The sequence below is a fragment of the Schistocerca piceifrons genome, chromosome 1 (assembly GCF_021461385.2).
Source record: "Schistocerca piceifrons isolate TAMUIC-IGC-003096 chromosome 1, iqSchPice1.1, whole genome shotgun sequence".
NCBI lineage: Eukaryota > Metazoa > Arthropoda > Insecta > Orthoptera > Acrididae > Schistocerca > Schistocerca piceifrons.
Window position 1 is genome coordinate 1188427442 of NC_060138.1, and position 72089 is coordinate 1188499530.

The following is a 72089-nucleotide window of genomic DNA, read 5'->3' on the forward strand; positions in this document are numbered from 1 at the left end:
ATCAATCAAATCACATTCAGCTGTGCTGCTGGGTTAGCAGTTAATACTTTCTACCAATGAACTTCAGTGCTGTGCCCACAACGAATCTCGGAGCCGACGACGAATCTGTGTTGCTGGAACTGCTGCTGTTGTTGAAGATGGTAGCATCTTGTGGAGCACGGCTATTCACAGGAACGAGCAATCGTAGTTAATACAGCCTCATCCGCCGGTCCACTGTCCTTACTCCTGCTACTAGACATCTGGCTGGTGCGCGTACATGATGCTGCAGAAATGGTGCTCTCTACTGCGAGAGCGTTAACACCACACTTCTGTACACTACAAGCGCTGGAACCCGTCCCCCTCTTTCCCTGCGCTCCGTGCAACACCCCTACCCAAAGATTTTTTTACAATGCACTAGCAGTGCTATTATCGTTGCTAGTCAATGCAAATAACAATTCCTTTGGCTTCTCCGAGAGCTTATAAGTTTCACAATAAGACGCAGATAAATACAGGGTTATTACAAATGATTGAAGCGATTTCACAGCTCTACAATAACTTTATTATTTGAGATATTTTCACAATGCTTTCCACACACATACAAAAACTCAAAAAGTTTTTTTAGGCATTCACAAATGTTCGATATGTGCCCCTTTAGTGATTCGGCAGACATCAAGCCGATAATCAAGTTCCTCCCACACTCGGCGCAGCATGTCCCCATCAATGAGTTCGAAAGCATCGTTGGTGCGAGCTCGCAGTTCTGGCACGTTTCTTGGTAGAGGAGGTTTAAACACTGAATCTTTCACATAACCCCACAGAGAGAAATCACATGGGGTTAAGTTAGGAGAGCGTGGAGACCATGACATGGATTGCTGATCATCATCTCCACCACGACCGATCCATCGGTTTTCCAATCTCCTGGTTAAGAAATGCCGAACATCATGATGGAAGTGCGGTGGAGCACCATCCTGTTGAAAGATGAAGTCGGCGCTGTCGGTCTCGAGTTGTGGCATGAGCCAATTTTCCAGCATGTCCAAATACACGTGTCCTGTAACTTTTTTTTTTCGCAGAAGAAAAAGGGGCCATTAACTTTAAACCCTGAGATTGCACAAAACACGTTAACTTTTGGTGAATTGCGAATTTGCTGCACGAATGCGTGAGGTTTCTCTACCGCCCAGATTCACACATTGTGTCTGTTCACTTCACCATTAAGAAAAAATGTTGCTTCATCACTGAAAACAAGTTTCGCACTTAACGCATCCTCATCCATGAGCTGTTGCAACCGCGCCGAAAATTCAAAGCGTTTGACTTTGTCATCGGGTGTCAGGGCTTGTAGCAATTGTAAACGGTAAGGCTTCTGCTTTAGCCTTTTCCGTAAGATTTTCCAAAGCGTCGGCTGCTTGCTTTATTCGTCGACTTCCGCGGGCTACGCGTGAAACTTGCCCGCACGCGTTCAACCGTTTCTTCGCTCACTGCAGGCCGACCCGTTGATTTCCCCTTACAGAGGCATCCAGAAGCTTTAAACTGCGCATGCCATCGCCGAATGGAGTTAGCAGTCGGTGGATCTTTGTTGAACTTCGTCCTGAAGTGTCGTTGCACTGTTATGACTGACTGATGTGAGTGCATTTCAAGCACTACATACGCTTTCTCGGCTCCTTTCGCCATTTTGTCTCACTGCGCTCTCGAGAGCTCTGGCGGCAGAAACCTGAAGTGCGACTTCAGCCGAGCAAAACTTTATGAGTTTTTCTACGTATCTGTAGTGTGTCGTGACCATATGTCAATGAATGGAGCTACAGTGAATTTATGAAATCGCTTCAATCATTTGTAATAGCCCTGTACAATGAAATGTCAACAGACTTCTACCTAAATTTACACATACAGTGAAGCAATGTCCTTACTTCTTAAAAGAAAGCATTTAAATTACAAATATTTACATACAATCCACAAAAAGTTATATATCGGTAGCAGGTGCCATGCACCGTGCATTGTCGGTGTTAACATCCCCTGTTGCACTGCTTGCGGGTTTGTTTCCTTCCCCCTGTTGCGCTGCTTGCGCGCTTGTTTCCTTCCGCGTAGGGCCTTGTCTAAGGGTCCGACTTCGTAGACCACCATGTCGTTTTCTTAGCGCCAGTTAAATTAACTTTTGCTTTCGAGCAGGAACGAACGAAGGCGTATGAAGTAGAACTTTTTATATGGGATGAAATGCGTCTGCCGCCACAAGATGTATACGGAATTCATTTCTCGATCCTCAGCACTACTGCGTACATAAAGCTGGAGAATGACGAGCGCGCACAGCGTTATGCGACGCAACCGCTAACGATCTCAGGTTCCGATACTCTGACGGATATATGGGGAATGATTTGGTTAATCTCACCGGTTTTGGCTTCCGAACGTTGCGGATTTTTGAACTTCTGTTTGAAGTACCGTCCGACTTTGTGGTGGCCGCCTTTAAACCTTGAAGACGTTCGAAATATACCGTGTCCCCAATGGTGTCCCTCAGATAAGAAAACACGTGCTTCCTATTTGGCTATTGCCGGCTGTGGAGCTCTTGTCATGTACGATGGCCAGCCGCGCACCTTTTCCGGTTGTGGCCGGGAAGGCCATGCCCATTCTGAATTTCTCTAACGTAGAGTGGTTCAGACACCGATCGGAGACTCACGCAGCGCCCACTGTGTTACCTTCATCTTATGCATCTTATGCATCTGCAGCGGTGCTGCCTGCTGCACTCGTTGTGAATCAGTCGGCACCTGCGTCAGCTCCTCTCGAAGAGGCGATGGTCGTTTCGCCTGTCTTTCCTATACTCCTGCCGGAGGCAAAACACATGAACGGCGACCGTCAGCAGACACAAGCTGCCCGTCCCGACCCCGTAGTTGGTGATCATGGTGCAGTACCTGCTTCCACTTTTCTGTCAACTGGCCACGTGTCGGCGATAGCCGCCCACCATCCGACGCAGAACAGCATTTTAGGAAGCAACGATCGCCGAGGAAACGGAAGAGACAACCCCGTACCCCTTCTCATGACTACCTCCATCGGCTGTCTGCAGGTTGACAAACCTGCTACGGATGGTATGCTGTCCTCGGACGCTCTGACACCTGACGGCGTGACTTCCTTCCCTATCTCCAGTCATCGTCCCCCTCCAGACACGTACCTTTCCCCATCTGTGTCCGATGCGGGTGCCTCCCTTTCTGTGTCTGACGCTACCTAAGGGCGCAACTCTGATAGTGTTTCGCTGAACCTGACTAGTGAGCTGCCTGTCTCTTGGCCGGACGACGTCGATGCTGAGGATGGACATTCTGGAGGTGTACAGAGCGATAGAGTCCCCTTGATTGGGTCGGCTCCCTCCTTATCGCAGTGATGCCTCCTCCACGGGGGCCTATCAGGTAGTTCCCCCGTGTTTGAATCGGCCGTGCTCCTGGCGATGGCAGCCCTCCAGACCTATCGCATAGCCACAGGTAATGTCAACACCATTCACGTGCGCCACAAACAGGCTTTATCCCCCATATGCTGTTTGCTGCGGACTTTGACTTTGCTTTCCTTCAGGAGATGCACGTTGTAGCTTTCTGCGCTTCCCGTGGCTTTACAGCATCTACTACTCCGCAATCCACTATACGGTGCGTGGCGGAGGGTACTTCGTATCACAACTAGCATCTTCTCTCCCTGTTCCATCCCCAAACAGAACGAGGGAGAAATGACTGCCTATATGCCTCTGAACGAGCCCTAGTCTCTCTTATCTTATCTTTGTAGTCTTTCCGCGAAATGTAAGTTGGCGGCAGTAAAATTGTACTGCACTCATCCTCAAATGCTGGTTCTCTAAATTTCCTCAGTAGCGATTCACGAAAAGAACGCCTCCTTTCCTCTAGAGACTCCCACCCGAGTTCCTGAAGCATTTCTGTAACACGCGCGTGATGAACAAACCTACCAGTAACAAGTGTAGCAGCCCGCCTCTGAATTGCTTGTATGTCCCCCTCAATCCAACCTGATTGGGATCCCAAACGCTCGAGCAGTACTCAAGAATAGGTCGTATTAGTGTTTTAAAAGCGGTCACATCTTCATAAAATTCTACCAATGAACCCCACAACTGCCATTACATGCCTGCCCCACTTCATATCGCTCTGGAATGTTTAATCGACGTGACTATGTCAAGCGGTACACTACTGATGGAGTATTCAAACATTACAGGAATCTTTTTCCTATTCATCTGCATTAATTTACATTTGTCTATATTTAGAGTTAGCTGCCACTCTTTACACCAAACACAAATCCTGTCCAAGTCATCTTGTATCCTCCTACAGTCACTCAACGACGTCACCTTCCCGTACAACAGAGCATCATCAGCAAACAGCTGCACATTGCTATCCACCCTATCCAAAAGATCATTTACGCAGATAAAAAACAACAGTGGACCTACCACAATTCCCTGGGGCACTTCAGATGATACCCTCACCTCCGATGTACACTCACCATCGAGGACAACGTACTGGGTTCTATTATTTAAGAAGTCTTCGAGCCACTCACATACTTGGGAACCAATCCCATATGCTCGTACCTTAGTTAGGAGTCTGCAGTGGGACACCGAGTCAAACGCTTTCCGGAAGTCAAGGAATATGGCATCCATCTGATACCCTTCATCCATGGTTCGGAAGATATCATGTGAAAATTGGGCGAGTTACGTTTCGCAGGAGCGATGCTTTCTAAAGCACATGTATCTCATGCTTCCCTTACTATCTCCGTGATGCAAGAGGTATGGGTCTCACGTTTAGTGGCGTCAGGATCATCAATGACTATGCGCCGCCTGGTTCGAGTCACCGCTGTGAACACAACAACTATTTCTCATGGAGAGTCACGCCTCTCTTCCTGGGTCGGCCGGATGCATTGATCGTGGGCGGCGATTTCAACTGAACCCAGGCAGCCAAAGGCCAACTACCACGTCACTCTCCGTGCGCGGCACTAGCGACAATTCTCCAGCACCTCAGCCTAGTGGATTCTTGTAATCATCTGCATGGCTATCGTGTTGGGTTTACGAATTCTCCACCTGACTCTATCGTGTTTACGCCTCCCGCGACACTGTGCACTCTGCTGAAGACTGGCCTTTTGCGTTCTCTGATGACGACGCATGTATCTGCGCCATCACTCTCTGCCGCCAAAGGGTGTGGAGCGACCGCAGGCCATGGAAAATGGACACGATCCACCTTACGTCACCCGGTTGCCTGAAGCTCAACAGACCCATGGACAGCTTTTTGTCAACGCCGTGATGCCCATCGGTCTGCCTTGTCTTGGTGGGTGCTCTGTGCGAAGCCTGTCCTCCGAAATGCCTTGATTGGTTACAGAAGGGAGGTTGTGGCGTGGGGGCGGCTGCCTCTGGAATTCTATTCCACCATTCTCCAGGAATGATCTATGATTACATATTCGGTAGAGCATCAGGCGATGGTGACTCGTGCCAAGATTCCATTCACATCCCTCTCTCGCCTCCACCTTGAAGGTGGCACGCACACACGATGGGTTAGTGCAAGAGATCTATAGAGGAACGACGCCACCGTCGGAGGAGTTAGATTAATATTCTTACGACCGATGATGGGCAGCGTTTTGATACCCAGCGGGATATCGGGTCTGCGCTCCATGCATCTTTGGTTGTGCTGTACTCCGAACAGCGTCACCACCCAGCCAACATTACGGCGGTATTCAGAGTCTCCTATGGCTCCGTTCCCCTGGATGTGACGATGGATCTGCTTGCTAACATCACAGACGACGAAGTCCATGATGCATTACAGGCGAGTTTTACGACCAGGTCGAGTGGCTCTGACGGCCTACCACTGGAGTTTTATGGGACATTTTGTCCCCTTCTGGCGCCAGTGTGGAAGGAAATTCGTCACGACCTTACGCACCTTTACGTAATGTTATTACTATTAGTTACTATCAAATTCAGTCTTGATTACAAACTTATTTATTCTGGTAATCGCCTGTGGTCATCTTCAGACCAAAATACTGTATGAGCAGGAGCCTCCTTCTGGTGGTAAATCACTGCTCATACAATATTTTGGTCTGAAGATCACCACAGGCGTGGTCGAAACTGGTTACCAGAAAAAAATTAATTTGTGATTAATTTTTCGTGCAGATTCCAGATGGCTTCCACGATGGTTTCCTAATTCCCATTCAAATCTCTCGGGGTAGCTCAAGGATATGCGATTACCGTCCCTTGACGTTACTGCACAGCGACACGACGACCTTTACCCAACAGTTGGCTATGTGACGTAATCGGGAAACTCAGTAGGTGGTTTCCCCCGATCAAACTTCTTTCGGAGGTGCCAGTATCATCCGCACTTCCCTCTGTCGCGGTCGGGCCATAATAGCTCCTGCTCACGCTCATCGTATGGCTGTACTTCTGGCAGCTCTTGACTTCAGCCAGCCGTTCGATCGGGTCATCACGACTACCTGGAAGGGGTGCTCTGCAATACGGGCTACCCTGATACTACCGTTGACGTCGTAATGCGTCCCCTTCGGGTGGAGCTACGTCCTTTGTACTCTACGATGGTCATCTCACTCCTCCCATCTCGATCCGTCAATCAGTGCATCAAGGCTGCCCGCTCTCTGCACTGTTGTAGGTTTCGCCATGGAACCGTTGCTCTGTGGTCTCCGTCAACGCCTCTCTGGGGTGTCTTTCGGTGGCCATGTATTCAGCTGCACTGCTTCTGTAGACGATCTCGCCAACGTTTTTCGTAGCAGTGCTGAGGTCAGGGAGTCACTGGCATGGGATACCAACTACAGCGAGGCACCTTGTAGCTGCCATGGCTACAGGTGGGGGGCTTCCTGCGGACAGTGCTACTCCTTAGCGTGTAGCCCATACTATCCGATGCTTAGGACTCGTTTCGCAAGTGGTCTGCGGCGGACAGTTGCTCTCAACTGTCGAATCCTACTTTCGCGACTACGGTGTGGGCTCTTAGATCACTGTTAACGAGCACTCGATCTTCGGCAACGGACACAATAAGTAAATGCATGTATCCTACGCGTAGCACAGACTCTTCCTATCCCGACATCCATGGCCCGCCTCATACTAGCAGCATTACGTTCGGTTGCTTGCCACGGCCTGCTGTTTAAGATAAGGTACGAGGCTCTCACCCTCCAGCGGTGCAGGGGCGGTTTAGGTCACTATCATGTGCTGACAGTGCGGCAGCCCTTTTCATAGGCTCTCACGTCTCGTTTGCGGTTGTCCTACGTGCCTTACAAGCTGGAGGCCCTTGCACCACACTCAGCACCTATCCAGCTTTCGGAAGTCTCGCCGCCCTTCTTTTACTTCCGCCACTTTTTCCTCGAACTGAGCTACGTAAGTACTGTGATACTGCCAGCGCACTTGACATCTACGAAAGCGATCTATCCTTCAGCAGCACAGATCACCGAATGTACACTCCTGGAAATTGAAATAAGAACACCGTGAATTCATTGTCCCAGGAAGGGGAAACTTTATTGACACATTCCTGGGGTCAGATACATCACATGATCACACTGACAGAACCACAGGCACATAGACACAGGCAACAGAGCATGCACAATGTCGGCACTAGTACAGTGTACATCCACCTTTCGCAGCAATGCAGGCTGCTATTCTCCCATGGAGACGATCGTAGAGATGCTGGATGTAGTCCTGTGGAACGGCTTGCCATGCCATTTCCACCTGGCGCCTCAGTTGGACCAGCGTTCGTGCTGGACGTGCAGACCGCGTGAGACGACGCTTCATCCAGTCCCAAACATGCTCAATGGGGGACAGATCCGGAGATCTTGCTGGCCAGGGTAGTTGACTTACACCTTCTAGAGCACGTTGGGTGGCACGGGATACATGCAGACGTGCATTGTCCTGTTGGAACAACAAGTTCCCTTGCCGGTCTAGGAATGGTAGAACGATGGGTTCGATGACGGTTTGGATGTACCGTGCACTATTCAGTGTCCCCTCGACGATCACCAGTGGTGTACGGCCAGTGTAGGAGATCGCTCCCCACACCATGATGCCGGGTGTTGGCCCTGTGTGCCTCGGTCGTATGCAGTCCTGATTGTGGCGCTCACCTGCACGGCGCCAAACACGCATACGACCATCATTGGCACCAAGGCAGAAGCGAATCTCATCGCTGAAGACGACACGTCTCCATTCGTCCCTCCATTCACGCCTGTCGCGACACCACTGGAGGCGGGCTGCACGATGTTGGGGCGTGAGCGGAAGACGGCCTAACGGTGTGCGGGACCGTAGCCCAGCTTCATGGAGACGGTTGCGAATGGTCCTCGCCGATACCCCAGGAGCAACAGTGTCCCTAATTTGCTGGGAAGTGGCGGTGCGGTCCCCTACGGCACTGCGTAGGATCCTACGGTCTTGGCGTGCATCCGTGCGTCGCTGCGATCCGGTCCCAGGTCGACGGGCACGTGCACCTTCCGCCGACCACTGGCGACAACATCGATGTACTGTGGAGACCTCACGCCCCACGTGTTGAGCAATTCGGCGGTACGTCCGCCCGGCCTCCCGCATGCCCACTATACGCCCTCGCTCAAAGTCCGTCAACTGCACATACGGTTCACGTCCACGCTGTCGCGGCATGCTACCAGTGTTAAAGACTGCGATGGAGCTCCGTATGCCACGGCAAACTGGCTGACACTGACGGCGGCGGTGCACAAATGCTGCGCAGCTAGCGCCATTCGACGGCCAACACCGCGGTTCCTGGTGTGTCCGCTGTGCCGTGCGTGTGATCATTGCTTGTACAGCCCTCTCGCAGTGTCCGGAGCAAGTATGGTGGGTCTGACACACCGGTGTCAATGTGTTCTTTTTTCCATTTCGAGGAGTGTAGTTTAAGGGATGCATTCCCATATCGCGCTGTTTGAAGATCGGTGTGCGCTTCATATCTTGATACTGACGTCCAGTGTATATGATACCTTACTGTCATGGGAAGCAAGTATACCGGTCACGCCTTCACAGGATTCACCTCGAAGACACCCCTTTGTATATCACATGTGATATTTTGAACACAGACGAGCACCACATGGTGTGAAGATCAGCAAGAGCTGTCTGGTTGTCGGTGCGACAGCTGTTGTCCCTCATTACTTGTCCAACCCCTCATCAGATACCTACTCAACTGCTCCTTTTTCCGGCCGCGGGATCCTCCACACAAGTGAAGATGATCTCTGTGAAGTGGATTTGTGGCCACGCAGCTCACTACTTGTTTGCTGAAGGCGAGACAAGTGTCCTTGATTTTGAGCACTTCCTTAATGAAAGCCATTGTTCAGTTGTTCGCTGTCCAAAAATAAGAAAATTTTTCTCCAGTTTCCTTGGCATTGTCTTCCTTAACCTATTCCAGAAATGGGGTGTTCCCGTCATGAAGAGCTGATCCCCGCCTCTTCCACACTTACAGCAGATATATTCTCTCTCATCGGAATGTTCTCCTCGAATGAAATATGCGCCAGTAGTCTCAGTGAGTCTGATGTCTTCCCATGCCCTTCTCCTCGGGACGACGGTTTCCTGTTTGTGGTGTCACCGCCAGACAGCACACTTGCTAGGTGGTAGCCTTTAAATCGGCCGCGGTCCGGTAGTATACGTCGGACCCGCGTGTCGCCACTATCAGTGATTGCAGACCGAACGCCGCCACACGGCAGGTCTAGAGAGACGTCCTAGCACTCGCCCCAGTTGTACAGCCGACTTTGCTAGCGATGGTTCACTGACAAATTACGTTCTCATTTGCCGAGACGATAGTTAGCATAGCCTTCAGCTACGTCATTTGCTACGACCTAGCAAGGCGCCATTATCAATTGCTATTTATCTTGTGATGCATGTACCGTCAGACCGATGTTCACCAATTATGGATTAAAGTTAAGTATTCCAACAGCTACGTACTTTATTTGCTAGACTCAAATCTTTTAACTGTTCCAGACCTCACGCCAGCCTGCGTGAGATTATACGCGTGCCTTTCGGCTTCACCTCCTAGTGGCTTGGCTGTCTTGCCAAGTAACAACACTGTTATTCTTAGTAATATTAACGTTATATTAAAAAAAATACCTCTACTTCTCGTTGACTACGCTTTCCTTGGTTCCTGCAGGTTGAAACGGGACATGATGGCCAGGTCTTGGAGTGCGACCACTGCTCGCTTTGCCCCAAACCCTCCCTTCGGACACTGGGAATGTTCCTTAAGGAAAAAAAGGGGTCTCATAATTGATTGGTAGCCAAAATGTCCTCGGTCCCTGGATCGAAACCTGTCGACGCTTAAATTTTGATTAATAATCTGTAATGACGGCTGAAGACTTCGGGCATAGGAAGTCACCCTCATTCTGCCAACGCCCTTGTCAAAGAGGGCGGAGGTGCGGACGAAATTACAGGGCAGTGTCTTGTCCTTAAGACGGGTTAACTGTCCCTAAAAGAGGAAGAATCAGCAATTATCTACGACGTGACGATGCAGAAGGTAGTGGAAACCACTGGATTAAAGACACATAAAGTGTATCCACAGAACATGTGGCGTGAAATGGAAGAAGTTTCATCATGACCTCCCCATTGACAAAAGATTCCATTTGGATCTTTTGGAGGGGATTGCCAAAGGGGAGGTCACCATGAGAAAAAGGGTGAATAACCAACGAAAGGATAACGTTGCAAGAGTCGGGGTGTGGAACGTCAAGAGCTTGAACGTGGTAGGAAGCCAGAAAATATGAAAAAGAAATGCAAAAGCTCAATCTAGATATAGTGGGGACACTACAGTGAAATCCAAAGAAGAGAAGATTTACGGGTCAGATGAGTACAGAGTAATATCAGTAGCAGCAGAAAATGGTATAACGGGAGTAGGATTGGTTATGAACAGGGAGGTTGGGCAGAGAGTGTGTTACTGTGATCATTTTCGTGATAGGGCTGTTTCTGTCAAAATCGACAGCTACCCAACGCTAGTTCAGGTATACATGCCGACGTTGCAAGCTGAAGATGCAGAGACAGGGAGAGTATATGAGGATATTGAATGGGTGATACACTATACAGTATACAGGGAGATGAAACTTCCTGGCACATTAAAACTGTGTGCCAGACCGAGACTCGAACTCGGGACCTTTGCCTTTCGCGGGCAAGTGCTCTACCAACTGAGCTACCCAGGCACGACTCACGCCACGTCCTCACAGCTTTACTTCTGGCAGTACCTCGTCTCCTACCTTCCAAACTGTACAGAAGCTCTCCTGCGCAGCTTTCGGTTGGGTTGCCTTCTGATTAAGAAATGGTTCAAATGGCTCTGAGCACTATGGGACTTAACATCTATGGTCATCAGACCCCTAGAACTTAGAACTACTTAAACCTAACTAACCTAATGACATTACACAACACCCAGTCATCACGAGGCAGAGAAAATCCTTGACCCCGCCGGGAATCGAACCCGGGAACCTGGGCGCGGGAAGCGAGAACGCTACCGCACGACCACGAGCTGCGGACTCTGATTAAGAGGTTGTCGGTCTGGCTGCCTGTCCCACCTAAACATGGGTTAGTGTTACCTTCCCAGGCCGATCCTTGAAACCTTCTGAGCGCCACCCCTTGTATTTTACATAGTGATTTCCTTTTTAGTCTTAAGTAGCCTGTGTGTCCTTCAGCCGAGTTTCAGCTTATTAAAATTGCAAAGCTTTTCTTCTTAGGCCTTAAGCCGTAAAAAAAAAAAAAATAAAAAAAATAAAAAAAAATATTCAAGTTGGTATGTAGCCTTCAGCCGGGTTTTCAGCCTTTTCAAATCAAGAGTTGAAATCTTTGTCTAGGCCTAAAGCCGTAAGAAATATTTTCTAGCTTTTATGTAGTCCTCAGCTGAGTCTTCCTGATTAAACTAAAAATTGGAAATTTCTTTGCCTGGGCTTTAAGCCATGAGATTGTTTCGGTTTCGATGCGGCCTTCAGCGGATCTAAATTAAGTCAAAGGAGGTCTTTCGTTAAAATCTTTAGAGTTTTGATTTTTGCTTCTGTGATTATGTGTTTTAAGAAATAACGTTTATATGCTGAGTGCAACTGACAGTAACTTATTTTGGCTCCTTTCCACAAATATAACCGCATCCGCTCTGTCTTGCTACCCCAGGGATTTCACGATGATTAAAAAAAAACCTTTCATATTTTCCTTTAACAAATCTTTGGTTCCGTAGTCAGGGTTCAGGCACAAGAACAATGTGGTCCGTCGAACGGAGTTGGCGCTCGACAGTAGTAGAGTTTGCTTCTTCCATAACACTGATGTTAGTGCGCCGATCTTGCCATTTCACCTTCAGGATCCTTCTCAGGCAGCGCTGAGCGCACTTTTCTAGATATCGTGTTTGCCTTCTGCAAACAGTCACTGCTTTGCACGCATGTCTGAGAGAGGACATATCAGTAGCTTCTACACATAGAGCTTGGTCGTAATGCTCATGCTACGTTTCTCAAAGACAGTTAGCAGAAGAAGACCAAATGCTGCACTGGCACATTTGTGGTGGTGTTGTATTTGAGCATCAATATTTGCGTTTTGTGAAAGATGGCTGCCAAGGTATGGGAAATGTTCTATGTTCTACAGGACTTCGCTTTGGACTGTGATAACATGGGGGTATGGCGAGTGAGATGGGTAGAAGTTAATGTAGGACCTGCGTTTTAGGGCTTAGTAGAATGCTCGTATATTCTCAGTTGCAAGAACGACATTGTCATTTGCACACCGAAATTCAATGATGGTTGTAGTTGATACTTCCGTCTTGGACCGTAGTCTACTGAGACCGAAAAAGCCGCCTTCAGTCCAGTATTCTACTTCCATGCCTTTTAGCCGGTTCCTGTCGACAAGATAAAGTATAGTTCCAACAAATGTTGAAAATAAAGTGGGGGATATCACACAACCTTATTTCATGCCCTTTGTGATTGCAAAATTCTCCCCAGTGTAATCGTTGACATTCACGTTATCGTGTAGCAGTATAATAGTGCTAATGCAGTTCTAGGACAGCGAATTTTAGCTAAGATCTTCTAGAAGGCATATCTACTGACTGAGTCGTAGACCTTGATGAAATGAGCGTTTGGTGTCATTGGGCGGGAGGTTCCTTACGAGGCAGGTCCGGCCGCCTTGGTGCAGGTCTTCTTACAGTCGACGCCACATTGGGAGACCTGCGCGCCGGATGGAGATGAAATGATGATAGCACAACACCTAGTCCCTGAGCGGAGAAAATCCCCTACCTAGCCGGGAATCGAACCCGGGCCCCTTAGGACGGCAGTCCGTCAAGCTCACCATTCAGCTATCAGGACGGACGAAGACCTTGGTAAGATCAGTGAATGCCATGGACAGAGGATGTTGTTCTTTGCACTTCTCCTGCATTTGTCTGGCACCAAAAAAAAAAAAAAAAAAAAAAAAAAAGAAATCGTATCTATGATACTGCGATCAGGTTGAAATCCACTCTGTATTTCAGTCAAACAGTCTTCAACGAGAGTATCAGGCGGTTAGATGGAATTCGACCAATTATTTTTTCCAGCAGCAGATAGTAGGAGTATTCTACTGCAATTACCACAGTTAGTACTGTCGCCTTTTTAGAAGATGGTAATTATCAGTGCATCTCTGAAATACGGAGGAATACTTTCAGTTCTCCATATTTTGACATTGAAATTAGTATATGTTCACCGAGGATATGTTCCTTGAAAAATTCAAAATGGATCCCATTTCATCCGGTGACTTGTTGTTTTTGAACTGCTTAATAGCTTTGTCAAAAATGGTTCAAATTGCTCTGAGCACTATGGGACTCAACATCTTAGGTCATAAGTCCCCTAGAACTTAGAACTACTTAAACCTAACTAACCTAAGGACGTCACACACACCCATGCCCGAGGCAGGATTCGAACCTGCGACCGTAGCAGCCTCGCGGTTCCGGACTGCAGCGCCAGAACCGCACGGCCACCGCGGCCGGCTAGCTTTCTCAACTTCTTGTAGAGAATGATGACGCTTTATAGGTTCTTGAGGAATTGTGGAATATGTTGTTTCGTTCATCTCTGGTTTTTTATTCAAGAGTTCGCGGAAATGGTCCTACCATGTTGTGTACTGGACTTGGTTGTCCGAGAGCGTAGATTTGAGTTGGTTTGGACGTCAGGCCATGCATAGTTTTCATCATGCTGATGAAGACTAGAGTAATGTAAGTTCAGCCACATGTTGTATCGTATTTCCTGAGAAATCGCCGTCCACCATTCGGTTTATAGACCATGAGATTCCCTCTGCACTTCCGCCTTAGCTCCTTGATATTATCTTTTCTTGGTGATTGACCTAGGACTGCTCGGCCAAGGCTTGCGTGCCTTTCTCTTTTTGTCTAGTAGTGTCAGAATCTATTGGTCATTTTCGTGGAATCAGTCTTGGTGTTTGGTCTTGCAGTATCCAACTGATTCTTCAGAAGCTGATATTATCGCAGCCTTCGGTGTCACCCAGAGGTCCTTCATCATATCTAACCGGTAGCTTCTGATCTAAGTGTATCTAGAGTTTTTCTTTATTGCTACTACCCTTAAGACAATCTTTGTTCCTTTAGATCTTGCAAGTTTCTTCTGCTTCATACGTAGTAAAGCGAAAGGGAGTGGTCATTGCAGACCTTACCAGTCGGTGGTCCGTCCATTAGTCATCAGCACTTGTCAATGCTTTCGTGATTATGACTTTGCGATGGTCTCGGGGGGCGCACAGTTGCACAAGCAATCACGTGCCTGTGTTTTGGCCGTGGACGTTTCGATGAAGTTTTAAATTTATCTTCCGGCCCGAAGATAGTATTATTCATACGTAAGATGTAATCTGAAGATTCCGTGAGTAGAAGTGTTCCATGAGAATTGCGCTTCTCTATCCACCCTTTTTCAGTTATTTTGCGCCATAGTGACGGAGTGTCTACTGACTCATGCATCTCGCAATCTCCCAAGATCATGATTTTTGTCAGCTTGGGGTATTCTTGTTAGAAGCATTTCACAAGTGAGGAACGAGGTGTATGCAAAAGGTAGTTCATCAAGGTGACAAACAAGTTCGTTTGCCTTAGGAAATCCAACACCATGAATGCTTGGTTCATGTATTTCTTTTCCTTTCTAAAAGTAGCCATCTCCTTGTTCTTAGACTTGTCTTTCGTCTCGTCTTCTTGTGTCACTCAGTGCTGCAAAATCGATTTGAAATATCTAAATTTCACGAGAAACGATAGCTATTCGCGATTCTGGTCGACTTACCGTATCATTATCCATCAGAGTTCGAATGTTCCAAGTAGCAGAGAGCATACTTCCTAATCGGGTTAAGACTTGGGCTGACTATGTTTAGGGCACCTTTTAGAGCCCCCTCCTCATTCGGTGTGAAGAGAGTGGCTCCTGAATAGGCCTGATCAGTCACGAATGCGGCACAGGAGGTGCTTTACATCCTCTACTCAAGCAATTCGGGGATACCACATTCGCCTCCCATGTGCCGGTTCGTCACTTGGAACTGCCAGACAACACGATTCTGCTACGGTCATAACTCTCCGATCGCCGCAGGACTTATGTTGGTGTGCTATGTTCTTCAGAAGACGCCTGTGCCTGATATCGTTTAATGTGGGAATGCTGATGCACAACAACAACAATCAAACATTTCTTGACAGGGTTAGGACCTGCACCTAATGGGATATTAGTTACGACAACTGGAGATCTCGAACCTGCTGCAGCCTTCATCCATCTACCCAACCGCCGAAGAAACTTTGGTTGTCCCGGGACCTGGTCTGCAGTTGAGGACTAAATCCCCCTACTAGATCATCTGCCTTCCTAGGAAGCCGTTGGTGTACTAGAGCTGAGTCTTTATATCGAGAGTATATCAGGGATTTTCCGTCAGGGTCTACTCCCTTAGCCATTGAGGCCCCCTCCTCAGCCTGCAGCTCCATCGCTGTATTAGGCCCAGAGAGGTGAGTTGCCTGCTCCGTCAGCTCCACCTAAGTTAAGGCTTTTCCATTTCACTGCTGATGCCTTTCTCCAGCAGTGCTCATCACATATATGTATGTCATGAGATTAGCTCTATACTGTTTGTGTGTGAGGTATGATAATATTGTCTCGTAATGCAATTACTTTCTCCATTTCACCACACCATATGCGGGAGACGAGCCTCGAGGGACCAGATCGATGATTAATGTTGCGTCGACAGCAAGGCCATTAGAGACAGAACACAAGTTCGGATAAGGAAAGATGGAGAAGGAAAGCAACTGTGCCCTTTCGAAGGAACCATCTCGGCACTGGGTTTAAGCGATTTAGGGAAATCACGCAAAGCCTGAATCAGCTTGGTCAGACGCGCGTTTGAACCGCCGTCCTTCCGAATGCGAATCCAGTGTGGTAACCATTGCCCCACCCCTCTCGGTGGGGCTTCGGAGAAGTGACCCGAGCCTCATCTCAGCGAGAGACACTTTTTATCCATGTTGTGCATTCGTGTTTATGTAGTAAAGTTTTATTATAGTACTTATGTATTTCAACGTACATTTTTATTAAGATCACATATTTTTCAGTTGGTATCTTACACAGTTCACATATTACGATATTATTTGTTTAAAAACAATGATCCTAAGAACTAATTAATTACTTTTTTTGCTTTGTAAAACCAAGAAAATTTGTTGTTCTGTTACTTTTATTAAATTATGTCTAATAACTTCAAATAACTTGCCACAGATTTAAGGTAGCAGTTAAAAATAATCAATGTTGCAAGTTATTAAGCAACTAAAATTCTGTTGTTTTGCTTCTTTGTATAATGACTGATGATAACAGATGACTTAGAGAAATAAATCTGTGTCACATATACTACCTACCATCTCAAAATTGCTCGATAAACACTATCTCTTTTCTGTTCAGTTGTAGTTATCTGTGAGAAATAATAAATGATATTACATTGCTCTTCAATTTGAAAGGTTTGTGGAGTGCTGTTTCCAGGTTATCAAACAAATACATCTCTCTCTGTTCATTGATTGTTTACTCTAAATAACCTAGCACAGTAGACGAGTTATTATTTATTTATAACTGCCAACGAATTCTACAAATGAAATATGTCTCGAATTTGATAGCCTTTTTACTCTTTTTCTGTCTTTCATTGTAATTCTACTTTAGTGCCTTTGAAGTTCATCCTCGTAAACAAATACAGACGTATGAAGATCTCAATAGCTGCCCCTTCTTTTCTTGTTACCGCTGCGTTTAGTCAAAGAAGAGAGAGATGTCAGAGAAGACATACGTAGTTTGGGATAACGTAGCCTCACCTATGCCGCAATAAACCCTACGCCCGCCGCTACGCAAAGACAGAATGGGCTGTCGTGGTATCAGTGTATCTCTGACGTTTAATATGCGTAAACAGCAGACTAAAATTCAGCACGATGTGGTCTGATGTCCATTTAGTGGGAAACGCGGTGAATACAGTCGACAACGCCCGCTCGTTGCAAGTTTATTCTCTCAGAGGGCACACATTTATTTTATTTCTCACATCCAACACGTAAAATGTGCGAATCGCACTTAAAATCGGTCAGCTTCTGCCCGTTTAAACTTTAGCCGAGCCCTTGAAATTTTAGTTTCTACATAACGCAGTCCTGAAGAAGAATTCACAGTTCGATGCACTTCAGCATCCAATTAACACAGTTCACTGTTCCTTTAGGAAATCCTCTCTTATGAAACTTCCACCCGCCACACAGTTAAAATTCACTAGCGTAATCTTTTCATAATCTTCGGGCTTAACACAGCGGTAACCTCCGTCTGCATAATAACGCAGGGTACAAAATTGCTTCTCCACAACCTCCGTGTCGACTTCAATTAGCTACGAGAAACCGAAGGAGTATCTTCGGAACCACTTGAGAACTCGCAGACCAAGCTCCTGCCCGTTACCGAAATGTCTCACATTCGAATTGAAATGTCGGCATAAAGCGTCTACAACACTTGTGGGCACAATCCTTCCCGACATTTCAACTCACATTCTCCTTCTCTAACAAAACCTACTGAATCTTGAAAACATTTTATACTGACAAAAGACATCCGTAATTGGTTCATCGCACTACTCTGCAGACAGAACAATATTCACACAACGTATTATAATTGCAACCAAGACAATATCTACACTTGTAAATAAACATGATGTAATGCCACTTTTTCACCAGCTTTTAATCGTAAACGTAAGCGATACTGCACACTACAAAATTGGAGAATGAAGAAATGACTGTACATACAGACCGATGCGTACATGTTAATAAAAACCATTTCCGTTTCATAACATTTGTGTTGAACTGTGTTGCGATGTTTTCATGTTTCCTATCTCCACTGTCCAGCCAACCGATGTGGCCGAGCGGTTCTAAGCGCTACATTCTGGAACCGCGTGACCGCTACGGTCGCAGGTTCGAATCCTGCCTCGGGCGTGGGTGTGTGTGATGTCCTTAGGTTAGTTAGGTTTAAGTAGTCCTAAGTTCTAGGGGACTGATGACCTCAGAAGTTAAGTCCCAAAGTGCTCAGAGCCATTTGAACCAATCCACTGTCCAGTCATACTGTAATCACCTGCCAAAAGCCTGAACAACCAATTTTCGCAGTGCAGACTGTTGCAAGACGTGCAGGAAAATAGTCAATGATATTCTAGGAGGTGCCGACACTGATGTGGAGCCTTGCCGACTTCAGTGGCTTGGCCAGCTGCAGTAGGTTTCTCGACCGGGAATCTATGAGATGTACAGTACAATCTAGGTGGTTTCACAGCTTCTCGTTTTGGTTTATATCCGAGGAGTCCAGGTGAGTACAGTATAATCATCCTGGTGCCCTTCGTACCCTGCACATCTACTGCGAGCCGCGCGGGGTAGGCGCTTGGTCTTCGGCGCCTTGTCACGGTCCGCGCGGCTGCCCCCGTCGGAGGTTCCAGTCCTTCCCTCGGGCGTGGTGTGTGTGTGTCGCCCTTAGCGTAAATTAGATTAAGTTAGATTAAGTAGTGTGTAAGCTTAGGGATCGATGACCTCAGCAGTTTGGTCCCATAAGACCTTACCACAAATCGAAGAAGAAAAAAAACCTGCGAGTGTGTGACACGGCGCATTGTCCTGCTAGAAGATGCCATCGTGCCAAGGTAAATAAACTGCATGGTCCCCAAGTATAGATTCATACTTGCATTGATCCACTGGGCCTTCCAGAACGACGAGGTCATCCAGAGAATACATCACACTATAATGCTCTCTCCTGCTGGACCCTTTTCACGATGGCCGCTATCGACAGCGGATCTGAAGTTGATTCCGTATTTCTGGATTTCCGGAAGGCTTTTGACACCGTTCCTCACAAGCGACTTCTAATCAAGCTGCGGGCCTATGGGGTATCGTCTCAGTTGTGCGACTGGATTCGTGATTTCCTGTCAGGAAGATCGCAGTTCGTAGTATTAGACGGCAAATCATCGAGTAAACCTGAAGTGATATCAGGTGTTCCCCAGGGAAGCGTCCTGGTACCCCTGGTGTTCCTGATCTATATAAATGACCTGGGTGACAATCTGAGCAGTTCTCTTAGGTTGCTCACAGATGATGCTGTAATTTACCGTCTAATAAGGTCATCTGAAGACCAGTATCGGTTGCAAAGCGATTTAGAAAAGATATCTGTGCGGTGACAGGTGGCAGTTGACGCTAAATAACGAAAAGTGTGAGGTGATCCATATGAGTTCCAAAAGAAATCCGTTGGAATTCGATTACTCGATAAATAGTACAATTCTCAAGGCTGTAAATCAACTAAGTACCTGGGTGTTAAAATTACGAACCACTTCAGTTGGAAAGACCTCAGAGACAATATTGTGGGGAAGGTGAGCCAAAGGTTGCGTTTCATTGGCAGATGCAACAAGTCCACTAAAGAGACAGCTTACACTACACTCATTCGTCCTCTGTTAGAATATTGCTGCGCGGTGTGGGATCCTTACCAGGTGGGATTGACGGAGGACATCGAAAGGGTGTAAAAAAGGGCAGCTCGTTTTGTATTATCACATAATAGTAGAGAGAGTGTGGCAGATATGATACGCGAGTTGGGATGGAAGTCATTAAAGCAAAGACGTTTTTCGTCACGGCGAGATCTATTTACGAAATTTCAGTCACCAACTTTCTCTTCCGAATGCGAAAATATTTTGTTGAGCCCAACATACATAGCTATGAATGATCATCAAAATAGAATAATAGAAATCAGAGCTCGAACAGAAAGGTTTAGGTGTTCGTTTTTCCCACGCGCTGTTCGGGAGTGGAATGGTAGAGAGATAGTATGATTGTGGTTCGATGAACCCTCTGCTAAGCACTTAAATGTGAATTGCAGAGTAATCATTAGATGTAGATTGTTGCAGGGCGTTTGCTTTCGGACGTTCGATGCCATACACGCCAATGGTCATCCGTCCAATCGAGTATGAAGAGCGATTCATCTGGGAAGTCTACCGGTCGTCACTGAGTAACGTACAATTGCGCTACTGGCAGGCATCGTCTCCGATGGACAGCAGTCAGCTTGGGTGCGTGAACCAGGCAACTGCTTTGGTGGATAGTACCAGCAACGTACGCTGAACGGTCGTTGAGGATGCACTATTCGCAGCCCCTTGGTTCATGTGGGCGGTCGTTGCTCAACAGTTGCACGTTTATTCGACCCAACACATCTCCCCAGCCGTCATTCAGCCCTGTTATCTATGGCCCATGGTGAACTACAGTTGCATCGGAGCCAGTCTTGGACAGCGCCATTTTGTCATGAACGGTATACTTCAACCACGGCGGCACCGGAACATTTTGCAAACTTCGCCGTTTGGAACATGTATCAATTCTGGGGCTGAAAGCCAATTATTACGGCCTTTTGGACGTCAGACAAACCGCTCCGTTTCGAGATTACGACAACAATTGCCTTGTTTTCCGAGTCTCGCTCTCCACTTTAAGCGCATACGTTTGGAGATAAAACGTATGTTAACATCCGAACAGATTATCGACTACAGTTGCGCTCGTTTTCCTAACAATTTGGCACCGAGGAAACGATGTCGTATATGTAGCTCTCATTTCCATTAGTTGAGCATTGGTCCGCTTTGGTAACATGACGTCAAAGAAAAGCACTTGCTCTTGCAAAGATTGTGTAACGCCTTGGCAAAAGCCAAACCACAACAAAATCAAGCTTGTTTACAACTGGGACTTACGAAAGCCGCGCGGGATTAGCCGAGCGGTCTAAGGCGCTGCAGTCATGGATTATGCGGCTGGTCCCGGCGGAGGTTCGAGTCCTCGCTCGGGCATGGGTGTGTGTGTGTGTTTGTCCTTAGGATATATTAGGTTAAGTAGTGTGTAAGCTTAGGGACTGATGACCTTAGCAGTTAAGTACCATAAGATTTCACACACATTTGAACATTTTTGAACGTACGAAAGCTCTGTATAACGTCGTTCACACCATCTGAGCTAGACCCCAGTTTGCTCCCGTTACCGTAAGCTAGATATTCGTTCAATGTCCGTCGCAGCGTGATGTCATGAAAGACATGTGGCCGTGGAACGAATTTGGTATTAACTGTAACGTGCTACATTTTGATAACTGGTGCATGGTAAGTATGACGTAGAGTATCATTATATTGCAGAATCCTTAAGGCTGGATTTAAGACACCGTGTAACCCCATCGTGAGTATATTAAACAGGAGCTGGCAGTTCTACGACCAGTTTGATGAGTTAGTCTCTTTGTCATGACGTATCTACCAGAGAACATTGTAACGTAACAGCGACGCGAAGTTTTATTTAAATGTCTTCTCCTTCAGAACTATACACAATAATTTTGATTTCACACAGTCACTGTTTAAAATCACTGTACCTGTCACCTTCACTTGACTTTAACGCAAAAGAATCACACCTGCTATAAGACGCCATGATATATTTCGAACTGCAGATAGCGCAGGGGCTTCACTTGAGGGCCTTCACCTGAATTTAATGCAAAAGTATCACTCCTTCCATAACACTACGTGATACGTAAACTGATATTTACTTGTATTTCAAATTTCAGACAGTACAAGAAGCAGCGTGATGCAGGCATGTGAAGAATGTTTTGCATACAGTGCAGTGACACGCAACAGGGCAACGGGGCTGTGTTCTAGAAAGTTCTTGGTGAATGTTGACCTTGCACAGCGTGAGAAACGCTCTGTCGTAAGAAAATCCACAGAGCTTTTTTAAAATCAACAACTAAAGCAGAAATTGTAGAAGGAGATCAATTTAGATGACTTCCACTTGAATAGTAGCCGTGTAACCAATAGTATATAAATTTAAGGTTCATGTGTCTATTTGATCTCGTATAAGCCTATCTTTAATGGCAGAGGCAATCCAGCGAGATTCAGTGCACCACTTTTTAGCGTCGGGCATATGAATTAACACGAAGTACTTCATCTACATCTAAATCATAATCCGCAAGCCACCTAATGGTGTGTGGCAGAGAGTACTTTCGGAACCACTACCTGATACCTCCAACCCTGTTCCACTCGCGAATAGTGCGTGGGAAGAATGATTGTTGGTAACTCTCCGTTTTGGCTCTAATTCCTCGGATTTTTTCCTCGTGTTCAATACACGGGATGTATGTGGAGGGAAGTAATATGTTTGATTCCTCCTGAAAAGTGCTGTCCTGAAATTTCAGTAGTAAATCTCTCCGTGATGCACAACGTCTCTCTTTTAATGTCTGCCAGTGGAGCTTTTTTAGCATCTCCGTAACACTCTCTCGCCAGCTAAACGATCCCGTGACGAAACGCGCCGCTCTTCGTAGGATCTCCTCTATAACCTCTTTCAGTCCTACCTGGTATGGATCCCAGATAAATGAACAATACTCAAGAATCGGGCGAACAAGTGCCTTATAATCCACTTCCATCGTGGGTGAGTTACATTTCCTTAAGATTCTTCCGATGAATCTGAGTCTTGTGTCTGCTTTTCCCACTATCTGTTTTTACGGTCATTCTATTTAAGACCTCTCTGGATAGTTACACCTAGATTTTTATGGCAGACGCTGTTTCCAACTATTTGTCATCAATAGTGTAGTTGTACAGTAGTGTATTTCTTTTCCTATAAACGCGCAATATGTTACATTTATTTACGTTCAGGGTAAACTGCCAGTGTCTGCACCATTCATCTATTCTCAGCAGATCGTTCTGCAAATTCTTACTATCTTCTCGCTTTGCTACTTTGATATAAGCAACTGCATCATCTGCGAATAGCCTTGTAGAGCATCCGACGCTTCTTACTAGATCATTTATGTATATTGTGAACAACAACGGTCGTATCACACTTCCCCGTGGTACTCCGGATATTACATTTACATCTGTCGATTTAGTTCCGTTAAGAGCGACGTGTTGAGTTCTATCTGCAAGGAAGTCTTTCGGGTTCTAATGTAGTTGAGACACTATGCTGATTGTTCGAAACGGTTTCTGAGTAGTTGCAGGTTTTAGACCTGCGCAGATACTTAAATCACATGTGGATCGGGCACTGACTTTTGTTGAGCGAAAAAATATACGTTTTGCCTGTGAAGCTATGTAGAACGACAGTTGTACACGTTCATTATATAAACTGTTGCCATTTCGGGATAGTCTGAGGGTAGCAAAGCCATCAGCGAATCTTTTCATTGACATGCTGTCACCATGAATTGTAATACCACTCTCGACCCTTTGTTTTATTTCTATCACTGTTTCTTCGATGTAAAGACTGAACAATAGGGGCGAAAGGCTACGCTCCAGTCTTACATCATTCTTAATCCGAACACTTCGTTACAGATCTTCCATTCTGATTGTTTCGTCTGGGCTCTTATACATGTTGTGCATTAACCGTCTCTCCCTAAAGCTTACCCCTGTTTTCCTCATAATGTCGAACGTATTGCACTGTTTTATATTATCCAACGCTTTTACCAGGTCTACAATTCTTATTTTTCATTTGTCTTGCTCCCATTATCAACCTGAACGTCAGAACTGCTTCTGTTGTGCTTGTGCCTTTCCTAAAGCCAGACTGATATTCATCTGACACATCACCTTTTCCATTCGTCTATATATTATTCTTGTTAGATGCTTGGATACACAAGTTGTTAAGCGGATTGGGCGGTAATCCCGCACTGGTCGGCACTTGCAGTCTTAGGAATTTCGTGGATGATATTTTTCCGAAAGTCACATGGTATATCGGCAGACTCATACATTCTACACACCAACGTGAATAGTCATTTTGTTGCTACTTCCTTCAAACACTTTAGAATTTCTGATGGAACGTTATCCATCCCTTTTGCCTTTAGTCCTCCAAAGCTCTCTTAGATTCTGATTCTAATCCCGGATCCCCTACCTCCTCTAATGCGACTCCCGTTTCTTTTCCTAGCACATCAGACAAATCACCTCCTCAGAGAGGATTTCAATGTACTCTTTCGACCTATCCGCTCTCTCCTCTGCATTTAACAGTAGAATTTCCGTGGCCCACCCTTGCTTTTAATTTGACCAAAGGTCGTTTTGACTTTCCTGCTGAGTCATTCCTTATGACAATCAGTTACTTTTCTATTTCTTCGCATTTTTCATGAAGTCAATTCGACCTAAATTCCGTCCATTTCCTATTTATTTCATTCTTCAGCGACTTGTATTTTCTTATTCCTGAATTTCCCTGAACATTTTTTTCTTCCTTCTTTCACAGATCAACTGAAGTATTTCTTCTGTTACCCATGGTTTCTTCACTGTTTCCTTCTTTTTACCTGTTTTACTTTCCAACTTCTGTGATTGCCCTTTTCAGAGACCTCCATTCCTCCTCAGCTGAACTCCGTTATTATAGTATCTATAGTCTTAGAGAACTTCAACCATATCTCTTCATTCCTTAATACTTCCGTATCCTAATTGTTTGCGTATTGTTCAAAATGTTCAAATGGCTCTGAGCCCTATGGGACTCAACATCTGAGGTCATCAGTCGCCTAGAACTTAGAACTACTTAAACCTAACTAAGCTAAGGACATCACACACATCCATGCCCGAGGCAGGATTCGAAACTGAAACCGTAGCGGTCACACAGTTCCAGACTGTAGCGCCTAGAACCGCACGGCCACCCAGGCCGGTGTGTATTGTTACATAATGACTTCAGAGATTATCTTTATTATAGTCCCCACTTTGTCATTTCCATGGCTTACCATATCTTTACCTGTGAATATCTGCATAATTTTTTAAATAAGGTAGCTACAGGACGCAACAGTAAGAGCGGTAGTGGAACTAACTTTAGATGGAATTATAACTAAGTGTAGCGCTGCCGGTGATTAAGGAGCTAGAGAACGTTAGTACGTCTGTTGGTGCGCAGGCTACACTGGGAAAATAAGCATCAAGTGACCACGCACTCACATTACTGAAGGTTAACAGTCAATGATCAGATCCTTCGGGTTTACTCACAGTTATGACTACATTCATTCCATTAATAGTGGCAGTTAGATGTAGTTATATAAATCACCCAAATGTGCTAGGCTCCACTGCTTGTAGCATGTTGTTCACGGCGTTGGCTGGAATGTGCTGTGTCTGCAATTGTTTGACTATCTGTGGTAAGTATACAGTACAATAGAGGATGGTCTGAAACCTTCCAAACATTCTAAAAAGCTCGTAAGGTTGTTGCCGAGTAGGTTTGTAGTACTGAGAAGTAATGTTTAAGGAACAATTCGACATGTAGAGCCGTATCCGAGCTAATGAGTAGTGGAGTTAGCCAATCACGTTGTTGCACACACTAACTCAAGCAGACTATGAGATACAATTAGTGCCAATCGTTCTCATAGCATTGAGACAGCGCACGAAGCTGCTCGGCTTTTGGCTCGAGTTAGATCCCTAGAACCACGCATGTCTAGTTTGTACTTCACTCTCCCGTTCGGTTTTAAGAAACTAAACAAAGAATCCGGTCGGCGATACTGTCTTCGACGGGTCGCTTCAACTTGTGCACGCGATGGCCTGATTGGCTGTTTTCAGTGCTGATTATTTCGGAACGGTGTAACGTGTGGACTTCTTTTATTATCAATTTTTTTCTCGGCACAGCCTACCCTGCAACACCCTTTAAAGGTGATCAGACTTTGCTGACTACCCTGGGTGCACTGAATGTGTCGGTGAACGCAGTTGCAGGGTATTATTTTCTGCTACTGGAAGCGTTATAACAATACCGAGCGAGGTGGCACAGTGGTTAGCACACTGGACTCGCATTCGGGAGGATGACGGTTCAGACCCGCGTCCGGCCATTCTGATTTAGATTTCTCGTGATTTCCCTGAACCGCTTCAGGCAAATACCAGGATGGATCCTTCGAAAGGGCCCGGCCGATTTCCTTCCCCATCCTTTCCTAATCCGTTGGAATCGATGACCTCGCTGCTTGGTGCCTCCCCTAAATCACTGATTATCCATTATACCAGTAATTAATTGTATAACAACGTTATTTGCGATGTAAACTTTCCCAAAAACGAAAGTTGTTCTTGGTAAACACATCGTGGTGTAAAAACCATTACGTCAAGTTACACGCTGTTACCCTTTGCAGAAATTTTAGGAAGCAGCATAGCTGTGTTGTAGGCCTGTAACTGAGGACCCTGCCAGGAGACTTCTGGTGTTCTTAAAAGCGTTCTTCCAATCGAGAATAGCAGTTCAAATATGTCGTATTTGACTGAAACGTCTGCACAGTAATATCAGTCATCGTAATCACAGGTGCAATAACATGGGGTAATGTGTTGTTTCGTCTAGACCTGGGACAATCTAATACATTCCTCCTCCCCCCCCCCCCCCTCCCTTCCGCGCTTCCCCTTCACCGTTGCCCCTCCTCAGAGCTGCATAGACTATTCCTTATTTTACAATATCAATAGGACCATTTTCTATCTCATTTACGCTTATATCAACTGAGTCTGCAGGTAATTGTTCTAAGAGGCAGTTCTCATTACTTAATGGCAGTGTGAATAAAATAGCCCCCTCCTGCCATCATACACTTGGCTGAAGTTGCTTTATGTTACACCAAAGCATCATCCAACCGTTGCTCTGACTTAATGAATAACGGTCGTGTAATAATGTCTTCAGATTTCTCAACGCGAGAAGTCTGTCTTTTGCTTGAGCCAGATTTACGTTAATGTACTTTTAATTGGTTACATGTTCCATAAAACATGTTAACAATTCCTTTTGTGAAATCTACATCTACTTGGATACTCTGCAAATGACATTTAAGTGCCTGTCAGAGGGTTCATCGAACCACCTGATATGTATCGAGTCATTTTATAGCATATATACAAATTACTACGTTTAATATTAATTAACAGAGTACTTTTCAGTCCCACTCAGCAGTGAGAACGGGGTCAGGGATTTTCTCTGCCTCGTGATGACTGGGTGTTGTGTGATGTCCTTAGGTTAGTTACGTTTAAGTAGTTCTAAGTTCTAGGGGACTGATGACCATAGATGTTAAGTCCCATAGTGCTCAAAGCCAGCAGTGAGAAAGTAGGCTTTCCTCCCAGGCTACCATTTTTAAACAAAAAGTCGTCCATGGAATAGAAGGAAATGAACAATACTTTTTTGACTTTAGCCGCATTGCTGCAGAAAATTATGTCACACGACAGTATGAGTGGAAGTATGCAAAGGACGCCAGAAATCATGCCAGCAGGTTAACAGTCGGAGAGATTTGTAAATTGCAAAACAGGCCAAAGAAGGCATTTTGGTTAAGTCTTCCATGTGCTGAAGCCAACTCAGTTCATTATCCGTTTGGATTCCTAGGAACTTCATTCATGGAGTCTCATCAGTGTACAGCCAAAGATCTCTAGTTAGGACTGATATAACTTATTTTTTATTATTGGATGTGAACTACAGTTCCTTTTGGTATTGAATGAAGCTTCTCTAATGCTGCACGTTCACTTTCTGCAACGACAGTGTAATGATCTACATCTTACTGTACGTAACTGTTGTCGGCGCTGCATGTTTTCTCCTGTAGACGAATGAAATGTGGGTTGCAGTTAGACTCATCATGCGCTTTTATAATAGAGAAGTTAATTATAATAATATAAATAATGACATCGAAATGATTCTGTGCCAACCACTAAAGCGAGTTGTATTCGCATCAGAAGTTCTTACAAGAGTCACAGGTCATCATCTTCATTTTAAAAATTACAACACCTATACACTGTTAGGAAATATTTGTACAAAATATTTTCCCAGTGACCTTTAATATTTTTATAAATGAATATCGTCGATTTCACTTGTTTGATACTCTCATTTAAAAAAGGAAGAGATAACTCTTTCACTTATTTCGCTGTTGTCTCATTCTGTCTTGCAATATTTGAAACAGCCCTCGCAATGTTACTTAAGTGGTTTTGCCATTGTCTGTGGTAGACTATCTCACTCAACTGCTTTGTGAAATTTTAGTACGTTTCACGGAACTGTTAACTATACTAGTATTATTGTATCCGTATTTACACAAATGCAGTGGCACTGGTGAGCCACTAACACTAATTATTCTCATTTCGTAGCAAATTGTTAGAACGGAACATTTTAACAACTGAAAATTGGCTTGTATAAATGGTAATATGCAGATACAAGTAATTTACATCTAAAGCAGGCGCTAAAAAGTAGAACATAATAATGAATGAGCCTCATAAATGTTAATGTCAACGTCAAAATATTCGCTTAGTACGAAATCTACGTCAATGTTCCTCACGTACAAGCCTAGGACAGCGAATGGCCGAAGGTATCTAATATTACCATTATCTCTTACGATCACTATTCTATCAGCAGAAAAAGAAACTTTTGTATTAATGTGCTTAAGCTAGGATAAAATGTTTCTTGTGTATTGTGTCGTTGCATGAAGTGTGCAAAGGGGTTGAGCAATATTTCCATTGAACACTATGCTTAGACAGGTTCTTAGAGTTTCAAAAGTTTACCATTCTACCTAACCGTACTCTCGGAGTAGTCGGTAGGGACTGTAGCGACTGATTAATGGCAACGCATTTGGAACCGTATTTATAAAACAAGAAAAGTATAATTTCCTGTCAAAACGTCTTCGTAGGATATGCGTCAATCATTTCTGTTTGTATGAATGAGACATAATTCTACAATGCTTTCGTCTAATTGTTTACACTCCTGCGATCAAAAATTTCCCCGAAAATCTTTGCCTTACTGCTGTTGCGTTGTGTGATTTTTTGAGCATCAATTTTGCTTTAATAACAGCGACCTTAAAAGATTTTAAAAGACATAGAGTCACATAAGAGAGATATTGTACAGTCCCAAGACCTTGAATTAGAGATACCTGAATTTCCTTACTGGTTAAGACTGTTTCTGTCGGTGAGGAAATTAAATAGGTGTTCACAATACGCAGTGAAATAAGAATTTCACTCTCGAAGAAACCCTTAACTGCGACCCAAGCATCCTCCTTATATGTTTTTTTCTCTCTAAAGATCGTCGAACCAGCAATTTATAGATGAAAGTCTCTTAGGAGAGAAAGGCTGACAGAAAGAAGTTAGTAGTTCCATATTGTAACACTTCGGTACGGTATGGCCTCATAGGCCAGAAAGGCTGACAGAACTAAATTGGTAGTTCCATAAAGTGTCATGGCGGTTCGGCGCAACGAAAGGAAAATATTCTGCAGAAGCAAAAGTATTTTCAGATGTGCCCCAAAGAATATTCTGAGCTTAAGCAAAATATTTATCAGATACGATGAACAGCAATATAAAAATATAAATTAACAATGCTGTTGTCTGCAGAGTAGTGTGCTGGAGGACCTGGGAAAATCGACTTTGTGTAGTGAATCGAAGCTCTCTTTAAATGTGTACTGATGTAAAATAATGTCTGCAACAAAGAGAATGAACCCCATAGTATCGGACAATAAGGTTAACGGTGAAAATCTTGAGGACGTCACAACGCATAAGCACTTAGAGAAAGCACATATTGCGATATAAAATGACATGATCATGTAAAATCAGTTTTGGGAGGTTTAACAGGTGACACATATTTGCTAGAATCGTTTCACGAAAGTGCAACACATTTTTAATGGGATTGCACTAGTATGATCGATTGTATTGTTCCTTACCGACGTGGCGTGTCAACACACTAGCAGAAATTTAGAGACACGCTGTCAGAACCATAACGTGCCAGAATAGGCTATTTGAAAGCCTAACAGAAATTCTCACGAAGCTTAAGTGGGATATCTGGGAGCAAAGATTGTATCACATATTCTCTCTGTAATCTAGTTAAAAGTTTGACTACATGCGTACAAAATAATGTAAACACTAGTAAGTCTAAACATTCAACCCTTTTGTTTATTTTGTGTTCGAGTGTAAGTGAACCTTAATATTTTCTGTAGATATGTTGCAATGTTTTAATAATGTGAACTGTATTCCATTTATATGTAAAGAAATGCTTTGTTCAGGTAGGAAAAATGCTGTATTCGTAAAAATTTGTGAAGAAGGAAGTAACAGATGACAACAGACGGTTGACGATGGAGGGCTGTGGAGGGGTAACGATGGACGGAAGGAGCGTGTTGAATTGTTAGTGAAAAGAGATGTTTTCTTGATAGTAAAGAATAGACAGTGGATTGTTAGTGGCAAATAAGATGTTTCCTTGGAAGGGGTCGTGTCATTAATCGACGCAAAATTTGGTAATTTTGAACAACCAGAGGCTGTTTTATTGGTGGTGAGATTGTATTAAGAAGAAAGAAATGTAGCCATGTACCAGAAGAAGTGAAAGACGAAGTTTTCGAGAGTAAATGCGACTTGATTCTATCCACGAAGGACCGAAAACAGGAAGGCTGCAAGAAACAAGAACTGGTAAAGAAATTTTATCAATAAATCAAAGCAGAAGACAATCAAAGGTGAAAACTAAGAACACTTTGAGAAGGAAAGAACCAAAATCATTTTCATCATGTAATCATGAATATAGTGAGTCAGCGTACTCAATAGTTACCAGGTTCATTTTGATTAAAGAGGAACCGTTCTTACGTCAGTACTACAGACTGTGTTATAGAAAGTAACTGTCATCGGTTACTGAGAGGAAACAAAAAATGGATTAGTTTTTGTATATTATTTTACTTGGTGTGAGGACCAAATCGTGCGTAAATTTTTAAAGTGATATGTCAATAACGTGACGACTTGCCTGTTAAATATATCGTTGCGCAGTCATCCATTGCTAGTGCATATAACCATGCCTGCGTTTTAGCTCCACTTCTGCCCGTCTATTGAAAAGTAGTTCTAAGAGATGGTAATGTGAGTTTTACGAGAGGACGGTAGATTGGAGCGGTGTGGAGATTATTTTCTGTTTCTTTAAACTAAATTTTTCATTGACAGGATAGCACCCATCATCTTGTCTCTTTTCCGTGGATCGCCCAACACCTGCCATAAGATGACCCCACCGACTATTAATTGCGGCAGCCATCTTCAAGGTGATCCAAGGAGGCATTGACGTGATACGTGACATCTTCTGAAAGAAATTTCCGCAATTTGATTGTTAACTGTTTTTTAGTTTTACACAGTCATGAACTGACTTTCTAGTGACTCTCAAGTGCATGTAGATGAGCCATGGTAAAAAATTGCTGTTTTGAAGAGCGCGCCGCAGCGCGTTGTGTGAAGCTGTCGCCCTTCGTTTCTGGCGGTGGCGCCGCTGTGGTAATCACAGCTTTGGTGTCTCCCTCTGGTGGGAAAGCGGAAAGGTTGCCCGTTCACGTGCATTTAAGGGGCTCGGCAGGGGATCAGTGGGAGTGAGGCTAGGTCAGTCTCGCGTCACCTATTGCTCGTCTGTCTCTCGTTTGCATTTGTGCGGCAGTTTGTCTGTCGTCGGAGTGCTGGTATGTCTGTCGTTTGGCTGAAACTGTAACACCAAAAAATGAGAGTCTTGCGACTCCGCCAGTAACAGAACGCAGCTAGTGGTCGCCCGGTCTGGGCTGAGTTCCTGCATCTTAGTCTGCGCGTTAGGTCGCCAGTCTGCTCGAGTCGCTCGGGCAACGGTCGTTGGCGGTTGGATCGGTCGGTTGGTCGGTCGCGCATTGAGACACGAGATGACTTGTCCGCCTTGAGCGTCGGCGCATGTGAGATCCCCACGTGAGTCCAGTGGGCAGTGGCGTATACAAAGGGGTAGTGGCTTCGCGGTTCACACGAGAGCAACAGGAGCGAATCCACGACATCGGGCTGGCCGGGGAGAGCTGCGACGCCGTGAGACGGGAGATCGGGGCGCCTTCCTGCGTCCATTGAAGCGGCTGGCAGCGAACGGTTCGGGAGAGCGTTGGGGGTGCTGCGCCAGGTCTTCGCCAGAAATCGCAGTTTACTGGAAATTAAGTCATTGGAGATACGTTGTTTCATTTACTTTTTATCTTCTACATGTTTTCTTGGTGAGGTCACCAGCCGCTTTGTTTTCGGGTCGCCCCACCATTCTTCTCCGTTTGCCCACCCGCGGGAAGGTGGTTAATTGTGAATTGGGTGGTCCGTTTTTCCCTTGTGGAATTGGGGAGGTTTAGAGCAATCTGCGGTTCAGGTTGTTTAGTAAACCCCCCCCCCCCCCACTTGTCAATCTGCCATACGTTAATAGCTGCCTCTGTCATGTTTCTTGGATTCGGTGTTAACGAATTTATTGCTTAAAGGCTGAATTCTTGAAATACGGTTTTATCTTGCTTATCATCTTGCGAGGTGGTACATGTATAATGTAGAGTATGTAGTACATTTTATGTAAGTCTGCAATTTATGGGTTTTATTTAAACAGTCATTTTAGGTTATAAGGTTGCCACCCTTCCACCGTATGAGTCTTTTAACAAAAAAAAATTGCAGTTTCGGTGGCAAATAATTTGAGTGTTGCACCATTTCCATCCCACTTACGGGGTGCATAGTTTACGTGTTTGTATGAGTTGTTAAAATTTTTTTAGTTTAAAGTAATCTGGTGTGTTGCAGATTTGCACCAGTGTACTCTTTCAGAGGTTGTTGTGAGCAGTCATGACTACAGCCGTGTTGAAAGGGAGCAGGCAAGCTTCTCAGCCCGAATGCTCATACTGTTAATATTGTCCTTTCTGCCTCTAAACAAATATGTAACTTGATATTTCGAGGGTGCTTTTCTACTTATGATTTTAAATTTGTTTTCGAAAAGCTTTGAGGAATAAAATTCACATTTGTTGAAAGTAATTTCATCTTCCATCAGTTACTTCCTGGCAACTACTTCCAAGCTCACGTAGTGTGATTAAATGTGTTAATGTTCTTGATGAATCGCTAGTAAATAAAGTAAATTCTTTAAGAAGAGATTTTGAAAGTAAATTTGCGGTTCAGTAGAAATGTTAAAATATGCCAAAATCGTGGCTGTGTAGAATAACTAAACAATTAACAGTCAACTGACGGATTTCTTTCAAAAAAATCTATACGACTATGGTCCGCACGAAGGAAAGGTCATTGACGTGATTCATCGTTGGCGCCGAACATTGCTTGAAATCTCCGTAAATATACACTGAAGAGCCAAAGAAACTGGTACACTTGCCTAAGCCGGCCGAAGTGGCCGAGCGGTTCTAGGCGCTACAGTAGTCTGGAACCGCGTGACCGCTACGGTCGCAGGTTCGAATCCTGCCTCGGGCATGGATGTGTGTGATTTCCTTAGGTTAGTTAGGTGTAAGTAGCTCTAAGTTGTAGGGGGCTGATGACCTCAGAAGTTAAGTCCCATAGTGCTCAGAGCCATTTGAACCATTTGAACACCTGCCTAATATAGTGTAGGGCCCCGCGAGCACTCAGAAGTGCCGCAACACGACGTGGCATGGATTCGTCTACTGTCTGAATTAGTGCTGGAGGGAACTGACATCATGAATCCTGAAGGGCTGTCCATAAATCCGTAAGAGCGCGAGCAGGTGGAGATCTCTTCTGAACATGACATTGCAAGGCATCTCAGATATGCTCAATAACGTTCATGTCTGGAGCGTTTGTCTGAGGCGTTTGGTGACCAGCGGAAATGTTTAAACTCAGAAGAGTGTTCCTGGAGCCACTCTGTAGAAATACTGGACGTGTGGGGTGTTGCATTGTCCTGCTGGCATTCCCCAAGTCCGTCGGAATGCACAGTGGACATGATTGTATGCAGGTGATCTGACAGGATGCTCCGGGTTTGGGATTTCTCTGCCCGAGGACTGGGTGTTTGTGTTGTCCTCATCATCATCATCATCATCAACAACATCATCATCATCATTCATGACAGTGGCTAGACTGGACTGTGTAAGAAATTGGACTGTGAAAACGTTGGGACTTTGTACGGTCGCTGATGACCGAGCAGTTGAGCGCCCCACGAACGAAACATCATCATCATCAGACAGGCTGCTTACGTATGTGTTATCTGTCAGAATCGTTTCTACACGTATCAGCTCTCTCTTATCAATCCAACTCCACACGCTCCATACCATTGCAGAGCCTTCAGTGGCTCCCTTGCTGACATGCAGGATCCACGGATTCATGAGGTTGTCTCCATACCCCAACACATCGATCAGCTCGATACAATTACAATTTGAAACGAGGCTTGTCCGACCAGTCAACGTGTTCCCAGTCAATAGTCCAATGTCGGTGTTGACGGGCCCAGGAGAGGCTTAAAGCTTTGTTTCGTGCAGTTATCAAGCCTACACGATTGGGCCTTCTGCTCAGAATGCCCATATCGACGAAGTTTCGTTGGATGGTTTGCACTTATTGATGGCCTATCACTGAAATCTACATCAGTTTGCGGAAATGTCGCACTACAGTCGTCGTTGGTCCCGTTCTTGCAGGATCTTTTTACGGCCGCAGCGATGTCGAAGATTCGATGTTTTACTGGATTCATGCTATTCACCGTACACTCGTGAAATTGTCGTACGGGAAAATCCCCAGTTCATCGCTACCTAGGAGATACTGTGTCGCATCGCCCGTGCGCCGACTATAAGACCACGTCCAACTTCACTGAAATCTCGACAACGTGCCATTACAGCAGCAGTAACCGAAATAACAACTGCGCCAGACGCTTGTTGCCTTATATAGGCGTTGCCGAGTGCAACGCCATATTTTGCCTCTTTACATATCTCTATATTTGAATACGTATGCATATGCCAGTTTCTTTGACGCTTTAGTTTGTATCTCGTAGCAGAATTTTGTGTGACCATCAACTGAAGTTAGACGAATAAAAAGAACAGCGAGAATTAAACAAGGTATTCAAACCAATAGTAGTTGAGTAAATATACTCTGTTCCGTTCATATTTAAATTTCTTGTAGTTAAAAGGGGTTGTCACACTATTTGTTGTTGTTGTTTCTGGGGGGGAGACCAGATAGCGAGGTCATCGGTCTCATCGGATTAAAATAGACGGTGACTTATATACAGATTGTTCAGAAACTGTTTGCGAAGCCTGTGATGGTGTTGCATGGTAGGTTGTGCTAAGAAATAACTGAAAAGAAGAAATCGATACGTGGCGCCGTTTCAGAGATAATTAGCACTGAGCCGGCCGAAGTGGCCGAGCGGTTAAAGGCGCTACAGTCAGGAACCGCACGACCGCTACGGTCGCAGGTTCGAATCCTGCCTCGTGCATGGATGTGTGTGATGTCCTTAGGTTAGTTAGGTTTAAGTAGTTCTAAGTTCTAGGGGACTTACGACCACAGCAGTTGAGTCCCATAGTGCTCAGAGCCATTTGAACCATAATTAGCACTGAAGTTAGTCAATCAGGCCGTTGCGAGAGCAAATTCAAGCGGCCCTCGAGATACTATTAGTGTTAGTCGATCCCTTGGCTCGGATTCGATGCTTAATACAGTCCTATGTCCAATTTTTGCATCGTTCTCTCGTTCAGTTTTAGAAAACCAAACGAAGAACGCGATAGCCGAAACCGCCTTTGTCGGGCCGATTGAATTTGGGCGCGCAGCGGTCTGGTGGGTTAACTGCAATGCCAGTTTACTCGGAAACGGCGAAACGTATCGAATTTTGTACTTAAAAATCATTATTCAGCACAACCTATACTACAACAACCTTAAAAGCTTTTCGGATTGTTTCTGACTTCGCGGTATACGCAACTACAGACAACAGTTTAGATATTATGATAGAAAGTCCCTGATGGAAACTACAATTAAATTACCCTATATGGTAGAGACTGACCAGTAAATCACTCTGTCTGATATATTCATCTCGTGAATAACGGCGTCTGCATTTACACTGTAATTCTAATTTACAGTTCAGTCTCAGTTAGTCCGCTTTTAATTAGATTACATGTTTCGATCACTGAGGATCATCTTAAGATGTCAGTAGTTGCGTCAGTAGCACGTCTCGTCTACTCAGACCCACGTATCAGAGTACTGTGACTGCTGACGCAACTATTGGATCTGAAAATAGTCCTGATTTATCCAAATACGAAATCAAATTATAAATAAGCAACTTAGAACTATAAAGGAGGGTAATAACGACCAGTAAATGTTTAAAATCCATTTTAGTTTATGCTCTCTTAGATCTGTACCACAAAACGGCGCGCTAAATATATTCAGTGGAATATAAACATATTTCACGTATAAAGTTGTTCAGCAGAATCCAGAGTAACAGTTTATGTATTCAAATAGCTACAAACAAGGCCCTGTGATATTATATCTGTATGTGTTATAATGTAAGTGTGGATGTTCGCATGTGTGTGCACTACGTCGCCAGTCGTAGACAAAAGCAGGAGTGAATGTGGTGGTGTATAGGTTTAACGGAATTATGAGTCCTGTACTCAAAATTATTTTGGTGAAACTGCGACGAGCGAAGCGGTGGAATTTGGGTTGATTGTTATTGTCAGTGCCAGTAGGTATTTATTCCAACACGTATAGGAGATATTAAAGTGCATAGTGCAGGGTGCTAATGTCAGCCACTAGCAGCCCATTGGTTAATTTATATAGTTTCATGTTGTATGGTTGTATTGCACGATAAATCGCAATGATGTGGAACGAACCATTTTACATACTTAACATTTACAATTATATTTTAGTCTTTTATTATTACTATTAAAATGCGTATGTAAGCTATGAAATCCCTCCCACCGAGCTCCACACAGTAAAATAATAGAAATTGTTCTACGGAATACATGGAGCTGTCGGAGAGAAATTTTCAAATTTTTCTTTGTTATCTGTGAGACATTTTACATCAGTGGGTAAGAGATCAACAATTTTAGTTGCAGCATTGTGAATGCCTTTTGTGCTGAAGACAACCTTTAAAGTGAAGTGGAGAATCTCATTGTTCCTTCTGATACTGTAATTACGTACACAATTGTTCCTTTAGAAGTGCACTTGGTTGTTTATAACTGGCTTCATGAGGTAATAATTATACTCTGAAGAAGTATTCAGAATGCCCAACTTTCAAACAGACGTCTACGTGATTATCAAATTGTTATATTATTATTATATTTTAACAGAAATGATTGTTAACGACGGTGACAGAGATAGTAAGTAGTCACCTGAACAACGTTGGCTATATTTTTTTCTCATGTTACATTACACTGACGTCATTTAAGGAGACGGCAGAGGCATACAATCACTGTTAATCGTGTTATCAGATCACATTTATGTTATTCAATACGATAGGCATAAATAAATGTATGAAGGTGAGGTAATTCTTGCGAGCCGCACGGGGTAGCCGAGCGGTCTAGGGCTCCTTGTCACGGTCAGCGCGAATCCCAACGTCGGAGGTTCGAGTTCTCCTTCGTGCATGTGTGTGTGCGTGTGTGTGTGTGTGTGTTGTCCTTCGTGTAAGTTAGTTTAAGTTAGATTAAGTAGTGTGTAAGCCTAGGGACCGATGACCTCAGTATTTTGGTCCCATGAGACTTACCATAAATTTCCAATTTTCCAAATTCTTGCGAACTGCTATTGAATGAATTTAGAGAACCTGTATTTCAAGAAGTCTGAGCCATCATATATGTCTCACGTAGGTATGATGAGGAGAGACAGTAGGGCGCGTACAGGGACCTACAGGCAGTAATTTTTACCGCGATCGTTACGGGAATGGATTTGCATAAAAACTTTGATAATTTTGGTGCGATGTATGCTCTCTCATGATTTGCGCAATGAGTTACGGACTATTCCGGATGTTTCAGAAATAAGTAGAGAATATTTGTGGAATATTCTTGGATAAAGGCAATCATTTTAACAATACGAACATGGTGTCGCCGACGCATATTTACGGCGGTTTTTTTTTGGTCATCGGTCTACTGACTGGTTTGATGCGGCCCGCCACGAATTCCTTTCCTGTGCTAACCTCCTCATCTCAGAGTAGCACTTGCAACCTACGTCCTCAATTATTTGCTTGACGTATTCCAATCTCTGTCTTCCTCTACAGTTTTTGCTCTCTACAGCTCCCCCTAATACCATGGAAGTCATTCCCTCATGTCTTAGCAGATGTCCTATCATCCTGTCCCTTCTCCTTATCAGTGTTTTCCACATATTCCTTTCCTCTCAGATTCTGCGTAGAACCTCCTCATTCCTTACCTTATCAGTCCACCTAATTTTAAACATTCGTCTATAGCACCACATCTCAATTGCTTCGATTCTCTTCTGTTCCGGTTTTCCCACAGTCCATATTTCACTACCATACAATGCTGTACTCCAGACGTACATCCTAAAAAATTTCTTCGTCAAATTAAGGCCGGTATTTGATATTAGTAGACTTCTCTTGGCCAGAAATGCCTTTTTTGCCATAGCGAGTCTGCTTTTGATGTCCTCCTTGCTCCATCCGTCATTGGTTATTTTACTGCCTAGGTAGCAGAATTCCTTAACTTCATTGACTTCATGACCATAAATCCTGATGTTAAGTTTCTCGCTGTTCTCATTTCTACTACTTCTCATTACCTTCGTCTTTCTGCGATTTACTCTCAAACCATACTGTGTACTCATTAGACTGTTCATTCCGTTCAGCAGATCATTTAATTCTTCTTCACTTTCACTCAGGATAGCAATGTCATCAGCGAATCGTATAATTGATATCCTTTCACCTTGCATTTTAATTCCACTCCTGAACCCTTCTTTTATTTCCATCATTGCTTCCTCGATGTACAGATTGAAGAGTAGGGACAAAAGGCTACAGCCTTGTCTCAAATCCTTCTTAATACGAGCACTTCGTTCTTGATCGTCCACTCTTATTATCCCCTCTTGGTTGTTGTACATATTGTATGTGACCCGTCTCTCCCTATAGCTTACCCATATTTCTTTCAGAATCTCGAACAGCTCGCACCATTCTATATTGTCGAACGCTTTTTCCAGGTCGACAAATCCTGTGAAAGTGTCTTGATTTTTCTTTAGCTTTGCTTCCATTATTAGCCGTAACGTCAGAATTGCCTCTCTCGTCCCTTTACTTTTCCTAAAGCCAAACTGATCGTCACCTAGCGCATTCTCAATTTTCTTTTCCATTCTTCTGTATATTATTCTTGTAAGGAGCTTCGATGCGGTAGGCGACGTTAAAAAGTCATCCGTCCACCCTTTGCCGCGACAAGCAGCAGTACGTATACGTAAGTTTTCATGTGTATTGTTATTTGTTTTCAATGATACCCCCACCTAACGAGGAAACTCTGTGCCAGTTTCCTTTATCGTCCTTCGATGTTGTGTTTCTGAAGTGAGTTGTCGTTCGTGTACATCGCTTCTACCTGAACGTAATCCATAATGAGGTCTTGTACGAAAGGTAAGATAGTGTGTTGTGGAACAATGGTCCACACTTACAAATATTAAGAGATTGTTTTCTCTGTGTTATCATGCGTAGGACGTGGAACGTTTCACGTGGAACGAACTTGCAGGCATGTACTTGGCTTTTGGTGCTGCAGGAACTGTGCAAGGAGCACGGTTTTTATACTCAGCCTATTACTCAAACAGAGGAATACTAAATAAAACAAAATATGCTGCTGTGGATTGTCGTCTCCATGAAAGGGTCACAATAGAGGGAGATTTCCATTATAGAGGCCAACCGCAGAGTCTACGAAATTATGGTTTCGAGGAGCCACTAGTACATATGTTCGACCACAATACTTTGATAGCGCACGCCCTGTTGCTCATGCTCTAAATGCTAGTTCTAGAAGTGTTTGAGGAACACTACTTAATCCCGACTTAACAAACATTGTTCTGTTAACTGATGAATCGACTTCCACCCGCTAAGAAACGTTTAGCAGTCGCAACTCCTATGTACGATCTCGCGAAAATCCTCGACGTACGGCTGTCCACCATTTTTAGGAACGATTTTCATTTATTGTTTGGGCCGAAAATAATCATAACCAAATAGTGGGGCCTTACATTTTTTTACGCCGTCGAACTGGTCGTGTTTACAGCGTATTTCTCGAACACGAAGTTCCAGGTCTTCTCAAAGATGTGCCGCTTCAAACCAGAAGACGAATGTTGTTCCAACATGATGAAGCGCCTCACCATTTCACAAAGCGAGTGAGAAGATTATTGGACAGACGATACTCTGGACCCTGGACTGGACGTAATTGAACCTCTTTACTGGCATCTCATTCCACTTGGTTTTCATCTTTCGAACCACGTGAAGACTCTTTGTACAAAAAATGGTTGAAATGGCTCTGAGCACTATGGGACTTAACATCTGAGCTCATCAGCCCCTAGAACTTATAACTTCTTAAACGTAACTAACTTAAGGATGTCACACACTTCCATGTCCGAGGCAGAATTCGAACCTGCGACCGTAGCATCAGCGCGGTTCCGGACTAATTGGCCTAGAACCTCTCGACCACATCGGCCGGCCTCTTTGTATCAAACTCCAGTAAGTATTGCGGAGGAACTCGTAGCTTGAATTGCTGTTGCTAAACCAGACGTCCGAGATCAAGGCAGTGAAACATTACCCGTGGTTCGACGGCTTGAATTATGCCATCAAATCAATGTCGCACTCTTCGAATATTTACTCCAGCAATCGCAATGTACAGTGATGTTTCCTCCGGGCAAAGCGAATGCATTTTGACGTTGTCTAGCGCACTAACTATTAGTCACAGAGATGGCATGTTCGTGTACTTAAATGATTGTCCATCATTACACAAAAATTACTTACTTTTTCTGAAACACATGGTATATGTGGACATATAAGAGCCTTGGGTAGCTCATTCACCGAAAGGCTTTACGTACTCACCTTTAGGCTACGGTTTGTTCCAAGATGACTTCCTCCTCCCTGCTACCCCCCCCCCCCCCCCGCCCCGCCCCCCTGCACCCACACAAAACTACGCGCGCCGTTTAGGAATGATTTCATTTAAAACTTCATCATGGAGTGGATGGGCTCCTCACATGTTAGTAATTATCAATAAGTCATCAAGGACAAAAGTGAATGCTGCTGATTTGGAATCATTCATGTCCTGTCATTAACGGCAAGCTTCATGAAATCTGTTGTGGTTGACTGGAGCACGGAAATGTGAACCTGAAGGAGAAACTGCCTAGAAGTGAGGACGCTTTCGTTTCTTTTCGACGAGAAATGTCTCGTAAAGTACTGCGACCTACCTGCCCTTTCCTTCCTGCTCTCGCGGCAAAGTACCAGCACTCTTTCTGCGTTCAGTTCCACTACTTCGCTTGCAGCGCACATCTGCATAATGTATTATTTATGCAGTTTCCCTTGGCGTTGCTCATCAGTGCACATGTTGGCCATCCATCACTTTCCAGCCGCTTGTGGACATGTTGTGGTAGCGCTCCAACAGTATCTCTGATTCGCGTAGACGGGACTTTCTCATCTGGACCAAATGAATCCTTATCTAGGAGACTGTTTGCTTCCGATGGAAGTGGTTCTGCGAATGTAATGTCCACAACCCCGTTGCTTTGGAAGGTAACGTGTGGTTATGAGTTTACGAGAACTGCTTTGCCGTGGATGGATTATTCCAATATGAGCAAATCTATGCAACACAGGTTTACTTCTACTATAAATCAACAATCAGACTCTGAAACGAAAATAACCATATGAGAAACACATGTGCATTTCGTGCCAGAGTATTAGGTGCCTTCAATAAGAGCGTCTGAAAGACGTGAATTCGAATAAAGGAATGGTCATATTTGTTTAATGAAGTTTTTAAGGGAGGAAACTGTTCTACCACCAGCTGCTGCCGTTAGCATTCCATGATGAAATCTTTCCTAGATGACAATACAAAATGTAACTGTACAGGTTTCAGCATTTCTATATGTTGACAGACAATGACAAGGTCCTATCATGTATGGAGCCTAAAATGGTTTGTGGCGTATATACACCTCTAATAATGGACAGATTTGAAATGTGTTACTTGTAGCGCTCAAGTTTATTGTATTACTATTTGAGGGGTGAAAAACCGTTCCTTGACAGCCAAGATGGCGTGGGTACTCACATGCAACAACTTTCGTATAGGTTGGAGTCAAGATGGGAGTGTGCAGCGGTTGGGGGGGGGGGGGGGGGGGTAGTAGTAGGGGAGGGGTGCCAGCAGCTGTATAGAACGTATGGTCACATTTAAGGGGACCCGGAACATCCTATACCTACAATGTTAAATGTAAGGAACATTTTCTTATGAACTACTAACACTAGAATGATGAAACTTTTACAGTGCAATATTACATATATTTAATACCATGTACCAATATGGATTTTAATTTATTGGTGTTTTTTGGGAAGATATTATTTTGTTACTGAAAATGACACATTTTTTGGCATAGTATCTTTGAAATAAAATCTATTATCAATTATGTATCACAAAAGGCTATATACATGGTTTATATTGGCACGGTTTACATTCCTTGAAAATTTTAAGTCTTTATCTCTAATAGATTAGCAGAAAATGTTCCTTATATGGCAAAAAAGTTAACTTCTGTAAAACGAATTTCAAAGTTTCACTAACATTTTAGTGGAGTCCAGCACCATAAGAGGGGTTTTCACTGTCACTAGACATCTCCCCATCTAGCCTTCTTTTGACATCTTTCATTCTTTGTCTGGATTGTCTCTCACACTCCTTTTCTTTCCTTTCAGTATCCCGTTTCCTCTCATTGTCTATCGACATCATTGCACTCACTATGTACTTTCCGGGCATCACATTCCACTTCTGCAGCACATTGCACTTTATAATGTTACCTTCGTTGTACGTAGCAATCGCATCATATACTCCAAAATAAAGAGTATGAATTTCCAAAAACATATTTTTTCGGATTCTGGTCCAAATTACGTTATTCACACTCTCATTTTGATTTTGTGTACGTCCATGGAGATATTTCTTAGAAAGTTCAGTTGCAGAAAGATCTCTGAAAATTGGTTTTATAGCCTTCATGACAGTTTCTAGTAGACTGTGAAGATGCTTGTATACACGTTCAGATCGCTGGTATTTGTTGTACTTGCACTAGGAATTGGATCCCCATGCGCATATTCCATGTAGTGGTTCCTCATTAGTCGATAAGGTTTGGTAGTAAAGTGCCATTACAGCCTTTTCCATTGAACCAACACTTAGAGTATTTTGTCTTATTGCCAGTCCATAGTCTTTCTGAAATCTGTTGATTACCTCGTCTGTCAATCTTTTAGCTCCACCCAAAGGTTTTCCATCACTGAGTACTTGGCCTTTTATTGCGGTCTTCAGTCGACGCACCCTTGTTCCCATACGTTTCTGAACGTGACCTATGCACTCCTGTTTAGTAATGGTAACATCATTTCCAGAAGGTTTCAGCTCAGATACAGTAGCAAAAGACTTCGAATCACCATCACCCAGGAACTGTAGGTATCTGACCTTGTACCACAGAAGAGAGCGACTGAAAATGCCTTTCACACCGGAAACTTCCATGGCCCCACTAGACCCACTGTAATTCCATCGACAGTTTTCTGCATGCTCATCCTTCACTCTTTTAGGACACCTACAGTGCTTGGACTTCATTACAACATCTACAACTTTTGTAGTATCGGTACTTGTTGCCGTTATTACCCCATTATGTGAAGTGTGCCCAAGCTTCTGCTACGTACCATCTAGTGCGACAGTCAGGTCCCGAGGATTCTTAACATCTGGAATTTCTTCATGCACCGCCACAGCCTCCTCCACTGCTTCTTTCATGGATTCTTGGGAAATGTCTTCAACACAGGATCCAACAACAGAGTTATATTTTGAGAATTTCGTTGGTGGTTGTGGTAGATTCATTACACCAAAAAACATTTGACCAACAGAGTATCCCTCACCGATTGACCTTAGAGCATAAACACATCTAATATTTACACCATAGTAGTTGCTTTTCTCACTATCAGTTTCACCTAAGCCTATTTCGACATATTCTGAGTTCCAAAATGAAACACTGTAATGACAACTAGTACAATGGAGACAAATTTCTGCTGCAAGCCCTATGTGTCGTTTGACATTTACTGACATACTCAATTTGCAACATTCCTTACACAGTACTGAACTCTCAATCACCTTTGACAGCAATGAAATGTTAATTAATTCGTTCACATTATCCTCGTTAAACTTCTCCAATAAACTGCAGTATTTTTCAGGTGATCTATGCAACTTCTTGCTTGTGCTAGAGATAGGAGCAGATTTCACTTCATGAATAGCCTCACTATTTTCAGAATCATTTCCCAACGTCGGAGAAATTATCACAGTTCCACTAGTGTACCTCGGAGGAGGCTTCTTCCTCTTGTAAACTCTGTTACTAAATCGAGGCATATTTGATAAGTTCCAGTTACGCAATAGAAATACAACACAAATCGTGCAATAAGCACCAAATGCTCAATGTAAACAACAGTATCCAATGACTACAATACGCATACAAAACAATTGCCTATCAAATCGTGTTGCCAACACAATATATAGTCTTTGGAAAGACCGGAAGTTTTGAAAAACGATGTTTTTAATGAACATGTTGAAACGGAACTTGTTGTACCGTTCCAATGTTTTAATAAATTGCTAGCATGCAGAAATTATTAGCAAGAGTTTCTTCTCTTGCAGGTGATACCTCAGCTGGTGTCCAAAAGGAGAGAATGAACTATACAGGGTTATTTATTGAATCATTTTCCGTTGTGTACCACGTTTCCCATTTTCCTTTCCTTTGTGCGGCCTGGACGGTATAAATGAGTGAGTGAGTGTGTGAACTAGCAGAAAGCTTTAGGCACAGATTGTAACACTGCATGAATGGTCGTTCTGGGGTAGGGTAGTACCAATGCCCCAAGCGTGAACAAGTTTAGCAGAGACCAAGTTTGCAGGTCAGGGCAAAGATGACACGTAGGCGCGCGTATTGGCTCTGTCAGGTTGGCGCGCCACCCCCACCACGTTTGTAAGCGGAACGGTTAGGCGAATTCGGTTGGAAGAGCACTTGTTCCTGGGTCGTGGTGCTGGACAGATATGGAGACGCAGATCTTGTATTGGTAATGTTAACATAGGTATCAGATTGTCTGAAATCTGCTCTGTAATGAAGTCCAGATGTTGAAATCAGGCGCGAAATTACCACTGAACACCATAAGGGAATTGATTTTCTTAATTTACTCGAATTTCAATAGACCTTGTGTTAGTGCCTTGTTCAGGCAACGCACCATGTGCCTTAATCTCACGGTAACGTTATTGCTCTGTGCTTAACGGAAATTCACTCATTCAATGTATTTTAATCTGCTCTTCCATTTACAGTGATATTTTGGGTTTTTTTATTTATTTTCCGTATGATTTCTTTGTGAACTTGCTTTCGCACCACGTGGTCGGTTGGAGCAACCGCCACATTGATAAATTGTAGTTTCGGTCTGAAAATATATTGTACACGATGAATAATCATACGATAGTGAGCGGGTGTAAAATAGGGAAGGAATAATCGTGTGTGTCCATATTTTTCTGGGTTTCTGTTGGCTACTGAAACTTGGCCATGTGGGTTGAACAGCATTGAAGCGATGTTTCTTGTGCACCCCCATAACGAGTTGATTTGTTGGCGAAGTTGTGCGTTATGTAACATACTCGTGCCACTAGGAAAAGTAGCGGATTTAATGCCCACTGATTTGATAAAGATTTGCGAAATACTCTTCTACCTTGACCTAGTTTTGCTTGTATTGTCTTTGCGGAACTTGTTCTGAGTAATCCATAGTAACTGAATGTAATAACCGAGGGTTTAGAAATAATTGTGCGGTTGTATAGAATTACATTGAAGCCAGGTCTGCGCTCCTCTGTCCCATTCCATAATTACGTGACGAAACTGAACCATGTTAACTTGAGACGGGTTTTGATGATGTACATTGCAAGAGACACACGACTAGTTGTTGAAATACCATCGGTACTCAATAAATATCAATTAATCTCTACCCTCTTTCCATCATGAAGAATAGGTGGCAGTCAGTACCACAGTCGAATTCTGGGTCATGAAAGCTAATAAAAGCTATATAATGCCTATTAAGCCCTGTATAGATGCCTTCTGTAGTGGTTCAAAAAATGCGTTATCCGTTGCGTTCAAATTTCTACCGGTTCGTTAAAACCTTCCGCTAGAGATTATTAACACTCAGCAATAGCTCGCAGGGGCCAGTAATTTCGTGGACCACACGAATGTAAGAAACCATTTACTACAGACAGTAGATTCCAGGAGCGGTAAGACATGTCAAAGCGACGGTAATCTACCTACTAGGTGGACTTTTACTACCACCAGTACTGGAAGGTTACGTTGCAATGTATCCATGGAAATTCAATGTCGCGACAAGAACTACAGCACATTATTGAAAATAATATTTTCAATGCTTGGAGTTGAGCTACAGATAAGATTAATGTCATTTTAAAGAGGAAGTATTTTATTTCACAATAAACTGAAAACCCAAAATTCCATCATTTTTAGTTTCCGGGTTCCCTTAATAGCTCTTAGATACCGAAGTTAGTGTCCAGACGAGCATGGGCGAGACATGAGCAGCGAAGACAAATCCTTAACTCTCTAATCAATGCTGCTCCACAAAAGCAAACCCCAAATTCATTCTCACACCGTTACAAAGTTGAGTAATATAGGCATTTCTGTCAGTGGCACTAGGCAACAACAGAATTCGCTAAAATGGGAAAAAATTCCTAGGCCCGAAGTAATCCATGTCAAGCCCCCCCGCCCCGTTAGCCGTGCGGTCTAACATACTGATTTCCGGGCGGGAAAGCTTTCTGGTCCCCGGCACGAACCCACCCGGCGGATTAGTGTCGAGGTCCGGTGTGCCGGCCAGTCTGTGGATTATTTTCAGGCGGTTTTCCATCTGCCTCGGCGAATGTGGGCTGGTTCCCCTTATTCCGCCTCAGTTACACTATGTCGGCGATTGCTGCGCTAACACTTTTCTACGCTTACGCGTACACCACAAATACAAACATTGGGGTTACACGTGTCTGGCGTGAGACGTTCCCCGGGAAGTGGGGAGGGGGGGGGGGGGGAGGTCCACTGGCGGCCGAACCGCCCAAAACTGCTGTAGCCTGTTGGGAACCATTGAGGGCTACGGCGGGGACGAAGCCTCTCCGTGTTTCTAGGTCCCTAGTTCCTTATAATACAGTACTATTCATATCAAGTTCCTTAACAATTTTGTTGAAGAGTTAGCCCCTTATTTAAGAAAAAAAGTACAAAACAAAAAATCATTTCCAGTTTTTCGAAGAAAGTGAGGGTCATATTCATCTACAGTGAATGTTGCACATGTAATTCACAAAATTGCTATCCAATATTTTTGACATCCATTTGTTGTCTAATTATGCAACAAATATACTAATGTTAAAGAAGTAGCTGTATTAATGGAGTGGGGTAATAAGCCCAGACTGTGAGAATAATTAGTGGCACTACTAGATCATTAAGACGAGCAGCAGCAACTGTAAGAGAGTTTCAAGTGTGTACTACGCATCAGATCTCACTTTTGTACAACAAGCAACAGAATATGCCTAATAGCAAACTTAAATGCGGAAAACCATCCTGACCAACGCAAGATACGCCTCTCATTTATGGTGTGTGCCAAGGACGGCTAGAGGTTTGGCAGAAGTCACCGCCAAAGAATTCTAGCCTTGTTACTGATCTTACAACACGTGTAAATGGAATTGGTATTCCCAGGAAGCTATGGCCAGATTAGAATCTATTCTGTACAGAGCATGGAATGTGTGGTGCCTTCAGGCTAGCCCCGGAATGCGGCTATAGGACCTGATTAAAGGGTTTTTATTACGAAAACTTCGTAAACTCATTGCCTACATCTGGCGATAGTAATATCTGTGATCTAGTTAAGATACCTAGATATTCAGCTATAAAATTTTTCAGTGTGTATTTTTATGTGAGTTGAAGTATTTACACAGGGTTATTCCGCTTCCCTACCGCTGTCGTTTTATGCAACCCACATTGTTATTTATGGGCTTCATAAACCACGCACGAGATTTCCGTATTACGCGCAAACAGTCCTACCGAAAAAATGAACAGAATCTTTTGACAGGAAAATGTAGTTGAATTTTATATTGAGATACGTTTTCGCTGGAGGCCAGGGTTTCCGAGCTGTTTAAGCGAAACGTAAGTGACCGTCACATGCAGCTCCACCAGCACACTTAGCCGTCCCCCAATCAGGGTTTGTAATTTTTTCCGACAACACGAACTATTCCCGATATTTGAACTTTTCAGGTCTCTACTGATTGGACTGTTATACCTCTAGCATAGACCGCATTTCATTAATATTGTTAATTTAAATGTGCCCGTGAGAGTAATTAAATAATTTTTTTCTAGAAGTTACGCTAAAACTAATTACGTTGACAATTCGACCCAACTTACCCCTAATAAGTCGAGCAGTTACTTAGTCAGAAGACCTGACGAACACAACGCCTTAATTGAATATTTTATGCTGTTACAATTCAAAAACCTGTTGGGTAAAACTTTCACCAACGTCAGTTAGACAATATTTTGTAGGTGCTCCACTAAACCAGTGGCCAGTCAGCGAGGACCAGGATTGGTCGTATGTAGGAAATAATTCTTGCAGTCGCAAATTTTTCAACATTAATACCAGTGAGCCCCATTAACAACGTACTAAAAATCCTGATGAGTCAGGAATGAGTGTGAGTGTGAGGGTGCGTTTGAAGATCACTTCTGTACTTTTTTCTTGAATAATTAGAAAACCATGGGTTCCAGCGAAAACGTATGCCAGTACAGTTTTTAGCAACATTATATCTCCCGCTGAAAAGTCTTTCCATATTTCCTTTCACTGGACTCGCATTCGGGAGGACGACGGTTCAATCCTGTTTCCAGCCTTCCTGATTTACGTTTTCCGTGATTTCCCTAAATCGTTTCAGGCAAATGCCGGAATGGTTCCTTTGACAGGGCACGGCCGATTTCCTTCCCCATTCTTCCCTAACCCGAGCTTGCGCTCCGTCTTTAATGCCCTCGCTGTCGACGAGACGTTAAAAAACACTAACCTAACCTAACCATATTTCCTTTGGGATTAACAGTTCGCGCGTAGCAAGCGAAAGAATATGAAATTCTTGTGCATGTTTTATGAAGGTCAGATATAACACTCCGCGTTGCATAAACGATCAACTGTAGCGGCAACTGTATTACACTTTATAAGAATGAAAAAGGATAACTTAAACCACGAATAATAATAGTGAAGACCAGATAAGGTCGAATATGAGAAGTAATTTGTGCAATCGCAAATTTTTGTCCAGTAGTAGGAGGGAGTGCCGTGAAAAAAAAAGAAAAACTAGAAACGGCGACCGGAGTGGGGGCTTAGTGCGCAGATGTGTTTGGAGATCACTTTCGTATGTTTTTCTGTAGTATCCCGATACATGATTAAACTACATTAAATTTTTTTTCAAGAAATCCTATACTCAAATTTTTTTGTCTGTGACGAATAGTTTGCTCAAGCAAACGGAAAAGTGTAAAAATCTCGGGTGACGCGCATGTGTTGTAGCTTTGGTGGTTTTTGTTGGCCAATTTGCAGTGCTTCCCCAATCAGATGGAGCACAAGTAACGTCTATATACAGGGTGGTCCATTGATCGTGACCGGGCCAAATACCTCAACGTCAAATGAAAAAACTACAAAGAACGAAACTTGTCTAGCTTGAAGGGGGAAACTAGATGGCGCTATGGTTGGCCCGCTAGATAGCGTTGCCATAGATCAAACGGATATCAACGGCGTTTTTAAAAATAGGAACCCCCATTTTTTGTTACATATTTGTGTAGTACGTAAAGAAATTTGAATGTTTTAGTTGGATAACTTTTTCGCTTTGTGACAGATGGCGCTGTAATAGTCACAAACCTATGGCTCACAATTTTAGACGAACAGTTGGTAACAGGTAGGTTTTCATAAAATTAAAATACAGAACATTAGGTACTTTTGAACATTTTATTTCAGTTGTTCCAATTTGATACATGTACCTTTGTGAACTTATCATTTCTGAGAACGCCTGCTGTTACAGCGTGATTACCTGTAAAGACCACATTAATGCAATAAATGCTCAAAATGATGTCCATCAACATCAATGCATTTAGCAATACGTGTAACGACATTCCTCTGAAGAGCGAGTGGTTCGCCTTCCGTAATATTCGCACATGCTTTGACAATGCGTTGACTCATGCTGTCAGGCGTTATCGGTGGATCACGATAGCAAATGTCCTTAACTTTCTCCACAGAAAGGAATCCGAAGACGTCAGGTCCGGTGAACGTGCGGGTCATGGTATGGTGCTTCGACAACCAATCCACCTGTCAAGAAAAACGCTATTCAGTACCGCTTCAACAGCACACGAGCTATGTGCCGGACATCCATCATGTTGCAAGTACATTGGAATTCTGTCACGCAGTGAAACATGTTGTAGTAACATCAGTAAAACATTACGCAGGAAATTAGAATACATTGCACCATTTAGATTGTCATCCAAAAAATGGGGGCCAATTATCCTTCCTCCCATAATGCCGCACCATACGTTAACCCGCCAAGGTCGCTGATGTTCCACTTGTTGCAGCCATCGTGGATTTTCCGTTGCCCAATAGTGCATATTATGCCGGCTTACGTTACAGCTGTTGGTGAATGACGCTTCGTCGCTAAATAGAACGCAAGCAAGAAATCTGTGATCATCCCGTAATTCCTCTTGTGCCCAGTGGCAGAACTGTACACGACGTTCAAAGTCGTCGCCATGCAATTCCTGGTGTATAGAAATATGGTACGGGTGCAGTCGATGTTGATGTAGCATTCTCAACACAGACATTTTTGAGATTCCCGATTCTGGGGCAATTTTTCTGCTACTGATGTGCAGATTAGCCGCGAAAGCAGCTAAAACACCTACTTGGGCATCACCATTTGTTGCAGGTCGTAGTTGACATTTCACACGTGGCTGAACACTTCCTGTTTCCTTAAATAACGTAACTATCCGGCGAACGGTCCGATATGGACGATGTCGTCCAGGATACCGAGCAGCATACAGAGCACACGCCCGTTGGGCATTTTGATCACAATAGCCATGCATAAACACGATACCGACCTTTTCCGCAATTGGTAGAAGGTACGTTTTAACACGGGTAATGTATCACGAAGCAAATACCGTCCGCACTGGCGGCGTGTTACGTAATACCACATACTTATACGTCTGTGACTATTACAGCACCATCTATCACAAAGCGAAAAAAGTGGAGCAACTAAAACATTCATATTTCCTTACGTACTACACGTATATGTCATTAAAAATGGGGGTTCCTACTTTTAAAAAACGGTAGTTGATATCTGTTTGACCTGTGGCAGCGCCATGTAGCTGGCTAACCATAGCGCCATCTGGTTCTTCCCCTTCAAGGTAGACGAGTTTCGTTCTTTGCAGTTTTTTCGTTGATGCTTATTTTGTGAGATTTTTGGCCCGGTCACTATCAATGGACCTCCCTGTATATACCGGGTGATCAAAAAGCCAGTATAAATTTGAAAATGTAATAAACCACAGACAATGTAGATAGAGAGATAAAATTGACACACATGCTTTGACATAGGGTTTTATTAGAACCAAAAAAAAAAGAAAAAATACAAAGTTTACAGAATGTCCGCCACTTTCGTCATGCTTGACCTCCCAGGTCTCCAGACCTCAGTCTGTGCGATTATTGGCCTTGGGGTTACCTCAAGTTGCAGGTGTATAGTGATCGACCGACATCTCTAGGCATGCTGAAATACAACATCCGACGCCAATGCCTCACCATAACTCCGGACATGCTTTACAGTGCTGTTCACAACATTATTCGTCGACTAGAGCTATGGTTGAGGAATGATGGTGGACATATTGAGCATGTCCTGTAAAGAACATCATCTCTGCTTTGTTTTACTTTGTTATGCTAAATATTGCTATTCTGATCAGACGAAGCGCCATCTGTCGGACATTTTTTGAGCTGTTGTATTTTTTTGGTTCTGATAAAACCCCATGTCATTCCAAGCATGGGTGGAAATTTGTACCTCTCTATCTACATTATTCCGTGATTTATTCAGTTTTCAATTTGTACTGAGTTTTCGGTCACCTGGTGTATCTGTTCCTCTCGGATTCCAATAGACCACTGTGGTACGCTGTGACCAGTTGTCGTTTGCACACTGTAGAGTGGTCACATACACTCCTGGAAATTGAAATAAGAACACCGTGAATTCATTGTCCCAGGAAGGGGAAACTTTATTGACACATTCCTGGGGCCAGATACATCACATGATCACACTGACAGAACCACAGGCACATAGACACAGGCAACAGAGCATGCACAATGTCGGCACTAGTACAGTGTATATCCACCTTTCGCAGCAATGCAGGCTGCTATTCTCCCATGGAGACGATCGTAGAGATGCTGGATGTAGTCCTGTGGAACGGCTTGCCATGCCATTACCACCTGGCGCCTCAGTTGGACCAGCGTTCGTGCTGGACGTGCAGACCGCGTGAGACGACGCTTCATCCAGTCCCAAACATGCTCAATGGGGGAGAGATCCGGAGATCTTGCTGGCCAGGGTAGTTGACGTACACCTTCTAGAGCACGTTGGGTGGCACGGGATACATTCGGACGTGCATTGTCCTGTTGGAACAGCAAGTTCCCCTGCCGGTCTAGGATTGGTAGAACGATGGGTTCGATGACGGTTTGGATGTACCGTGCACTATTCAGTGTCCCCTCGACGATCACCAGTGGTGTACGGCCAGTTTAGGAGATCGCTCCCCACACCATGATGCCGGGTGTTGGCCGTGTGTGCCTCGGTCGTATGCAGTCATGATTGTGGCGCTCACCTGCACGGCGCCAAACACGCATACGACCATCATTGGCACCAAGGCAGAAGCGACTCTCATCGCTGAAGACGACACGTCTCCATTCGTCCCTCCATTCACGCCTGTCGCGACACCACTGGAGGCGGGCTGCACGATGTTAGGGCGTGAGCGGAAGACGGCCTAACGGTGTGCGGGATCGTAGCCCAGCTTCATGGAGACGGTTACGAATGGTCCTCGCCGATACCCCAGGAGCAACAGTGTCCCTAATTTGCTGGGAAGTGGCGGTGCGGTCCCCTACGGCACTGCGTAGGATCCTACGGTCTTGGCGTGCATCCGTGCGTCGCTGCGGTCCGGTCCCAGGTCGACGGGCACGTGCACCTTCCGCCGACCACTGGCGACAACATCGATGTACTGTGGAGACCTCACGCCCCACGTGTTGAGCAATTGGGCGGTACGTCCACCCGGCCTCCCGCATGCCCACTATACGCCCTCGCTCAAAGTCCGTCAACTGCACATACGGTTCACGTCCACGCTGTCGCGGCATGCTACCAGTGTTAAAGACTGCGATGGAGCTCCGTATGCCACGGCAAACTGGCTGACACTGACGGCGGCGGTGCACAAATGCTGCGCAGCTAGCGCCATTCGACGGCCAACACCGCGGTTCCTGGTGTGTCCGCTGTGCCGTGCGTGTGATCATTGCTTGTACAGCCCTCTCGCAGTGTCCGGAGCAAGTATGGTGGGTCTGACACACCAGTGTCAATGTGTTCTTTTTTCCATTTCCAGGAGTGTATTTATTTTACCCGTCTCAACGCCGTTACTTCTTGCTGCAACGAGCCTCGTGAACTACGTGGCTACTACTGGACGGGCTGAAAGCGGGGCAGAGATAGCCTCGGTGGCACGGGGACGGCAGATGCTTCCAGGGCCGAGGCAGCGCCTTGGCGCGCCGGCGTACGAGGTGTGGCGTGGCGCAGTTGTAAGCCGAGACGATAAGCGCCCGTGCGGCTCTGCCACCTGCAATACGATTATGCAAAGGGAGCGAGCGGGGCAGGGCGGAGCGGCCTCCGGCAAAGTGGCTGCGCGGCCACGAATAGGCGGCGGCGGCGGCGGAGGCGGCCGCGCGCGTCACACGTGTCCGCGCCGTGCGCCGGCGCGCGGCGAGGGATTCGCGAAGCATTACCTCAGGTGCGCGCCGAGAATCTGGCGCCAGCGACACTTGCTGCGTTCAGCTCTTCTTCACTGCACAGTGCTTGCTGTTACGACCAACAACAACGAACCTAGAAAGGAATATCTAACTTTGTCGAAACTGCGACACCCTGAAAGAATATCGTGGGTGGATACACACTTGCTTGGTGTTACACAGCTCTTATACTCCATCCCACTCAGTGCAGAAGAAATTTAAACTCTAAGCAAAGTAAGTAAATTATTTTTTTTCTTTTTTTTTTTTTGGTCATCAGTCTACTGACTGGTTTGATGCGGCCAGCCACGAAATCCTTTCCTGTGCTAACCTCTTTATCTCAGAGTAGCACTTGCAACCTACGTCCTCAATTATTTGCTTGACGTATTCCAATCTCTGACTTCCTCTATAGTTTTTGCCCTCTACGGCTCACTCTAGTACCATGGAAGTCATTCCCTCATGTCTTAGCGGATGTCCTACCATCCTGTCCCTTCTCCTTATCAGTGTTTTCCACATATTCTACGTAGAACCTCCTCATTCCTTACCTTATCAGTCCACCTAATTTTCAACATTCGTCTATAGCACCACATCTCAAATGCTTCTTTTCTGTTGCGGTTTTCCCACAGTCCATGTTTCACTACCATACAATGCTGTACTCCAGACGTACATCCTCAGAAATTTCTTCCTCAAATTAAGGCCGGTATTTGATATTAGTAGACTTCTCTTGGCCAAAAATGCATTTTTTTGCCATAGCGAGTCTGCTTTTGATGTCCTCCTTGCTCCGTCCGTCATTGGTTATTTTACTGCCTAGGTAGCAGAATTCCTTAACTTCATTGACTTCGTGACCATCAATCCTGATGTTAAGTTTCTCGCTGTTCTCATTTCTACTACTTCCCATTACCTTCGTCTTTCTCCGATTTACTCTCAATCCATACTGTGTACTCATTAGACTGTTCATTCCGTTCAGCTGATCATTTAATTCTTCTGCACTTTCACTCAAGATAGCAATGTCATCAGCGAATCGTATCATTGATATCCTTTCACCTTGTATTTTAATTCCTCTCCTGAACCTTTCTTTTATTTCCATCATTGCTTCCTCGATGTACAGATTGAAGAATAGGGGCGAAAGGCTACAGACTTGTCTTACACCTTTCTTAATACTGGCACTTCGTTCTTGATCGTCCACTCTTATTATTCCCTCTTGGTTGTTGTACATGTTGTATATGACCCGTCTCTCCCTATAGCTTACCCCTACTTCTTTTAGAATCTCGAACAGCTTGCACCATTTTATATTGTTGAACGCCTTTTCCTGGTCGACAAATCCTATGAAAGTGTCTTGATTTTTCTTTATCCTTGCTTCCATTATTAGCCGTAACGTCAGAATTGCCTCTCTTGTCCCTTTACTTTTCCTAAAGCCATACTGCTCGTCACCTAGCGCATTCTCAATTTTCTTTTCCATTCTTCTGTATATTATTCTTGCAAGCAGCTTCGATGCATGAGCTGTTAAGCTGATTGTGCGATAATTCTCGCATTTGTAAGCTCTTGCCGTCTTCGGAATTGTGTGGATGATGCTTTTCCGAAAGTCAGATGGTATATCGCCAGACTCATATATTCTACACACCAACGTGAATAGTCGTTTTGTTGCCACTTCCCCCAATGTTTTTAGAAATTCTGATGGAAGTAAATCTCTTATATAAGTAATCATCGTTCTCGAACTACTTAAGCACCACTCAGAAGAGAGAATTGTATTTCCAGCATGCTGGGTTATTAGCAGGGCAGCAACTTGTGTTAATCGTGAAAATGAATTAAAACAGTCTCGATCGCGTTTTCAGATTTTTTTTATTTGTTTGCAACCGGTTGGTCCCTTTCTTCGGGTCATCTTCAGGCTGCCACCGCCTTTACGACTGCTGGTGTCAGAACCGTAGTTCTCGGTCTGCCGCCACCAGCAGCCATAATGGCGGTGTCAGTCTGAAATGGGTAGAGGAAAGGACCGAAACCGGCAGCAAACACATAAAAAATTCTGTATACGCGATAGAAACTATTTTTATTGATTTTTTGACATTTTATATCCATCGCTTTGTTCCAGACATGAATGCTTTCTAAAACTTCGTGTTAATCAGTTTGATGTAGAAACGGACTAACTTTTTATTTAACAGATGACTAATTTCGGGTTACCTGAATCCATTTTCAAGTCATCTTGCAAGACGGAATGTTAAAATTACATATTACCTAATAAATTGTTCAAAAAATTTTTGAGTGTTCATACGAAAATACAGAAGAATGTAATGTACGTGCATTTACGTACCAGGCAACACAAACAGTACTATCCGAACTACCATATAAACCATGTCAAGATTACACATAGATGTACCATCTGCTACGTAAGATCCTGATCGGAGGAATCAGTAGAAAAATTTATTTGACAACAAACAAAAACACATACATGTATCATATAAGAACATACGAAAAATCAGTTACAATTAATAACATGTCTGGTCTCCTGGAGCGTCAATAAGTGCTTGGCATCTCCGAGGTATGCTTGAAACCAAGTTTTAATGTGTCGAATTTGCATTGACAGCTATTTCAAAGGGAAGTTCTTTTCTTCCTTGCAACTGGTTTTTTATATAAGACCATACATTTTCTACGAGATTGTCAGGCGACTGTGAGGGCCAATCCAGTAACTGCACATTTTTCTCCTCCTTCTAGTCGCAACGAAACCTGTTGCGGTGCTTCGGATCGTTGTCCTCCTGCAGTATCCATTCTTAATTTTTTTGGACGAACCATCATTTGAACGTCGGCATCAAACATGTTCGGTAAGTCTGTAACATCTTTTGTTCATTAAACTGCTGGTAAACGCATGTAAATCTCAGTCAACAAGTCAATGTAAAAAAAAAAGCTTTATGGACATTGCATAAAGGATAGAGGTCCCCTACAGAACTAAGGCGATATCTTTTACCATCTGTGTGTAATGCGGGCCAGGCTCTTACTTCACAAACTACATAACAATGTAAAGTTGATCTATGGAGAGTGGCAGAACAAACATGCAGCTGACAGTCTACCTTCCCCGCTACCACATGGAATCCCCAAGTAAGAAGCGCTCTATTAGGATGCGCGGAGTGTCTGTTCTTACTGCAGCTCCCAGTCATCAAGGATACAACAATGAATACAGTAAAAGTACAAGTAAACTACCACACTTGTGCTCTTTAAAGATTTTCCGAAAGCAGCAGGCCACCAAGCAGTAAATACCAGTATCGCAACATCTGACGTTTACAAACAAAAGTCGTATACTATAGCGACACACAGTGTGGTAAAAAGCTGAAATAGCATGACATTGAAACCATGATAATAACCTTTCGAAAAACACCATACTTGTAAAAGACTTCACCAGAATCAAACCTAACAGTATCAATAAATAAATAAAAAACTTTTAAATCACACTTCACAGGTAAAGACAAACATTAAAACACTAGTTGCCCCTTACACTATACCAAAGACTAGGTCTTATAACGGCCTACATTTCTCAACTTCTCAGTACACTAACAGTGTGGCACAGAAACCTCTTTCACGTATGCCAAGAGGAGATCTGTTTGTGGACAAAGTTTTCCTTAATGTGTAATTCGAGAGGTGAATGATAAACCACACACTGAACTGATCCTGCACCAATGACGCAACAGCCAAAGCTGCGCTGTGTTTCTTTCCTGCCCCCGTAAACCTCTAAATGTGCAAGTTATCTCCGCTCAGATGAGCACATGTCCACGATACGTCCACAACGACAGAACAGGCAAGAAGCGTCTACCATAGTTAGTAGTGGGAACCGACACGCGTGGAAGTGTACAATGATGGATCCACAAAAGGACCGTTATCGAGGTAACTACAGATGAGTGGCTACGTGTCGCCACTCACTTTGTAACCTACCCAAAAAAATTTTAAATGAAAGACAATACTTAATAGAAATGGGAGCCAAGTGTAACCTCCCCACCAAATTTTAAAAGAAAAGACAATATTATTTAGAAATCCTAATGGACATTGCGCTAAGTGTAACCTCGCCACAATGAAATCTACTGACAATGACAATTAAACAAAAATTAGCAATCTGACTCAAATATAAGTTCTTCAAAAAAAATTAAGGTCAATTCAGTGATAAGAAAATTCAATTAAACCGAAATATCGGTCTTTGGCCCTGTGCAAAACAATCAGAATTAAAGTCTTACCTCAGAATAACTGGATGTCAAATTTCTGCTCTTATTCGTGCGCACGGCTTGGAGGAACTGCATTGCAGATAATAATATTCCTTTTTTTTGTGATTTTACTGAAATTTTTCTTTAACGGAAGTGGAATGAAATGGGAAGTGCAACGAAATCTTTAGTTCACTAAAAAATAAAATTTTTTTTTGAAAAATGCTTTTGAAATCAAAATTATTATTGGGGGACTTGTTGGAGATTAATTACAATAAATAAATTTTACATTATCTAATGATTATTTTAATTAACAGTATACCTCATTCAGCATCTTGACCAGTGTTGCCGACCGCCTACATCACACAACCGCACTGGGCTGCTACTACTGACCGACCGCTCTGCATGACGACTACTAGTGTACTGCACTGCACGACTACTACTAGCGAACTGCACGCAACTAAACCGAGCTACAGACTGAGAACCGCTCGCAACACTCGCGCGGTCAAGCGCAGGCTCTCTGGTCAGAGACGCTGCAATGCCTCGCCATCGCTGCTGCGTTACATACGTGTTTCATAACCCTCCACTGGGGGGGCAAAAATTTGGCAGCGATGGTGAGTCATTTGGACTTGCCAATCGCGGCAAAATTTTTTTCTAATTAATAAACTTCTACAATTTACAGAATATTTAGATGTAGTACATGAATTAGATGTTGTGCACACGCACTAAGTACAAAATATATAAGACAAAGACAAAATGTGAGTACAAAACATAGTAACAAATCAGAAAAAAGTATATACAAATTATTTGACAGATAACAAAGTGCACAGGCACTGAAAAAATTCTTTAGCATATTCAGAACAAATAAACAGACTGGCAAAAAATATTATGTTGACAAGTGACATGAGTGCACATGCACTGCAGTTGAGAACATATCAGTAAATGATGAAATGTATATACAATTAGTAACAAATGACATAAGTGCATACGCATTGAAGTATTGAATATACAGAATAGTACAAATCATATTGAAAAATGAGAGAAGTGCACATGCACTGAAGTTCAGTAGAAAACATATTAACGCCTAACATAAGTGCACATGTACTGTAGTTCAGAACATATCATTAAAATAAAAATGTATATACAATATAAAAGACAAGAGTGTACATATACTGTACTTCAGAACAAATCGAAAAAAATGTCTTTAGCATTTTCGCAATAAATAAACATAATGGCAAAAAAATCATGTCCAAAGTGCACACGCACTGAAGAAATGTCTTTAGCATTTTCACAACAAATAAACATAATGACAACATCATGTCGACCAGTGCCATAAGTGTACTCGCACTGGAGTTGAGCAAATCTAAAAAAAATGTATAGCCATGAACATAAATAATGTTAGCAAAAAAATGATTTTCACTATGCGACATGAATTAGGATAGGAAAGGGAAGGATTGTATCATGGTTGTAGCACTTTAGATTGCACACAGCTGTTCTGAAAGTCCATATCTTTCCACAGAAGTACAACACCAAGTGACACAATTTGAAGCTCTTTTCCCATCAGAATTTATCAGCGTAGCCAAGACACTGAATTGTCGTAGTAATATTCCATGTTTTCATTTTGGCAGTACATTTGGTACACCAAACAGTGGGACCATAATAACGTCTTCATCGCTCACGGTGGTGGACAGCATGTCGTGTCAACACCACGCTCTTACAAGGCACACCAACGTAGAATTAGTGCAAAACCAAATATAGTGCTCCATGATCACTGGGATAAACAGGACATATGGACATTGCAGTAATTCAGGGTAGTTAACTCATGAGGTGAACTACATCAAGTCACATAATATTGACAATTACAGACTTAATTAGTAGTTTGTGGCATTCATAGCCCAGTTATGGAACATTTCTGTACCAAGTATGTAGTATTACAGAAAAATGTTCATTAATTGTTTTACATGGAATCAGCAACCTTCTTTTCCTAGTTACAAAGTACAGCAAAGTTAATTAATCATTTGTCATTCCAGTAGTATTAATCATTAGCCTTTTCCTGATTACAAAGCATTATTAAACAGTCACATTCCTTTCCAGTTACAAAGTATGGCTTCGTTAATTAATTATTTGTCATTCCAATATAGTAAGAATTATTAGCCTTCTCCTAATTACAAAGCATTATTAAACAGTAATTAAGATTCATTAGCCTTCTAATTACAAAGCATAGCATCATTACATTGAAAACAAGAGCTAATTAATGGCATAATTAATAACATAATTCGTTGATTGACATTAATTATTGGCACTCAGTGGCCAGCAAGTATTGAATAGAGTCATCATTCAGTATTATTCAGATCATTACGAAGTCATTATTAAAAATCAGCTAATTACAATCAAAGCATTAATAATCACAGGCATTATAAGTAGTCTCATTACAATAAACAGTGGCAGTTATTAGCTAGTAATAAAGCATTATTTTAAATACATTCTTTTTTTTGTCTCATTAAGAAGTTATTACTCAAGCGACATACTATTCAGAGCTAATCAGTATTATTCAGAATTATCATAAACTAGTGACATTATGTGGGACTGGTAATACATTTTTTTCTTTTTTTTTGTTAGCAATGCATTGCGTTGGGATCGATAATTAATTGCTGAGACATAACACTATTTGTTTTTGACCTATTGCTGCAAATGAGGATAGGTAACGTCATTCGTCATGAGTCAGCTGTAGCAAGGTTATGCAACAAGGCAGTATATGTGATCACATTCATAAATGATAAACACAAATGGGTAAAAAAAATAAAAATGCAAGTACTAGAACAGGTATAATAAATAACAGGTTTAGTAAGTATCATGACAAGCTTCTCCTGGAAAAAATACAAAATGGATTATTGATCTGAAAGAAGAAACGCACACTATGCTGAAAAGTAGTGAACTTCGAATTAACAGGTAGTGAAATGTGTATAAAATGTGTTCCATAGCTGTCCTTTCCAAAACTTTCCGTCATCCTACTATGCAATATAACACCTGCTGTCAAAGCAAACTGCAACAAATACTTAAATAACTACGTAGCATAAATACATAACTTCAACATTATCCTCATCTGTCAAGAAAAAACTTCATTATTCATTATCCATATTATCATAACATCATTATTATCATCACCTGTAAAGAAAAACTTCATTATTCATAATACCATATCCTTCATCATTATTCATCCGCATTCATTATCATCTGCAAAAAGAATCACTTCATTACTCATTACATAACTATTCCTTATCTCTAGCATATTTCATCACTAAAAACTAAGATGTGTAGTTCTCTCTGACAGCCTGCATCAATCACCTTGTATTCTGAAAGAAAAAATTAGTTAAGACTGCTATTCTACGATGAGTATAGTATATTCTTGTTAATGTTTGTTAATCCTGATCCATTTACTCTTCCTCATAAAGTTATTGCATCTCCTTTCGTTTATTCCGTAGGTGAAATTCCCATTTCTGTTGAATTTATTTCTTACATGCATCATTTCTTTCTGAAATTGATGACAGAGATTAATGTCTTGCATTTAAATCATATACCCTCTAAATAATGATTGGTTTATGGTGACACAATTAGCCATACAGCATAACATGACAGAAAACGTAATATGTCAAAGACATTGACAGTGTTCAGATGCAAAAATGTACACAGAATATCACAATGCAGCAGCAAAAAATGTAAAACAGTCACGATGTTGAGATGTCATAAGGCAAAAAAAATGTCAAAGTCGACTGGTGTGTGTTATATCTTAACTATTGCACAGTGCATACAAACAAAACTGAAAACAATCGTACATAAAAAGACAAAATGTGACGTTCGTTGTGTTCAGCTTGTATAGAGGCGAGAATTAAAGACTTTAATGGAAAAAAAATGTAACGAAATTAACATGTCATTAGATAACATTGCATAATTAGTCATAAAATACGTAAGTGTCTCTGAAAAAATATGCACGGTCTGATGTGTAACAACAAGAAAAGCGACCTGCTAACCTTACCTTGCCGGGCACTTGCCAAGAAAAAATACGATAATCAACAGTAATTAGTCAGGTGAAATAATTGCATTAGTAAATGGCATCATAGTGTGTTGAATCATACAGTGGTTTCACTCAATAAACGGTTTAATGTTTGAGATATGGTGATTGCCTTTCGATTTTCTGGTTCTCAAAGTTTCGACGTGTACAACATTGGGGTGAAGGATGCTGCGAATCCGATATGGACCTGCGTATAGAAGTTCAAATTTACTGCACTTACCTTTTAATATACTGGATAAATAGTGCGTACGTATTAATATCTTCTGTCCAACGTGAAAGTCGCGGCGTGTACAAACCAGTTTTTGCTGTCTTCTCCGGCGCTCTGCGGCACGTTTGATGTTGTTCAGCGCAATGTCAATTATTTCGTGGTGTCTTAGTCGCCGACATTTGGGGAATTTTACTAATTCTTTAATTTTGTTTGGTGGTTCAACGTTTTTCAGTATAACAGACGGAGATAGCATAGTGGATTCATTTGGAATGGAATTAATTACATCTTGGAATGAGAGTATGTGTGTATCCCAATCAATATGTCTTTTGTGGCAGTATATTCTACACAGTTTACCAATTTCTTTCATTAATCTTTCACAGGGGTTCGAAGAAGCATGGTACTTGGATATATATATCGGAGAAATGTTTCTGGCTCGTAACATGCGTGTCCATACGCTACTACGAAATTGAGATCCATTGTCAGAAATTACTTTCATTACATGCCCTACATGAAATAGAAAATGTTTTACAAATGCTTTCGAAACAGTTTTGGCAGTAGCTTTGCGTAATGGAGTGAAAGTAACAAATTTTGAAGTGAGCTCAACAGCGACAAAGATGTAGCAAAAACCTCTGTTAGTTCTGGGAATCGGACCAAAAATGTCTACAGCGGCCATGTGTCTTAATTTAACAGGTACAATGGGATATAATGGAGGAATATGTGAAGTTGTGTCTGATTTAGCTTTCTGGCAAATTTTACAAGACGCTAAAACTCGTCGTATACGTTTCTCCATGTTGGTAAAATAACAGTTCTGTCTCAGTATAAGAAAACATTTTCGTGCTCCGTAATGTGCGTAGCTTAAATGAGTGTACCAAATTAATTTGTTAACCAGTTCGTCAGGAATGCATAATAACCAATTGTTGCTGTCAGGATGAGAGCGGCGAAACAGAATCTCATTGCGTACAGTGTAGTGGTTCCTAATCGTAACATTTTTCCTATCTTGCCAAAGGTGTTTAATTTCTTTCCACACATTGTCTTTATTTTGCTCCTTTGCTATGTCCTGTAATGACGATGAAATAAAGTTTTCAAATGCAACTTGCTGAATGTACATGACACTGAAATTTGTTTTGCAGAAGTTGGTTGCTACGTCTTGCTGATTGTTGCCGAGAGAACGCGATAGTGCGTCTGCTATAACATTTTGTGTGCCAGGAATGTGAACTATTGTAAAATTAAATTCTTGTAAATAAAGTTTCCATCTGCTTAATCTGTCGTGAGTGAATTTAGCCGAAAGTAAAAATTGTATAGCTCTATGGTCTGTGTAAACGGTGGTATGTCTGCCATAAAGAAAGTGCCGAAATCTCGTAAAAGCCCATACAACACATAATGTTTCAAGTTCTGTAACAGAATAATTTCGTTCAGCAGGTGACAGAATGCGACTTGCAAATGCGATGTTTTTAATTATTGTAGAACCATCTTCTTCAATTTCCTGGAAAATATGTACGCCTAAAGCGGTGGCAATGGAAAAATTTCTAGTAAGGTCTGGGTGCGATAAAAGTGGAGCATTCAACAAAGCATGTTTCAGGTTCACAAATTCAGAATGTGCTTGCTTATCCCAAGACCAAATACTGTTTTTACCTGTTAATTGGCATAATCTGGGTGTGTCTACAGCAGAGTGATGAATAAATTTACGAAAAAAGTTAATTAAGCCCAAAAAACTGCGTAATTGCTTTTTTGTTGTAGGAACAGTAATGTCACGTAGAGCTTGGAGTTTTTCTGGATCAGGCGCAATGCCTTCTGCTGAAATTACGTGTCCAAGAAATTTTATAGAAGTTTTGCCAAAAATGCGATTTACTGAGGTTAACTGTGAGTCCTTGTGCATGAAAAGTTTGCAACAGTTGTTCAAGAATCAGATTGTGTTCAGACCAGTTAGCTTCTGCGATAAGAATGTCGTCTACATACGTCGTAATTCTGTCCTTAATGCAAACGTGTGTCGGATGGCGTCAAAATTAATAACATTTTCGTGAAGAAGATTATGAGTGTCAAAATTAATGTTTGCGTTACTGTAATATGCAATCTGTGCTGTATCTGGTTAAAATCTATCGTATGTGTCGTTATTTATTTTACGGGAGGATGCTGTGGCATATCCACTATATGAACTGTTCTGTTATTTCTTACTGACGTGTTACGCTATGGATGACACCTATTGTCTGTTCCATTCATGATTATTTGTTGTTGCTGATGTTGTTGCTGCTCATAAGATCGACTGTTATTAAATGTACGCTGAAAATTGTGCTCGTCATTTTTACGTCTGTCATGATAGTAATTTCTATACGGCGCATTGCGATACGAGTTGAAATACTGTCTTCTTTGTACGTAGTTGTTTCCTTGCTGCCGTACGTTACTATTTCTTGTATCAGGGACTATACGTGCACGCGGCGAAACATTAAAGTTTGGTTGACCTTGCAGACTACATTGTTGGTTACGTATGCTAAGCGGCTGACTTTCATGCTATTGTGGTGAAAAACATCTATTGTTACCAAAAAATGCGTTTGCTGTTAATTTTACACATACTGATGATTACGATTTTGTCCGTTATTAAAATTCTCGTGATTCTGTAGTGCCTAATGAAAATTGTCACATTCGGTAAAAATTTGTCTTGTCGGGTTTTCATTACAACGTTTCTTAATTCTACATAGAGCGATAGTTAAAGAGCTATTTTGATAGATATAAAGGATAGTAGAAGAGAAGACAGCAGTGCAGAAAACTAAAGATGAAACAGCACTACTACAGCTCGGGGCCCTATGCTCGCTACGGCACATATTCATTAAAGCGTAATGAATCCCCTGAGGTCATTTACGCACTGCAAATAAATTTTAGCTTTTGCGTTGCAGGCAATAGCGGTAAAATTTCAAAGGCAAATTGTTGTATCCGTGCTAATTCAAGTTTCCTCATTACAGGCAATGCTGATGAAAATACAATAGCAAATTGTCGCATTTGGTTCAAAGCTAGTTTCTGCATTACAGGTAATAGCGGTGAAAGTACAAAAATAAATTGTCGTATACAGTGCAAAGCGTGTACCTGTACGCTGTCATTATTAAATTCCTTAGATTTTCTTACAAATGCAAATTGCTCGAAATTTACGTTCTCGTCACTCAGTTTGATAACACGTTCAGGTTTGTGTGTGAATCTGTTTGTCTGCGTCATTTCGGATTTCAAGTCGCGTGGCTTTTCGGATTTTACGTCTCGTAGTCTCTGTAAATTGTTCACATTATACACGCTGCATGACTCTGACAAATGCTCGCAACGTGGCGGTTTCTGTGACGTATTGGTGACTGAAATAATTTTCAATTCTGTTACTGTAACACTTTCGTCAATTTGGTTGATCTGTCGAGCAAATTTCTCATCAACTTCCGTATTCGGAGTGTGTGAAACTTCCACTGACTCTAAATTAACTTCGTTGCGAATCTGTACTGCGTTTTTAAGGCATTGTTCGGTGACTGCATTAACTTCGTCTTTATGTGATTCTGTTGTGCCTACACGTGTGCTACTTAATCCTTGTGCAACAGTGCCAACTTCTTCATTACTGTTATTAGCACAAGCCTTAGTATCCTCACGTAATTGTTCTTTACTGTCCTGACATTGAACGGTAACAGCTGTAATCTCTTCCCTAACTTGTTTGTTCTGTTCATTAACATTATCGTGTTTTTCTCTCGGCTGTTTAATACTTTCAGAAAATTGTTTGTTCCGTTCTCTAAATTGTTTGTTTTCTTCTTCCAGTCGTTTGTTCTGCTCATCAAGTTTTTTATTAAGTTGTTTATTATCTTCCCTAAGTTGTTTGACCTGTTCATTAAGTTGTTTGAGGTCTTTACTACTGTTGTCTTGTTTTTCGTTCTGTTCGTTCCTAAACTGTAGCATTATTGCTATAAATTGATCCAAAGTAACATTACCTACTCCATCATCTGTGCTGTTTGATTGTGTACCTGGAATTGTCGCGCTTTGTGTGACCATTTGGTCATTCTGCAATTTACAAAAAGGATTATCTGTCGGACCTACACTGTCACTCACTATTTCGGAATTAAATAAATCCGTCGTACTTTGTGTATCCTGTTCATTTTCATTGCACAAATTTGTTTGTACGTTACTTGAGTTTTCCAAATCGGGTGTGTTAAGCTGGGCAGCGCTCATTACAATAGAGCGTTCTGCGTCATCAATTGTCGTCAAATTAACAGACGAGACAATTGAGTTCGTTTGTTCATTATCAGGGTAAAAGTCATCACTAGTGGTTGGAATGCACTGATTGTTAGTGAACGCAGGATTGTCATCATTACACTGCGTGTCACAATTATTATGAGTCACGTTGTTTAAGTCGGTAAATTCATTCACAATACCTCGCGATACACTATTCATAGTCTTTCGCGGCATTTTTACAACAGTCACAAATATTCACAAAACAATAAGCACAAATGCAAAAACAACACACAAATACAACAGAGCAACGAATTGCCGTTGACCTGTAGAAAGAAAGTCACAAAATTAATAAAAGCGTTGCGCCAAATCCTAATTATATCTAAGCAAATAAGAGCAGATATCTGACTGTTTTTCAAAAGCCTCTCAACGAAATACGATCCTGGACTGGGTGTCGCCAAGTGTAACCTACCCAAAAAAATTTTAAATGAAAGACAATACTTAATAGAAATGGGAGCCAAGTGTAACCTCCCCACCAAATTTTAAAAGAAAAGACAATATTATTTAGAAATCCTAATGGACATTGCGCTAAGTGTAACCTCGCCACAATGAAATCTACTGACAATGACAATTAAACAAAAATTAGCAATCTGACTCAAATACAAGTTCTTCACAAAAAATTAAGGTCAATTCAGTGATAAGAAAATTCAATTAAACCGAAATACCGGTCTTTGGCCCTGTGCAAAACAATCAGAATTAAAGTCTTACCTCAGAATAACTGGATGTCAAATTTCTGCTCTTATTCGTGCGCACGGCTTGGAGGAACTGCATTGCAAATAATAATATTCCTTTTTTTTGTGATTTTACTGAAATTTTTCTTTAACGGAAGTGGAATGAAATGGGAAGTGCAACGAAATCTTTAGTTCAATAAAAAATAAAATTTTTTTTTGAAAAATGCTTTTGAAATCAAAATTATTATTGGGGGACTTGTTGGAGATTAATTACAATAAATAAATTTTACATTATCTAATGATTATATTAATTAACAGTATACCTCATTCAGCATCTTGACCAGTGTTGCCGACAGACTACATCACACAACCGCACTGGGCTGCTACTACTGACCGACCGCTCTGCATGACGACTACTAGTGTACTGCACTGCACGACTACTACTAGCGAACTGCACGCAACTAAACCGAGCTGCAGACTGAGAACCGCTCGCAACACTCGCGCGGTCAAGCGCAAACTCTCTGGTCAGAGACCCTGCAATGCCTCGCCATCGCTGCTGCGTTACATACGTGTTTCAACTTTAGTATCAAATTTTTCCCTAATCAATACAAATATGTTTCAGATTTAAAGTTTTCGATTGTGTTCCCATGTCATTGGGCTGAAATTTCGTATTTTTAGGTATTATTGCACTCGTCTCTGCAATGAGAGCGAACTCATTCAAACACCCCCAGATGGAGTCATTAATGTTGACTAGACCGTACAGGTCGTTCCTCCACATCTTTAACTGTAGCACCAGAAGTGGTGTGCTCTTCAGACTGAATATTCAGAGAGAGGAGAGCAGATGCCCTTGATGACCAAGGTTTAGGTTGTGGTCGACCCAGCCATCTTGGACCACATAAGCGCGTTAGGTGTTGACGTATTTAAGGAGCAAAATATGACTTTGCTACATCTTAAGGATGGTAAAAGTGATCAACAGATGTACCGTCCAGTATCCTTCACATCCGTTATTTGTAGAATCTTAGAACATATTCTGAGCTCCTACATAATGCGGTATCTCGAACAGTATGGCTCTCTCCACGACAAACAACTTGGATTCCGAAAACATTGATAATGTGACAACCAGTTTGCAAGCTTCTCACGTGAAATATGAGCCTTGGTCAATGCAGTCAGGATGATGCAATGTTTCACGATTTCCGAAAAGCATTTGACTCTGTACCTCATTTACGCTTACTACCAAAAGTGTGATCGTATGGGGTATTAAGAGGTAATTGTGATTAAATTGAGAATTTTTTTCTAGGGGGGGGGGGGGCAGCAAGTTATCGAGTCATCGACTGATGTAACTTCGGGTGTGCCCCAGGGATATTTGTTGGGACTCCTGCTGTTCATGTTGCATGTCAAATGACATTGCGGACAATAATACGAGGTGCATTCAAGTTCTAAGGCCTCCGATTTTTTTTCTCCTGACTGGAAAGAGATAGAAACATGGGCATTGTTTTAAAATGAGGCCGCGTTCATTGTTAATACGTCTCAGAGATGGCAGCACCATACGGCAGATGGAATTTTACCGCTAACGGCAAGAACGAGAACTGTTTTAAATACTTAAAATGGAGCCGTTTTCCTTACTTGAACAGCGTGCAATCATTCGTTTTCTGAATTTGCGTTGTGTGAAACCAATTGAAATTCATCGACAGTTGAAGGAGACATGTGGTGATGGAGTTATGGATGTGTCGAAAGTGCGTTCGTGGGTGCGACAGTTTAATGAAGGCAGAACATCGTGTGACAACAAACCGAAACAACCTCGGGCTCACACAAGCCGGTCTGACGACATGATCGAGAAAGTGGAGAGAATTGATTTGGAGTATCGCCGAATGACTATTAAACAGATCGCCTCCAGAGCTGGCATTTCTGTGGGTTCTGCGCACGCAATCCTGCATGACGACCTGAAAATGCGAAAAGTGTCATCCAGGTGGGTGCCACGAATGCTGACGGACGACAACATGGCTGCCCATGTGGCATGTTGCCAAGCAATGTTGACGTGCAACGACAGCATGAATGGGACTTTCTTTTCGTCGGTTGTGACAATGGATGAGACGTGGATGCCATTTTTCAATACAGAAACACAGCGCCAGTCAGCTCAATGGAAGCACACAGATTCACCGCCACCAAAAAAATTTCGGGTAACCGCCAGTGCTGAAATAATGATGGTGTCCATGTTCTGGGACAGCGAGGGCGTAATCCTTACCCATTGCGTTCCAAAGGGCACTACGGTAACAGGTGTATCCTACAAAAATGTTTTGAGCAACAAATTCCTTCCTGCACTGCAACAAAAACGTCCGGGAAGGGCTGCGTGTGTGCTGTTTCACCAAGACAACGCACCCGCACATCGAGCAAACGTTACGCAACAGTTTCTTCGTGATAACAACTTTGAAGTGATTCCTCATGCTCCCTACTCACCTGACCTGGCTTTTTCCAACAATGAAAGACACTCTCCGTGACCGCACATTCACCAGCCGTGCTGCTATTGCCACAGCGATTTTCCAGTGGTCAAAACAGACTCCTAAAGAAGCCTTCGCCGTTGCCATGGAATCATGGCGTCAGCGTTGTGAAAAATGTGTACGTCTGCAGGGCGATTACGTCGAAAAGTAACGGCAGTTTCATCGATTTCGGGTGAGTAGTTAATTAGAAAAAAAATCGGAGGCCTTAGAACTTGAATGCACCTCGTAGTAGTAACCTCATCCATAATGAAGTGCTGTCTGAAAGAACCTTTATAAATAGTCAGCTCCTCATAAGATTTGTAAAAGTGTGATTCCGAGCACGACCGCAGACCGCAGACTGCACCAACCGGCTGCAGGCGCCACTGGTGGCCATTGTTTGCAATGTGAGGCGCGCTGAACGCGGCGGCAGCGTCGTCTGCCGCCGTATACCTGCTTCGGCGGCACACCCACTGCACACCCGGTCAGGGACCAGTAGTGCCGCTGCCGCCGAACAGCATAGTGACCGGAGACTGCTTTTACTGGCCGAACATACCCACATTTGTGCGTGGCAAACATTTTGGTGGAGGTGCATTAAACTCCTTTGCGGATATTTTCTTGCCCGTAGCCGATTTCTGAAATATACAGTTATCAGACTCTTTTCCGTAAGCGCCGAAATCAACGCTAATGACTTTACAATTTGCGTCCACAATAGCCAGCAGAACAATTGAAAAAAAATCTTTGTAATTAAAAAACAGAGTCCACTTTTCTCTGGTGCCCTTATGCGAAAATGATTTCAATCTATAGCGCCTACACAATTAGGTATATTGCATTTAAGCCAAAATTCTTCTTCAATACGTCTGAAATCTGATTCAGTAGAAGGTGGCATCAACATGGGCAGCAGCCTTATTCTTAATATCTTCGAAACATTTTTAACAACTCTTGATATGTAAGATGGTGATATACGATAGGCAAATGATAAAGACCGGTAACTTTCGCCTGTGGCCAAGAATCTGAAACAAACGAAAACATACAGCTAATATAATTTCCACTTACTGGTGATGACTATAAGAAGAACTGGAAATTTTTAAGGGACGGTTACCAGAGGTTCAAGAAGAAAAGAAAATTAGGAACCTCATCTGCCTCAAAAAATTTAAAAACAAAAAGGCACAGACAACTATCGTTCCTTGACGGTGTTGCACAACACAGATCTGGAGGGGCAAATATTACATTGACATCATCACAGACAACAATACAAGAAAGCCAAGAAGACAGTGGAGATCGAACTCGTCAACTGGACCATTCGGCATCACAGGAAGAAGATATGGCAGAAACACATACCATAGGAAATAGTGGTGAAACAGCTGTGGTAACAAACGATGAACGTTATGTGCCAGCACGGAAAAGAAAACGCAATAAAGTTCGTAGTAATGATGATACAATATTACAAATGTGGAAAGAAAGGGACGAAATTAGGCAAAATTTACTAAAAACGTTTATGGAACACAAAGATGATGATATTGACTTATTTTTTCCGTCACATCAGCACAGTTGTAAGGAGTTTACCTCCAGTTTATAAGGCAGAAGCCAAAAGAAAAATTAGTATTATCGTTTCTGATAATGAAATAATGGCTGCACAGTGCAACACACATCAGCCAAGTGATAACAGCAGCCCTTCAACCTCCACAACTCTCTCACAAAGTCTTGGAACTGCAGCACAATCTAATAATGTATAACGTTTTGTGGACCTACCTCAGCGTCAAATATAATTTTTCTTCTGCACTTACTGCGTTTCTTAGGCACTGTGGCATTATGTCATCTTTAATAAAACTGAGCACGAAATTAAACTGTCCTTTACTTAAACGACAGTAGCTCCTGAAGATATTTTCGTCACCTAACAAATGTCTTTTTATCAGTGCTGTGTAACTACCTTCTGCAGCTCTACTTTTATATAAAGGAATTACCAGCTTTCATCTTTTCCTAGAATGCAACAGTAAAATGTCATCGTCTTCCTCTTCCAACAACAGTGCAATAACAGCGGTGGTGTTAACAGACGTGTCGCCTCGCGCAGTTGTTCCCGGCAGCTGCATAGCTTGTCTGTCGCTGCGTTCCGCAACGCACCGACTGCAGGCGGCAGCGTTGCCATCTGTCTTCTGCAGCCGCGGTCGGTCGCTGTCGCCGAGTTTGGAAT

General features: G+C 43.0%; 1 non-coding gene across 1 annotated transcript; it reads right to left on the minus strand.

Annotated features, from left to right (window-relative positions):
* Nucleotides 1-10998: 10998 nt before the first annotated feature.
* On the minus strand, nucleotides 10999-11073 carry Trnas-cga. The gene has a single exon. It is a non-coding gene; the product is annotated as a tRNA-Ser (tRNA).
* Between the last annotated feature and the right edge of the window lie 61016 nt (nucleotides 11074-72089).